The sequence below is a fragment of the Perca flavescens genome, chromosome 10, assembly GCF_004354835.1.
Source record: "Perca flavescens isolate YP-PL-M2 chromosome 10, PFLA_1.0, whole genome shotgun sequence".
Classification (NCBI taxonomy): domain Eukaryota; kingdom Metazoa; phylum Chordata; class Actinopteri; order Perciformes; family Percidae; genus Perca; species Perca flavescens.
The window spans coordinates 31,576,815-31,648,903 of NC_041340.1; the positions used below are offsets into that span (position 1 = coordinate 31,576,815).

At 41.2% G+C, this 72,089-nt stretch overlaps 2 long non-coding RNA genes across 2 annotated transcripts; one reads left to right on the forward strand and one right to left on the reverse strand.

Moving 5' to 3' along the window:
- The first annotated feature begins 7,268 nt into the window (after positions 1-7,268).
- On the forward strand, positions 7,269-8,967 carry LOC114563433 (uncharacterized). The gene is made up of 3 exons (XR_003693617.1): positions 7,269-7,788; positions 8,604-8,757; positions 8,929-8,967. It is a non-coding gene; the product is annotated as an uncharacterized LOC114563433 (long non-coding RNA).
- A 28,350-nt stretch (positions 8,968-37,317) lies between these two features.
- LOC114562919 (uncharacterized) lies at positions 37,318-52,630 on the reverse strand. The gene is made up of 4 exons (XR_003693555.1): positions 52,558-52,630; positions 51,576-52,047; positions 51,418-51,486; positions 37,318-37,400 (listed from the first exon to the last, which is right to left on the reverse strand). It is a non-coding gene; the product is annotated as an uncharacterized LOC114562919 (long non-coding RNA).
- Positions 52,631-72,089: the final 19,459 nt, after the last annotated feature.

Sequence of the window (72,089 nt, forward strand, 5' to 3'; positions counted from 1 at the left end):
CCGCTTGTACCCTGGATCTCGTTCTTTCGGTCATGACCCAGCCTTCATGACCATAGGTGAGGGTAGGAACGAAAACTGACCCGGTAGATCGAGAGCTTTGCCTTCTGGCTAAGCTCTCTTTTCGTCACAACGGTGCGATAGATTGAATGCAATACCGCACCCGCTCGCCCGATTCTCCGACCAATCTCCGCTCCATTGTCCCTCACTCGCGAACAAAACCCCAAGGTACTTGAACTCCTTCACTTGGGGTAAGGACTCATTCCCTACCTGGAGAAGGCATTCCATCGGTTTCCTGCTGAGAACCATGGCCTCAGATTTAGAGGTGCTGATCCTCATCCCAACCGCTTCACACTCGGTTGCGAACCGATCCAGTGAGTGCTGAAGGTCGCAGGCCGATGATGCCATCAGGACCACATCATCTGCAAAGAGCAGCGATGAGATCCCCAGCCCACCAAACTGCAACCCCTCCCCACCCGACTACGCCTCGATATCCTGTCCATAAATATTACAAACAGGATTGGTGACAAAGCGCAGCCCTGGCGGAGGCCAACCCTCACCTGAAAGCGAGTCCGACTTACTACCGAGAACCCGGACACAGCTCTCACTTTGGTCATACAGAGATTGGATGGCCCTGGTAGAGACCCCCTCACCCCATACTCCCGCAGCACCTCCCACAGTATCTCCCGGGGGACCCGGTCATACGCCTTCTCCAAATCCACAAAACACATGTAGACCCGGTTGGGCATACTCCCAGGCTCCCTCCAGGATCCTTGCGAGAGTGAAGAGCTGGTCCGTTGTTCCCGACCAGGACGGAATCCGCATTGTTCCCCCTCAACCCGAGGTTCGACTATCGGCCGAACCCTCCTTTCCAGCACCTTGGAGTAGACTTTACCAGGGAGGCTGAGAAGTGTGATACCCCTATAATTGGCACACACCCTCTGGTCCCCTTTTTAAAAAGGGGAACCACCACCCCAGTCTGCCACTCCTTTGGCACCGTCCCAGACTTCCACGCAATGTTGAAGAGGCGTGTCAACCAGGACAGCCCCTCCACACCCAGAGCCTTGAGCATTTCTGGACGGATCTCATCAATCCCGGGGCTTTGCCATTGTGTAGTTGTTTGACTACATCAGTGACTTCCGCCTGGGAAATCGACGACAATCCCCATTATCCTCCAGCTCTGCCTCTAACATAGAGGGCGTATTAGTCGGATTCAGGAGTTCCTCAAAGTGCTCCTTCCACCGCCCTATTACCTCCTCAGTTGAGGTCAACAGTGTCCCATCCTTACTGTACACAGCTTGGATGGTTCCCCCTTCCCCCCTCCTGAGGTGGCGAACAGTTTTCCAGAAGCACTTTGGTGCCGACCGAAAAGTCCTTCTCCATGTCTTCTCCAAACTTCTCCCACACCCGCTGCTTTGCCTCTTTCACGGCAGAGGCTGCAGCCCTTCGGGCCCTTCGGTGCCCTGCAACTGCCTCCGAGTCCTCCGGGATAACATATCCCGGAAAGACTCCTTCTTCAGTCGGACGGCTTCCCTGACCACCGGTGTCCACCACGGTGTTCGTGGGTTACCGCCCCTTGAGGCACCTAAGACCCTAAGACCACAGCTCCTCGTCGCAGCTTCAGCAATGGAAACTTTGAACATTGTCCACTCGGGTTCAATGCCCCAGCCTCCACAAGGATGCGAAAAGCTCCGCCCGGAGGTGTGAGTTGAAAGTCTGTCGGACAGGGGCCTCCTCCAGGCGTTCCCAATTTACCCGCACTACACGTTTGGGCTTACCAGGTCTGTCCAGAGTCTTCCCCACCCTCTGACCCAACTCACCACCAGATGGTGATCGGTTGACAGCTCTGCCCCTCTCTTCACCCGAGTGTCCAAAACATACGGCCTCAGATCAGATGAAACGATTATGAAATCGATCATTGACCTTCGGCCTAGGGTGCTCTGGTACCAGGTACACTTATGAGCATCCCTATGTTCGAACATGGTGTTAGATTATAGACAATCCATGACTAGCACAGAAGTCCAACAACAAACAACCGCTCTGGTTTAGATCAGGGAGGCCGTTCCTCCCAATCACGCCTCTCCAGGTGTCTCCATCATTGCCCACGTGTGCGTTGAAGTCCCCCCAGCAGAACAATGGGTCCCCACTGGAGCCCCATGCAGGACTCAGTCAAGGTCTCAAGAAGGCCGAATACTCCGAACTCCTGTTTGGTGCATATGCACAAACAACAGTCAGAGTTTTCCCCCACAACCCGCAGGCGTAGTGAGGCGACCCTCTCGTCCACGGGGTAAACTCCAACACAGCGGCGCTCAGCCGGGGCTTGTGAGTATCCCCACACCCGCCCGGCGCCTCACACCCTGGGCAACTCCGGAGAAGAAAAGAGTCCAACCCCTATCCAGGAGTATGGTTCCAGAACCAAGACTGTGCGTAGAGGTAAGCCCCACCAGATCTAACCGGTAGCGCTCCACCTCCCGCACCAGTTCCGGCTCCTTCCCCCACAGAGAGGTGACGTTCCACGTCCCCAGAGCCAGCGTCTGCCGCCCGGGTCTGGTCCGTCGAGGCCCCTGACCTTCACTGCCACACATGTGGCATCGCACCTGACCCCAACGGTTCCTCCCACAGGTGGTGGGCCCATGGGCTGGAGAGATGGGAGCCACGTAGCTTGTTCGGGCTGTGCCCGGCCGGGTTCCGTGGCAAACCCGGCCACCAGGCGCTCGCCGACGAGCCCGCCGTCTGGGCCTGGCTAAAGACGGGGGCCCCGGGCTTCCTCCGGGCAGGGTCACTCCATCTCTGCCTAGCTTTTTCATTGGGGTTTTTAAACCATTCTTTGTCTGGCCCCTCACCTGAGACCACTTTGCCTTGGGAGACCCTACCAGGAGCACAAAGCTCCAGACAACACAGCCCTCAGGTTCACAGAGACACACAAACCTCTCCACCACGATAAGGTGATGGTTCACGGAGAGGGAATTAACATTACCTCTTGTGATATTTAACAGTAACAGTAAAATATTGTAAAAAAAAAAAAGTGTTGATGGCATCAATGTATTACACTGATTTGGCTAGGATTCCTCCGAAAACTTCACCCGGCTTTCAAAGCTTTTCCTCCACGTAGAGACGGTTGCTAGGTGATAGCAACAAACACAACATGGTCGGACCCTGCATGTAGCTGCCCGTTCTATTCGCCTTGGAAAAATAATCTGGAAAAAGTTACATTTGGGACTACACTCAAAACATTCGGGGCTCAAGCCCCAGCAAAATCGTCTGACGCCGCTCCTCCTAAAACCGGGACATTTTAGCGTCCCGACAGGCTTTTGTCGGGACTCGGGACATTAACTTCAAAATCGGGACTGTCCCGGTCAAACCGGGACGTATGGTCACCCTAATCTTTACCCAACAAAGAAATGTATCAAGCTGAGCTAAAAAGCAATTTACTACATCAAAGCTTATTTTTTTTAATACATCCATGTACACAACATGCACAATTATTTTTAATATTTGTTGTAGGGTTTAACAGCTTACCAGTGCATTGGGCAGGCACAAGGCGGCCAGATGAGGTATGCCTGGAGTCGCTTCAAGACTGAAGAGCTTGGGAGGTGGGGGGTTGCATTTAATGACAGTTTAATTACAGTTTGTAAGACCATAACTTACTACAGTGTTATTTAAGCTTTCATGTAGAGCTGCAAATAATGTAAATTAACTCAATATTGCTATTGTTATTATTGTGAGCATAAAAGAAATTCTGGAATTACTTGGAGAAATAGGGTGAAGATTCATCCCCCCGCCATGTTGAGCTTTCACCTAGTTTTCAAGGGGCGATAGCAAAGGTTGAAAAGTCCAATCATTTTGCTAAGACAACAATTTTTTATTCCAAAGCTTTGAATAACCCTAGTGGTTGTTTTCACAGAGCTTACCACTGGGCATGGGCAGGAGGTTATGGGCAGCCTCATCTGTCCAACTGTTCCATGGAGCCATGGCAGAGGATATGACAGCGGGTAAGTCATCTGTAATGTAGCCAAGATGATATGTCAAGGTAACTCAGTACTCACATAGGGCAGAAGGTTCAACTTGCACTGCTCAGTGTTGAAAATTTGAGCTGGGTTGCAACTGTGGTCACGCAAATCAGCCTGTGCATGCCAACTGATGATGATGACTTTATCGTGGAGTTGTTTGCCTAATACCGTATTTTTCGGACTATAAGTCGCTCCGGAGTATAAGTCGCATCAGTCAAAAAATGCGTCATGAAGAGAAAAAAAACATATATAAGTCGCACCGGACTATAAGTCGCATTTATTTAGATTATAAATACAAGTGTTATTCAACTACACAATAGCACACAGAACAATACGCTGAATACGGTAGGTGTCCGGTATGTTAACGTAACACATTAACAGTTATTGAACTATACAATAGCACCCAGAACAACTAGCTACCAGGGCGTGGAGCATGGAGGTATTAAGAGGCGTGGAGACGTAACTGCACCCTGAGCAGGCCCCTCCCGACTCGTTCCTCCAGCTCTGGCCGTCTCACTTTCAGCCCGCGATTAGCCGATTAGCTTTCTTTGTTTTCTTCATTGCAGTAAGAGTCACCTTTTCGCCAGTCTCCCTCATAAGTTTCTCCCTCATTTCAAACTCTCTTTCTGCTGCTCGATTACCGTTTTCGGCTGCATATTTTACTACCTGCAGTTTGTTATCTCTTTTCTTTGTTGTTGTCTTTAGGAGCAGCGTTCTAGTTGTCACAAGCCTAGAGCGCCCCCTCTCATGACTGTAGACGGCAATGTTTTCAGTATAAATTAACATGTAAAAACATGTTAAATTATATATATTTTGATATATAAGTCGCACCTGACTATAAGTCGCAGGACCAGCCAAAGTAGGAAAAAAAGTGCGACTTATAGTCCGGAAAATACGGTAATTTCTTTGTTCATTGTACAATGTACTTATTTCTGGTGGTAGCAGAGGCTAAACATACGACAAATTCTTCTGCTACTATTAAATAAAGCTTTTCTATTGATACTCTTTCAGACAGCTTACCACAGGGCATTGGTGGAGGGTTGTGGTCCGCCTCATTTGGCCTGTCCTGGCCTGCTCCAAGCTGAGCCATTGCTTAAAAAAAAGACAGCTTTGGTTAGTATACTTTACTGTAACTCATAAACATTAAAAGCTGGATGATACAAGGTTTCTGTATTGTAATGCTCTACACCTTCAAAAAAATATTTACTCATAACAAGGTGGAGGGTGGGGTTGTTGCCTTGACCAACTGCCACTTTGCTTGTTTGAAAGCCATCTCATGGGTGGGTGTCAGTACCCGATCCGTTCCAACTGTACAATCCGTTCTGCGCATGCGCAAGATGTTCGCGCATGCGCTGTGGTACGATGATTTACGACACTACCGATCTGTTCCCACACTAGCCTCCACCGGGAAGCTAACGTTAGTTTAGCTAATAGCTAATTCACGTTAGTTTAGCTAATAGCTAATTCGGGCGGACCGCTAGGTGATTATAGCGGTCTGCCGTTAGCCTCCACTGGGAAGCTAACGTTACTTTAGCTAACAGTTCATTTGGCTAACCGCTAGCTGATTGTAGCAGTCTGCTGTCCGTCAGCCTCCACAGTTAAGCTAACGTTAGTTTAGCTAACAGCTAATTCGGCTAACCGCTTGCTGAGACAGCATGCAAACTTTTAAAAGACCCTCAAAATAAAACTCCAAAACAAATGTTAACATATATAACAGCTGTTATGTCAGTTCTACTTTACTACATTTAAAATACAATCACTCAATACTTGTCTTTATTGTTACTGTAAAGTCTTAATTTTGCTGTAGCCTGCTTTTCCCATTATGTTTGACTTAACGTTATTTTAGACTGAATCTAGCTGTCCGTTCTGCCTGCATGATCCGTTCTGCGCATGCGTTATTTGTCGGCTAGCGGTTAGCCGAATTAGCTGTTAGCTAAACTAACGTTAGCTTGGGTGGAGTCTAGCGTGGAACAGATCGGGTAGGTCGTAAAACGGTATTATCATCTGCGCATGCGTGAACATATTGCGCATGCGCAGAACGGATTGTGCAGGTGGAACGGATCGGGTACTGACAGTGGGCCAAATTCTCTGGGCGGGCAAAGCAGAGAAAGGAGAGGTAACCTTGCTCCTTATGACATCATAAGGAGCCAGATTCCAGATTGGTCCATCTGAGCTTTCATTTTCAGAGCAGGATACCCAGGGCTCAGTTTAGACCTATTGCCATTTCTAGCTACAGGGGGACCATAAGCAGGCTGGGGGAACTCATATTAATGTTAAAAAACCTCATAAAGTGAAATTTTCATGCCATAGGACCTTTAAGTTTTTATAATAATGCCAAACGTACATTGATTGCCTCTTTGAGGGTTCTGTGTCTGAATTTAGGTCAGACGTCTCACAAGACCTCTTCCACTTTTCAATGATATTGTCAAAAAAATCTGAGGTAAAAAAAAATAGCTTATTTCCTATGACGTCATTTAGGGTAAATGTTATTTTTGATATACTAATCTGTCTAATATGTATTACCAGTTTTGAAGAGGACTCTGACCTGGTGCTGGACCCAGCCTTTGGCTGGCTGTGGAAGGCTCCATTTTCCTGACACTTCTCAGAAGCCTTGCCTTGTCAGTGAATGGAGGCCACCAGGCTTGGCCATCCTCCATCCAATTTTTGGCAATGGAAGCCGTCTCCTTATGCTCCTCAAATTCCACAATCAGGTACATTTTCTATAATTTGAAAAAATGACAAAAAATAATCCAGTACCACAAAAAAGAGAAAAGCACAATTTAAAAAAATATATAATTCTCATTCTCTCTCTCTCTCTCTCTCTCTCTCTCTCTCTCTATATATATATATATATATATATATATATATATATATATATATATATGGAGGACTAAAAATGACAGAAGGAAAAATAAATAAATAAAAGTAGAAATAAATAAATAAATGCAGAAATATAGTGAAAATAAATACATTTTGGTAACATAAATGGCTATTTCTGTATTTTTACATGTCTTTATTTATTTATTTATTTATGCATTTCTATATGTATTTATGTATTTCTACATTTATTTCTATATTTATTTATTTCTATATTTATTTATTTCTATATTTATTTATTTCTGTATTTCCACATTTCTACGTTTATTTCTTTCTGTATTTCCACATTTCCACATTTCTTTTTCCCTGCGCTTGTATGCTAATTGAGTGGGAGGTGCCAACATCAGTCTGAAGAAGGATTTTAGCTGGGGGCCGTGTCGCTAACCAGACAGAAGCAAACGATCCATCCGTCGCTTTGTCTCTGTCTCTTGTAGCTAATGTGACTGTGGGGTCACTCTATAGTGGTGAGAGAGAGCAAGATATAGAGGAAGTTTATGTATGTTTATGTAAGTCATAATGGTAAATTATTGTGCTTGTGCTAGTTGCACAAAGTCCAGTCTTTCAGGAAATCGTGTACATCATTTTCCTTGAAGGAAAAGCAAGGTTTTTCGTTTTTGGGTGCGTTTTGTGCAGGTGAAGTGAGCAGACTTCACTGCCACGTCTGTCACCACACACTCGGTCATTTGTGGCATTCATTTCACTCCGGAGAGTTATAGACGGAGATGGAGATTTGTTGGAGTTTCGGATGGGATTTTATGTGAGACTGATTACCGATGCTGTTCCCTCGGTGCACTTGATGGAATCAAGTCCACCACCATCAAGGCTTTCACCTGAATCTGGAGCGGGCAAGACTGGAGGACCAACTTGCAGAAATTCCATGCACCGAAAAAGAGCTCTTAGCAGAGTAAGTCTTACTTTTAATTCTTGTAACTCTTAATTTGGCTGATTTCGAAATGTTTTAGTCTAATAATTTCAGAATAAAGAAGTGATTTGAGCGTGTATGTATTGGGAAATCCACCATCTAACTAGTAACATACATGTTAACTTGGCTATTGCATTAGCAAACATTTGGTAGCTGATGATTTGATGACAGGAGTAGCTAAAATTGCATCTGAAATCATTCCCTCATCTGGATTAAAAATGGGTTGACTGCAAATTCCTAGCATCAGGGCTTCAGTATACAGAGAGAGGGAGAGACTGAGCTTTAGAACAGGTTTTCGTAATTGTCTGCCTTGACATCAATGCCGTTTGCATTAAGCTAGCTGTGAGTTGTTGGCAGCTAGCTAGCCCAAACACCCCCGTTTTCCCCGCATTTTATTAAGCTAGCTAGCTATGAGCTGTTGGCAGGCAGCTAGCTAGCACAAACACCCCCGTTTCCCCCACATTGTATTAAGCTAGCTATGAGCTGTTGGCAGCTAGCTAGCTAGCACAAACACCCCCGTTTCCCCCGCATCTTATTAAGCTAGCTATGAGCTGTTAGCAGGCAGCTAGCTAGCCCAAAACTCCAGTTTCCCCTGCATTTCGTATCGATTTTGTATCCCAGTAGGCTACTCTCTGGTAATTTATAGGTATATTGATATATTGATCAATATGCTGAAATCTCCTAGATTTTGCCTCTAGAGGTTTTATTTCTCTTTTTTTATTATTATTACTGATCCAGTTGGTAACTAAGCTTGTATCCTATTTTTGTGAGTGATTTTGAACCTCTGTGTTTTTCAGATTTTGGCAGAGAGTGCAGCCAGTAATGAAGGGATAGATGCACCTAGCACTGTAGATTTTGAAGAGACAGAGGGCTTCGCTCTACAGGATCCTGGACCATTAGTGCTTCATCGTGGGTCACAGTGCAACATCAGATGTCTGCAATGCTCTTCAGGTAGTGTAACTTGTATCTATCATTAGCTGTATATGACACATAAACATTTACAAATTACTTCTAATAGGAAGAAGACATTTCATACCGGACTGTATTAGGTTGTGCATGTGTTGTGACCACTGACTATGTGATGTTGTGCAACTCTTTTTTATAATTTTTTTCGCCTAGCAGTTTTCCTTGGACTAGGGTGGCCCCTAAATCACGGCTGCAGCTGTTGCCGTGGTCCTGCTACACCCTGCTACGCCGTGCAGTTCCCTGCTACGTCCTGTAACGCCCTGCTACGCCATGAACTACTGCAACTACTATTTATAGTCGTAGTTCAATTATCTTTATTGTGACTATTATTGCCACTGTTCATCACACCCCCAACCGGCACCGTCAGAGCCACCTACCAAGAGCCTGGGTCTGTCCCAGGTCTCTTCCTGAGAGGGAGGTTTTCCTCACCACTGTCACACTGAATGCTTGCTCTTGGGGGAATTACTAGAATTGTTGGGTCCCTGTAAATTATAGTGTGGTCTAGACCTACTCTATTTGTAAAGTGTCTTGAGAGAACTCTTGTTATGATGTATTAAAGTTGATAAAAATGAGACTTTATTGATCTGGTGGTGAAATTTACAAGCTACCTGCCAAGTCAAACTTCTAAAAGTAATGCAAAAGTAGTGTAAAGCATTACAATTCAGAGACAGTAATATTGTAATATAACTAATTACTCTGAAATGACAGTAACTAGTAATCTATAATGAACTACATTTTGGAAGTAACTTGCCCTCCTAGTTACTATCAATGAAATTATGAATACATTTTATACAACAAGACACTTTGTGATTGTGTTCATTTTGTGAAAACAAAATATATTTATTGATTGCCTCCCTTCCTCTGGAAACTGCCTCCTGATTGCGAACACAACGAAAGCTGGTATCGCCTTCCTGATCTTCCTGCCCAGAAACCCATATGCCCATCGGACCACCTCCCTGTAAGCTGTGTATCGGAATTGCCTAGATGTTGATATTGATAATCCTGTTAACATAGTCAATATGATCAAGAGTGATAGACTTATTTGATGTAACATTTTCAGTTATTCTATTCCATAAAGGTATGTATGCACATCAGAGTTTAAACATCTGCTAATCCCTCAGCATCAATAATGCACATTAGATTAGATTATACTTTATTGTCATTGTGCAGAGTACAAGTACAAAGACAACAAAATGCAGTTTGCGTCCAACCAGAAGTGAAAAAAAATCAAATATGTATAACCAAGTGTAAGTAATGAACATGTACAGATATGTGCAATGTAGTAGGAGTAACATAGTAAGAATATAGATATATGCAGAGTATTAACAGAATATATTATAAGAAAAACTGAATAAATATGGATATTCAGTATGAACCACATAGATGCACATGTGCATTGTGGTAACAGTATCATTGTAGTGCAGAAACGGTAACGTAAGAATAAGTGTACTGTATGTGCAAGAGGAATAGTATGAAGAGCAGTAGAATATGGCTATATATAAGTAGTTACAGTATGTACATTAATTATTTTGATACAGTTTGTTATTTGTGTAGAAAACTGACGACTATAATAGAAGTGTATAATAATGTAATACCGTTATAAATTACTCTCATCTAAACATACTCTGGTCTGTTGACTTGGAGAGGGCCATACTCCTGCCTGAAGTTGAGGTATGCTACCTGCAGCGAGAACGGGTTGAGGCAGCAGGCATCAAAGCCGGGATGGAGCGTCAGGCAGGTAATGTCCGTGGCCGGGACTAAACCTCAACTAGTGTCCAGTAGGCATCCACCTCTCGACAACACATGCTGTCCACCGCTGACGCCATAGCCTCACAATGTCCACACAAGCACCTAGCCAACAAAACGATTATGTGCTAGTGCTAACCTGCTTTTCTTAATACATCCATGGCTTGGATGGACTGCACAGTCCCTGTCTTAGCGTTAAAATCTTAGGTTGTAGAATATCACAAGACAATGACCGATGCCCCGTCAAAACAGAACCCGACACACAGAGAGAAGGGTCCAATCCGACTGGTTCTAGGATTTCAAGGATCCTCTGTGATATTCCTTGAGCAGATAGGTTAGCTGTTTTTACAAAGCCCAGCGCTCGTTCTTTGATTGTCCCACTATGGATATATCGAACACAGACAGCAACTAGCTGTGAAACATCTTTAAATTCATCTGCAAGTATGGCAAAATGTGTGGGATTTGGCTGTTCTTGTATCTCACTTTTTATCTTCCTGAGTAGAAGTGAAGCGGCAGCCTCAAGCAACTCGTCCAGAATGTGGTGGGACATGAGTGTGGCATTTCGTGGCAGTTCAACAAGTCTGTTTTTTATTTCTGGATCATACTTCGATATGAACTCGAATAGCTCCAAAAAATTCCCCTTATTTAACGCTTCCGGTGTTTCCCGGTGCCCTCTCAGGGGTATCTCCATTTTGGCACACTGCATGACAACATCGAGCACAACTTTGACATGCTGTCGATTACGTTCAATGAACGAAATGGAATCTCCGTGCATCTGATTTAATACAGTACCGCTGCCTTGGTTCGCATGGCTTTGTTTGTAGGAGAGTAATTTTACAAGTGCAGAAGCATGCACCTTGCTGGCCTGATGCTTCTCACAGACCTGCCCAATACGTTTCCAATTTTTGAAACCCTCTTTAGTAAAAGTTGCCTCAGTATGCTGTTCAGGAAAATGCCTACAGGCTTTACAAAAAAATCCTGTTTTTGTTGGCTGTATTCAATCCACTTGAACCTTTCATACCACTTTGCGTTGAAGCTTCTATATTTCCCATCAATTAATGTACTCGGGAATGCCTGTAGACGAGGTTGGGTAGCAGGTTCCCCCAGAGCTGACAGATCCGACGGTGCAATCAAGGGTGGCAGTGATTGTCGATTAGCCTGGGGAGTGGCCATGGGAGTGGCTTGCCGCCCAGGGGCGGAGAAATGCCGCCAGGTAGCATCAGTGGAGGTCTCCGCTCCATTCTCAGAGCCAGCAGTTGTTAGATTACGATCCACAGACTGGTCCTCCAAATCATTATTGTTCTCAATACGAGGTTTTTTAAAGAAATTAGTGAGTGCAAGTTGTTTAGCCATACTAAAGCAAAATCAAGCCATGACACTTCTAGCTAGTGAACATACTTGTTGTTGTTCGCGCCCGATTGCAATGGTGATGTTGCATTGACCAATGAAAACCGTTGCATACATGCTGTAGACGTGCCAGGCAAGAAAGCTTGTCAGGCGTAGCAACAGTAACTAGGGGGGCGGGGCTTAGCGAGGGGTCGGGCGGGACAGCTGAAAGTATGAATGAAAACACACAAACACGCTCAACTTTGAATTTCTGATTGGGCGGGCCAGCTGTCAATGTGGGCGGGCCCAGGCCCTCCAGGCCCGCCCATAGCTCCGCGCCTGGATTCAGGACCACATATGGAAGTGGCCTGAATCTGATTTGAAAAAAATCTGATCTGGGCTAGATTTGAGTGTTCACACTACTTCTGAAGAAGTCTGACCTGTTAACTTGAATCGGATTTGGGTCACTTTTGCCTGCAGTCTGAACGTAGCCTTTATGTCTCTGGTGCTTCCACACAAATACAAACTTTGAAAATAAATCATCCATGCTGTTCTGAGTGAGATACGGCTGTCCTGCCTTCAGTCTCCAGGTGAGCTGGTCTAAATCTGCATGGCTTTCTACGTCACTAGCCGAGACAAAGGGCCTAGGGGGCTAACCGTTAGCATACTAGCGCTAGCATGCTAGCTCGTTCTCAATGGCAAAACACTGCTACCTAACACGAATTCACCCTAATCTACAAAATAAATTTTATAGAACTACTTACATGTTATATTCCACGCAAAGTTGGAAGTGCGCCCTTGTTTAGAAGAAGTCTCCCGGCTAATCCTGCCTTGTACAGGCCGAAGTTGGAGAAACAGCTAGCTAGCTCGTGTAGTCCTTACCTAGCTACAGCGCATGTGCGACTGACAACAGAGATGTTACAGAAGTTAAGAGGTCTCACTTTGTAGCTAAAACAGAGACCTGACAGTGTGAAAGGAGGAGCTGCAGCAATGTGCAATACAACAAAAATTTGTTTTTTGAAAATGAAACCATGTAAACCTATTCTGATACAATCTCAAATTACAATTAGCAATCTGAAAATGAGTATAATATGGCCACTTTAAAACTCCTCCTTAAAAGTTATCTATTTAAAGCTATAGTGCGTAAATTCTGTCTCCCCCATGAGAAATGACAACAAAACTGTTGGCTCATCCACATGATACAAGGCTTCGGTCATCAAGCACCACCCCCACCTCTCCTCTCCTCTTCTTGTAACCAGGGAAGACACAGAGGATTAAAAAAATACGATGGACTCTTAAGAAGACGGAAATATCTTCGCTCGATTTTCTGGGCGCGAAAGTCACCAGACGACACAATTTTATAAACATAACCATACTTAGAAATACAGGGAGTTTTGTGAAGTCTTAATTATCTTTGTAGCAACTCATTTGGCAATGGCTTGAATGTAATGGATGTTGACCCTTTTTTTAATTGATTGATTCGTGTAGCAGACACGATTATGTCTGTTTTTTTTCGTGAAATGGTCACGCTTTTACGCTTTTTTAAATTTATTGATACATTTTAATTTATTTGGTTTTTTTAGAATGGGGAAAGGACACGTCACACGCCGGGACACGACCCGCGGTCTCTGGGTGCTCAGCACGGAATGGGAAACATGTATACGGAGGTTGGGTTTAAGAAAAGAAGAACGGGGAAAGGACACGCCACACTACGAAACGATCCTGGGGGACACGCAACAACAGCAACAACAACCACAACAACAACAACAACGGGACAGTTGTGTTTAGGGAAAGAAGAACGGGGAAAGGAACCATCAACTGTCAACAACGGGGAAATAAAAAGCCACACGCGGGACGCGATCCCCGGGGTGAAAGTCCTGTATTGTTTGACCCATCCACCACCCTGACTCCGACCAACCTCTCTACGCGGATTTTCGGCTTTTCATTGTACTCCCTACCGTAGTCGTGCTGTGATCACGAAATATGCTTCCCATTTAAATACATTACATTAAAATTCGTGCTCACCACACGAAAAAAAAACAACTTAATCGTGTCCTCTTCACGAATCAATAGATTAAATAACGTGACCATTTCAGGAACTGCCGTGAGACTGGGTTGTGTCCTGAAACATCACAGTATAGATTGTGAGAAAGAGCTATTATCACTGTTCCATTATCTTTAATGTGACTATTATTTGCCACTGTTCATCACGCCCCCAACCGGCCCCGTCAGACACCGCCTATCAAGAGTCTGGGTCTGCCGAGGTTTCTTCCTAAAAGGGAGTTTTTCCTCGCTGCTGTCGCAACAGCCACTGCTAATGCTTGCTCTTGAGGAAAGTACTGTAATTGTTGGGGTTTTGGAATTTATAGAGTGTGGTCTAGACCTACTCTATCTGTAAAGTGTCTCGAGATAACTCTGTTATGATTTGATACTATAAATAAAATTGAATTGAATTATAATAGGGCTGGGAATAATGCAGGTAAATGCTAGGGGTGCTTGGCAGTCCAAATGATTAATGTAAAGTTACAGTTTTTCACAATCGCTATGACACTTTTTTCAATACTTTTAACAACTTTCCTAAGCTCTTAACACAGTTAGGACAACATCCGTCTGTGTAGGCTATACAATTAACACATTTCTTGTTGCTTTGACACAAAATGCATTCAGTTAACAATAATTTAAAATGCTTGAACTTCTTTTACACAAAAGCTCCACCAAGACCAAAATAATGGATCTTCACTGATAAATTTACAAATGCTTTCACACTGTATGTCAGAACAGATAACATCATGTTCTAAACCTAACTTATAGGCTAAAGTCAAAGTGAACAGCTGATCATATTGTAAATTGAAACACAAATTCTTTTATATATGCATTTATTGAGAAACAGCTGATTGAAGTCATGCAAATAGATCGATCACAGCTGATTCCCTTCTAGGAAACACAGGTGTTGAGGTTCTTTCAATCGCATGATCATATGGTAGTACAGTAAAAAAGGACCTATTTGAACAATATACTGTAGATGAACACAGAAAATAAGAAAAATGCCTTCACGAGGGAGAGGAAGAGGAGTACCAGGACAATTCTGTCTCTGTCTCCTTTTTTCACAAACCGTACTTTCTATAAAGCTACTCTGAGATGGGTCAATAATTTTTTGTATTGAATGTCTGCAGCAAAAGAAAGAAAATGGTTTTCATGACATTGTGCTATGATTGACTAAATGTTCCTGTTGGGAGAGAACATGTGTTAGTGTTTTGGAAGAATTATTTGATTTTGAGACATGATTACATTGTTTTGGTAAACACAGTATATTGTGTTAGTGAATTATTGTATTTTGAAAATCGGTGTTGGAGTTTAGTTTACAATGTGTGATTTTGAGCATGAAATTAACTGTTTTGCCAATCGTGTGTTGTAGGTGTGTTGGTGCGTTAAGAGTTTAGGAAAGTTGTTAAAAGTATTGAAAAAAGTGTCATAGCGATTGTGAAAAACTGTAAAGAAAATAAGAAAAAGAATGTTGAACAATGCAACAAAAATGGCTTTTGTGTGTGAAAAATAACTATAAACAACAAAATCGTTGAAGAAGAAAATACGACAAAAAAGTTGGAAAAAGCGACAAAACGAATCAATATTGAATCAGAATCAAATCAAGAAATCAGTGATGATACCCCACCCATACGTTATGTTATGAATACAAAAATTTAGGAAGTTTAATGTTAAAAACATAATTCATTAGTGCTCATATTATGCTTATTTTCAGGTTCATAATTGTATGTAGAGGTTATAATCAGAATGTACTGTCAGAATAGGTTTACATGGTTTAATTTTCCAAAAACACTATTTTTGTTGTACTGCACATTGCTGCAGCTCTATGTATGCAGTGACATACATACACAGTCACCATCGTACCCACTTTAAATCATTCATTTATTTGTAAAACAAAACTTCACACCTTGTGACTATTGTGCAAAAATTCACAGTATCCTCATGAGATTCACCGAGTAAATTTCCTGTTCTATCTCTATTTTCCTTTTCTCCTCTATCCAGCATTGGTCTTGTTACATTAGTATGTGTTACGTTTACCATATTCAAATATAAGTAATCTCATGAGCTGCTTGCAGACTTTTATAATAAAAGCAGAGAAATGTTATATTACAACGTCTTTTCTAAGTTCACTAGACCTACCATCTATAGGAGAACAACAAAATAAAGAAATTATGGCTGAAATAACAGCAGAAGAACTGAATAAAGCCATCTCAAGGTTGAAAGCTGATAAGGCTCCGGGTTCAGATGGATATCCGTCCGAGTGGTATATAACATTTAAACTTCAAATAAACACCTGTTCTGCTTAACGGTTTTAACGATACACCGAGAACAGGGGAAACCCCCCGATCATGGAAGGAGGCAGTTATCTCTATCATCCCAAAAGAAGGAAAAGATGAAAAGGAATGCAGCTCGTACAGACCAATATCAGTCTTGAATGTCGACTATAAATTGTTTGCGTCAATCCTATCTAAGAGACTGGAACTCATTGTCCCGGTGCTGGTAGACTTAGATCAAACAGGCTTTGTATTAAATAGACTGACACAGGATAATTTAAGGACAACACTACAAGTGATGAGTCATATTACATCAGAAAACATCAGTGCAATGTTGCTCAGCCTAGATGCCGAAAAGGCATTTGACTCGGTGGGTTGGGAATACCTATACAGGGTACTTGCAAGATTCGGCTTCAAATACGGCTTTATTAAATGTATTAGAGCGTTATATTTCTCTCCAACTGCCAGGATCCGGATCAATGGACACCTGTCGCAAACTATTTATTTGGAAAGAGGGACACACCAGGGCTGTCCCCTGAGTCCGACCCTATTCGCGCTATTTATTGAACCTTTGGCTCAAGCAATTAGAGATGACTCTGAGATAAAGGGGATTATGATTAGAGGAGAAGAACATAAGACCTGTATGTTTGCAGATGATGTTTTGCTTTTTATTACAAGCCCAGACTCAAGCATCCCTAAATTGATGTCCCTACTAAATAAATATAATTCATACTCTGGATATAAGCTAAATATTAAAAAAAAAACGCAAACCCTCACATTTAACTATACTTCCCACCCAGATATAGCAGGGAAATATAAATTCAAATGGGACTCGCCCAAAATAAAATATTTAGGAATAAACCTTACTAAAGATATGTCAAAACCTTTTGAAAACAACTACGGCCTCATTAATAAAGAGATCGAATCTGACATCTCTAGATGGACCCTAATCCCACTAGATATGAGTAATAGAATAGAAATAATTAAAATGAACGCGTTACCATGGCTTCTTTATCTCTTCCAGTCATTGCCTCTAGAGGTACCCCAAAAACAATTTGATGAGTGGAATGCCTGGATCTCAAGGTTCATTTGGAACAGTAGAAGACCTAGGGTTCAGTTCAAGACACTGCAGCTGAAAAAAGAAGGGAGGAAGAGCTTTACCATGCTTACATGACTACTATTATGCTGCGCAACTGAAACCGTTAGTATACTGTTGCGCTCCAAATTATAAATCCAAATGGAAAAGCTTGGAAATCACTCAGATAAAAATTCCAATACAATATATAATAGGAAATAGAAGCCAAGCTGAAAGACACTATAACAGCTTGAATCAATGGACTTTACTCACTCTTAAGCTATGGTTTCAGGTTTTGAGGAAGTTACGAATAGAAAAACAGCATACGATCCAGAATTTGAACCGGCTAGATTGGACGGGGGCTTTAAACTATGGGTTAAGAGAGGTATCAAGTCTTTTTTTTTTCTCACCTCAAACAGACAATTTCAGAGTTATGAGTTAATTTCAGACACATTTGGACTGGAAAAGCAGGACTTCCATAGATACCTGCAAGCCAGAGACTATTATAATAAAAAAATACAGGTGAAGGAATACAATTTGATTTCTATATTTCATGATGCATAACAAGAAAAAGACAATAAAAAGTTGGTCTCAAGAATATACGGAAGTATACAAACCTCTAAAACTCATTCTACATTTTCCATTAAACAAAAATGGGAGAGGGAATCAGAAACACAAATATCAGAAGAGATCTGGATGGAAATATATGAGACACAAGCGACCACTGCAAACTCAAGATCACCAAGAGAGTTCGGCTGGAAGAATGTATTGAGATTTTTTATAACTCCTAAAATATCAGCACTGCAAACAGGCAACAGGCACACAGAGCCGTGGCCTCTGTTGGAGACAATGTGGAACTTCTATGGCCAATCACTTTCATGTTTTTTGGGCCTGTCTGAAAATCCAGGCACTCTGGAGAGAGGTGGCTACTGAGATAAATAAAATAATTGGGGTGGACTTAGATTTGTCTTTTGTTACTTTATATCTAGGTAAAATACCGGAAACAGTCCTAAAGAAGGATAAATACTTATTGAATACTCTTGGCAAGTTGTAGGAAAGCTATAACTAGGAAATGGTTGCAACTAGACCCCCCCAACATTGGACCAGTGGCATGGGATCATCCAAGAAATGTACTGTATGGAGAGACTTACTTTTGTATTAAGGCTTCAGTTGGAGAAATGTACTGAACGCTGGGAGAAATGGATTGTGTATGCACCCTGAATAATATGACACTATACCATGATGTATGTGTAAAAGAATACTTTGATTATAGCTTGTAACACCCATGATGATCGCATGTTCTTTGTACATGTATGTAAATAAATAAAAAGTAAAAGACAAAAAAAAAGCAGAGAAATGTTAACAGTGCTCGGTAACTATATTCAGAATTTTCTATGTTTGCTGAAGATGTATTAAAACGGCATGCCAGAGCTAAAACAGAAAAGCATCTGCATATGTCCTGTCAACTCAGGCTGCTATACAGAAGGGATATACTGTCATGTTCATCAGACACATACATTCAAAGTTTGACATAGTCTGTTTAAGTTTATCAGTTGGAATATCAGTGGGAGACATGAAGCCTTTCTTTGCTTTTCAAAAGTCCCTCAATATCAGGTTCCAGCTGACTTACTGACTGAGTGAGAATGTCATGGAGGTGAGTCAGACAGTGAGTTTCTCAGTTTGCTCTTGTTCAGATTCATTAGACCGAAAGTCTGCTCACAAAGGTAGGTACTTCCAAAGAGGGACAGCATCACCTGTGCATGTTTGCAGATCTTGCCGTACCTGGTTGCTGGATCACTTCTGTAAAAGTCCTGTAAGGGAAGATCTCTGAACTTGTTTTGGAGTTCTGAATCAGACTGAAGTTCAAGCAGTTCCATCTGAAGCTCCTCACTGACTGTTTCCACATCAATAGAAAAGGGTTGAGCAAACAGCTGAAAGGCTGTTGCATTTTCTCAGAAATCTACAAAGTGACTGTCAAACTCGAGCACAAGATTGCTGAGGATTTCCGTGTACTTGGGGATGTATTCTTCTATCTTTAAGGCTAGGAAAATGTGCCAAAATCCCTAAATTTACACACAAAGACAAAAAAGAACAGTATAAGAAATTGTGGTGTTCCATTTTATTAAGTAGGCTAAATGCACATTAGACCTTACTTTACTTAGTTACTTGGAAAAGTATAAATTACAGTAATCTGTATTTTGTATCTGTTTATCCCAAACACTGCACACAATAACATTATGCTTATATAATTTGAATTGCAATTAGGCCTCACCCGTTGAGAGATGTCTGTTGAGCAACAAGAGTTTTTGCTTGAAGGCTCTGACGTGATCATACATCTGGCTGATTACCTGGTCCTTCCCTTGGAGCTGAAGATTCAAGGAGTTTCTCAAAGTCAAGGAAGGACTGTTCCAATGTCGAGGATCCTCCGAATTCCACCAAGGACTGAGTCCTTCCTTCAGAGAATTTCCCATAGACAGCAAAGGATGAAAGGATGTATGTGTTTATCCTTCGCGGTCCCAAATCACCCACAATTCCATGCGCCGGCTCGTAAAAAAAAACAATGGCGGATGTAAGCGGTGGAGTGACGGCGCAATATGCTTTCAAATGTAAGTAGCTTTATCTTTAATGTTTAACGTTACCATACATATGTTAAAACGATAGTACATATAAGTAAAGTTTAACGTTTAAATGCCAGTACAAATTGCTATTGATAATTAGCTAGATACCTCACAAGCTAACGGTAGGCTAACCCGTCATTTAGCCAACTGTTGTTTGATTGGTTGCCATCACCGGCATTTCTTTTATAAATATTTAAAATAACTAGATAAGTTGTACAAACTATGTAACGTTAACATTATACAATCCACAGCGTTATACTGATAGCTTTCTCATCTTTTTTAACAGGGACTAAGGAACAAACGGAGTCTCCGTATAGATAAAAAGCAGCTGTTTACCTGGGGAAGAGACACCGCGGCGAACGGATAAATCGGTGAGAAGCAAATGTACTATTGTTTAGCTAATGTTCAGAAGTAATAGCTGTGTAATCGGCTTTTTATTCCCCCCCCTCATTCACATAGGCTTATTTTGGAGAAGATGGGGGATCGGAGGGAGGGTCACTCACGGCCGGGCCAAAAAAAAAAAAGTGGGATAATTTAAAAACCAAGTACAAGGTGGGAGATATCGTACTTTGGGGTTACTATACTACTGTATGGAAATAGTTGTTTATGCACATTTTAACGTAACTTGTGATTTTTGAAGGAAGCCTTGGATGTAAACCTGACAGACTTGGGCCTGCTGACAGTAGGTTTAGATGAAGTGTTGTGTACAATAGTAGTAATACATCATCACAACAACCTTTTGATCTTCACTGTTTAGGAATGCAAGTGTCCTGCCACAGGTCAGGGGATGGAAAGGATGTGGAAAGGTGATGGCAGCAACTTGGCCCTGGTTTGCCCTTATGGACGGGGCAGTTTAGACACAAATAAACTACAATTAATTAAACCAAAACTATGGGAGTATGGAGATCTGGCCAAAATGAACAAAAGAAGAGAAGAAGCCTAGGCCAACCCATCAAGGGCCGTCGGACCCAAAACTTCCCCCCCTAACCAAAGAGTAAACTAACTAATAACAAAACAAAGCCGCGAAAACTAGACTACCAGACCTCCATCCTCAAAGCAATGAAACACAAAAGAAAGTAACCAAAAAAACAACGGTGATCAGTGCTTCTGTCTCTGTCCGGGATCTCTGTCTCCCAGCCTCTTATATCCAGGCCACCCTCAATCAGCAATCAGGCACAGCTGAGATAAACAAAGGAAAGAGAGAGCAGAGCAGGGAGCACGTAACAGAAGTCAGTGGCCTAAATCACGCCCTTCTACTTTCGGTGCATTGTATTGTGCACCCATGTAGAACAATGATGGCGCTGTCTTCTTCTCCACAGCACGTACACAGCCATAAAAACTTTCAATTCATTTTGCAATTGATGAAAAGGGAGGGAGATCAGCGGTCTTTTTTATATGGAATATTCACGCTTTAAACTTGCCATTATAGCGGGAAGGTATTTGATTTGTTGACAGGACGTTTAGTTATAATATTTGATACTGGTATATGGGTCTATCCACAAAGTAAACAGAGGGGACATGCTTGAAGGTAGCACCAGAGAATAGGCTAGGACTGGTCCTTCCAAGTCAGGTCCTTCAGAGGCTAGGCCAGGGTCCTCCTTAGCATTCACAGAATACGTAAATGGAACAGGCTAGCGAGGGTGCGTCATTGCGTAATTATATCAGTGAAAAGGTCCACCTTTGGTGCTGCAATTCAAAGGTGGGCAAAAATGGATGTGCTACTGGTTTGTTTCCTGTTCAGCATCTTTACTGAGATAGACCTAGAGTTGGTGAAGGAGCATCGGCTACAGGAGGAGGAGGTTGATGTGTCGCCACCTCTGCCTACAAAGACGTGGGATGGTAAGTAACATTAAAACATGAATAAAGGGTGAATAAGTAACGTTACACTAATAGGCTAACGTTAGCTCCTACTGCATGATTCGGCAATTTCTTTTTTTTTTTACAACCGCAATTATGTTATGTCAATAAATTTTAAACAGGCAGGTAAAAAAAGGGGACACCGATCACTACATACCTGGATAACAGTCCAGGAGGCTAAAATAACAGATGTCAAGTTTAAAGTGACACGTTGCATAGGGATGCATAGCGCAAATCTACAACTTTGCAAAAAATAGATAAAATACCGCTAGTATGGGTGGCATAAAAAGTTATATTAGAAAACCGGTGTGAAAAGATGTATAATTTATACAGGCACCTTAGGGGAAGAAAAGGGAGTTTGCAGGGTGAGTCTCATCTTGTAGGATCTTTAGGCCTTTCCGGTGGATACGGGCCTCGTAGATCTCACAGATCTATCCAGCTGCAACCTCTGCTGGACAGTAGAGTTTCCATACCAGACAGTAACAGAAAAAGTAAGGACACTCTCGATGGCGGCTCGGTAGAACTGTAACATCCCCTCACAGGCTACCCCACATTTCCTCAACTGGCAAAGAAAAAAAAGCCTCTGATGGGCTTTTTTGGTAATGTTGGTAATGTTATCATCCCATTTTAAAGATGATGATATTGTTGTGCCTAGAAACCTAAAACTGTCCACCCGCTCCACCACTTCTCCATTGATGTACAAGGGCTGGGACGGCTTCCCACTTCTGCGGTAGTTGACCACTAGCTCCTTAGTTTTGGAGACATTTAACTCTAAGTAAGTTGTGGTTGGAACACCATTCAGTCAGTGAGAGGATCTCATTTCTATAGCAACATCATCATCCCCATAAATCAACTCCACTACCGTTGTATCATCTGCAAATTTAAACATTTTAACAGAATCAGTATGTGATGTACAGTCATTAGTATACAACGAATATAGAAGAGGTAATAAAACACACCCCTGGGGGGCACCAGTGTTAATGTGCTTGACATTAGAGATGTTATTACTGATTTTGACCACTTGTGTTCTCTGCAATAGGAAATCCAAGATCCAGTGACATAAGGAAATATGGACCCCCATTTGTTGAAGTTTCTGAAAAAGTTTACTGGGTAAAATTGTATTAAAAGCAGAGCTATAATCTATAAAGAGGACCTTTGCATAGTTGCCTGGGGCCTCCAGGTGCTGTAGAATGGAGTGGAGACATAGGGATACAGCATCCTCAACGGACCTGTTTGTCCTGTATGCAAACTGGAAGGAGTCTAACCTGACCACATTGGACAGATCCAGTGGCGCAAAAAGTGGGTATGCGCTATATGCGGCGCATAGGGGCACAGCACCATGGGGGCGCCAAAGCGATGGTAAAAAAAAAAAAAAAAAAGTTAAAAATATTTGTTTTGGTGTTTCTATATGTAGCTGCTTTTGTGCGTTTCTAAATCATTTCTGCATTTCCTCAATGTTATTATATAACATAGTAGAGGACTAACAGGCTTGAGTAGTCTCATAAGATCCCATCATAGATGAGAAGAGCTCCCTACTATGCTGCCCTACAAAGGCAAAATGCTGTAACATCATATTTGGGCAAAAATTAGTTAATGTCACTTTTGGGGTATTTGAGACCTCCTTTTTCATGTGAATAAATATCGTGAGTCAATTTGATTGTTTTAACAAGAAAATGAAGGGCTATGACAACCGTAACATCCAAAACCATACGAGAAACCACAGCAGAATGCCGTAACAGCTGTTAACGACTCTTTGCCTTTGTTCTGGCACGCTGAAGTTGAGTTAAGGTGTTCTGACTTTGTTTAGCCAGGCATCAAGAGAGCTGTTACTGTGCCACCGTGAGGTTACTGTACTCTGGCCTTGTCATACTGTCAAAGTTTGCCGCTTTTAATTGTCACCAAACCACGTAACATACACACGACATATCTTTGAAATAAAGTGGCGATGATTCAGATCGGACAGTGTCAGTGACAGCCCAGAGCTAGCTAACTTTAATTTGTGTCACGTAGCGCTAACATTGATGCCGACACACCTCGTCACTTGGCGGAGCCTCACATCAGACGCCGGAAACCAATTATTAAATACACAGGCATCCTACCTTTCCATGCAATCCGATATAATCCATGGAAGATATAATCCATAGCAATGCACGTCATCTGCTGTATCCACAACAATCCATACGGGTTTGAGCCATATTTCCTTCTTGCAGGTGTTCATGTCAAATCTTACACAAATCCATAATAGCACTAAGCTAGTTATCGCTAATGTCCGTACAAAAAATTAGGCTAACCTAAATGTTATCTCAGAATTAAAAAGTAGTAATCCAAGTCGAGTTTGTTGACTGTGCATCTTGCGCAGTTTGGTGGCCCTTAACCCTTAACCAGGGGCTGTTCTAGGATCAGACCTTTAGGGGGGCTCAGCCCCTAATGAGAATATGACACGGATACAGTGCCTTGCAAAAGTGTTAAACATATATATATACCTTTGTATTAAATTATAATTAAATTATCTTTATTGAGAAAATATTTCTTGTATTTATTCATATTGTATAGCCTACTGTACTTCAAAGTAACTTACTGTATCTGTCATACTGTTCAACTGTGTTAGTGTTGCCACACTATCCTGATCATTATAGCACTAAATAGGAACAACCAAAGGTCTTCTATATAATTTAAAACAAATACCATGATGACTAGACCTTGGTTAGGTGTTCTTATAATGGATGTAAGTATGGTGAACAGCAAGCAAATATTGATTATGTCAGTTACTGCCTTTTGACTTTGCATGACTCCTTGTTTTTGGCACATGATACAAAGGCAGAGTACAGTAACTGCCAAACAAGGGTCGAAGGTCAATTTTGAGCTCAAGATTTTTTGCATACAAACCTTTCTTTATTATAGCAACTAGTTGTCAAATTTTGGGAGTCCTACCTATAATTCTTTTGTCTGGACAAAACAGAAACTTTAAAATCATTTTTCTCAGTTTCACACTCTAGCGAGTTGAGGTCTTTTGCCTTTGCATGCCAAGACCCGGGCTATTGAAGGGCGGGTCCGGTCTTGGCGTGGCCATAGTAGGATTCGTAATATCGCGAGTGGGGGCGCCATGAGCGCTGAGCGAACAGGTACAGTAGTGAGTTGTTGTCTGTGGAAAAAGATGGATAAAGCAAAAGAGCTGTCGGTGGCTAAAAATACAAAAAAGAAAGAGGGAAAAGGAGATAGCATGTCAAAGGATGCAACAGCAGTTAAATACGTGGATGGTGAAAGGCAACAGGTAGGATTTAAAGTGTGACGTCTGTGCTTGGAGGCTTGCAAATATTCATGTTAACAGACTAGCTAGCGTTAGCTAACACTGGGAATGTAAACAGACTAGCTAGCGTTAGCTAACACTGGGAATGTAGCAGCCAAATGGGGGTTTACGGCTAGCTTAGAATATGCAGAACTGAGGTTACTGAGCTGAAAACTGGAAAATATAAGGTAGCATGTACAATAAATGACAAGAATCTGGAAAACATAACTAATGCTATAACTCTGGTTTACCATGGAATCATTAATATATTTTGTGTTACCATTAGCTGTCAGACATACAGGCTAGACCTATACATCTGTACATCTGTTGGGTGACATGGAAGCTGTAATTACAGGGTCACATCTCTCTCTCTCTCTCTCTCTCTCTCTCTCTCTCTCTCTCTCTCTCTCTCTCTCTATTTAAAGGTCTCTGTGCTAAGTGGCTCTCCATATTTGTACTTTTTAAAATCCCAAAAAAACAACAGCACAACCTTACTGCAAAATATTTGTCTTATCTGATACCATCACTAGGCTGATTTAAGAATTGAATTGAGGCTGCTATATTTAACATTGAGTTCATTTCATTCAGGTGTGAGGATGGTGGATCAGGAAAGACAGGGGAAGGCAACAGGTAGGTATAACATTAGGTGGAAGTGTAGGGGGAGCCACTTGATACCAACAGATTAATTTCTTAATATTATGGAAAAACTAATACATAATGTTTGTTTGACAATATGTCTTAGTGGAGAAGAGCACAGGCAAGGAGTGAATGAGACAGACATGAGGTCGGCGATGGCTAGAGATGAGCCCAGTGATGACATCAGGTAGGAGTTCTATTAGATAGACCACACAAAACTAAAGGTCCACTATGGTTTGAAGTTCTGTTGACCAACCTATTCACTGTGTCCTTTTTGGGGAAAAAATAGTGCAGACAGAGATGGAAAATATAACAATTAGCCTATGTCTGACAGCGGGGACATAGTAAACATATCAGAACGGGGGGGGCACACTTATTTATTTATTTATATGTTTTTTGTGGGGGGGGGCGCCAAAATTGTTGTTGCATACACCTCTGACACTGGGTAGTTGCGCCCCTGTACAGATCTTTACATACTATTCTTTCAAACATTTTCATTATAACAGATGTTAGTGCTACAGGTCTGTAATCATTCAGGCAACTAATGCTGTTTTTTTTGGGCACAGAAATTATGACAGCGGACTTAAAACATTGAGGGACAATGCATTCACTCAGAGACCAGTTAAATATGTCTGTGAGGACTGAGGCAAGTTCATCCTCACAGTGCTTGATAGTAGTGGAGGATACAAGGTCAGAACCTGCGGCTTTCCTGCAGTTCTGCTTTTGCAGTAGGAGCCTGACCTCATCCTCCTATTACAAAAGGAGGGGTTGTGTGATCGACATGACATCTGCGACAATAAAACTCATTGAGCCTGTCAGGCAGCTTCAGATCGTCACTGACCACTGGCGCTGTACTTGTATAGTTCGTAATCTGCTTCAGGCCCTCCCATATCCCTCTACTGTCATTAGCCTCAAGTTTCCTTTCCAGCCTGTGTCTGTAGCCAGCCTTGGCCTTATTGACAGCTCTCTCAAAGTCATATTTAGCCGCCTTGTACAGATCTCTATCCTCACTCTTGGATTCCACTTCCAGTTATGTTTGTTTTTCCATAGATGTTTTATCTCTCTGCTAAACCATGGCTTATTATTACTGTATACAGTCACAAACTTAGTGGGCACACATACATTTTCAGAGAAGTTTATGTAGGCATTAACCACCTCAGCAAATTCATTAAGATCATGACATGACTCTTTAAAAACAGACCTGTTATCAAAACAGTCCTTGAGTGCACAAATTGCTTGAGAAGACCATTGTTTTAATACCTTAGTTGTTAGTTTAACAGATTTTAGTTTCTGACGGTAGACGGGGATCAGAAGGACAGTGTTATGGTCTGACTGCCCTAGGGGAGCCCACGCTACTGCATGAAAGGCATTAGCAATGGTACAATAACACTGGTCCAATACCATACCTGGTGGGCACCCGAATTTGCTGTTTAAACCTGGGCAGAGACCGCTTCAAGTTGACGTGATTAAAGTCTCCTAGAACCAGCACCGTAGCATCCAGATAAGAGTTTTCAATGTTCGTAATATGAGCAGAGAGTTGCTGGGCTGCTTCAGACTCAGTAGCTTGTGGAGGTATATAAACAGTGACCAGTATGATGAAGTGAAATCCCTTGGTAGAACGGTCTGCATTTTATGGTAAGAGTCTCGAGAACTGGAGAGCAAGCCTGTGCAATCATTGTTGTGTCTGTACACCATCTCTCGTTCACATAGAGACATACACCGCTGCCTTTGGACTCATGAGAGGCCTTGGTGCGGTCGCCACGGTGGAGGGTGAAGCCGTCCTGGTTTACCGCTGAGTCTGGGATGCCGGCATTAAGCCAGGTTCCGGTGAGACACAAGATGGAGCAATCTGCAATGACCCGTCTGCTATTGATGAGGATGGCAAGCTCATCGCGTTTGTTGAACAGTGAGCTGACATTGGAGAGTAGAATGCGCGGTAGTGGGGATCGATGCCTCTGTCGTTTAAGGCGGACCAAAGCGCCAGCTCTTTTGCCCCGTTTCCTGGGCTTCAGCTGGGTCTTGTGGTTGGCGTGCGCCCACCCAACCCTGGTGACTGCAGATCCGATAAAGACGCCCTCAAAAGTTCAACTTTGAAGGTTTACCATATTATCTCGTATGTGAAGGAGAGCCAGCCTTTCATATTTTATCAGCCCAAAGACATAATCTACTCGAAAACATAGCACTAACAAACTTAACAGAGAACAACACTATGTCGCCATTGGACGGCACCAGCTTGAATCAGTCTCTGTGGATTGAGGACATATTAACTAGTATTACTTATACTTAACATTATTATACTATTAGCTTTGCCGTTTTACAGTAGTGTGTACAGTAGTACATTTATTGACGGCAACGTTCTAGCTTTTAAAACAAATGCGGTGGTAAAATATGTGATCAACACAAAATAGGTTACAGTATGTGTGATGTGGGAGCAGGGAATGTGGACCCAAACGCAGAGAGAGGCAGGCAGGACAAGACAAGACAATTGGACAAAACCCAAGGCAACACACCGAAACCATAACAGAACCCCCTCCTCAAGGGGCGGATTCCAGACGACACAAAAACAGAAAACAACCCGGGGAGGGCGGCGAGGGAAGACCGGAGGATGAACAAAAAAAAGACACAAGGTCAACAAACAAAAAGCGTCCAAAGAAATAAAAACAACCCACGTAGGGCGAGAGAGTCCGTGAGATAAAAAGTCACTGGGGACAGGGAATCAGAGAGCTCTGGGGCACAGGGGAGAAGAGAGCTCCAGGGCACAGGGAATCAGAGCACTGGGGGCACAGGAAACCATAGAGGGCCCAGAGAGGCCTGGGGGAAACAGAGGGCCGGAAAGGCCACTAGGGACAGGGAACAGAGAGAGGCCACTAGGGACAGTGAACAGAGAGAGGCCACTAGGGACAGGGAACAGAGAGAGGCCACTAGGGACAGGGGACAGAGAGAGGCCACTAGGGACAGGGGACAGAGAGAGGCCACTAGGGACAGGGGACAGAGAGAAGGCACACGCCTCCAGGCAGCCGAACTGGACGTTGAGGGCAGTGCCCCTCCAGGGGCCGAGAAGGCGACAGGTCAGCTGGGCTGGGGCCAGGCAACGGGTCAGCTGGGCTGGAGCCAGCCAACCTGGCAACCATAACAAAGGTCGCCAGGGGTGCCGACAGGGCACGAGGGGCAGGAGCGGGTCTGACCGCCAGCTGGACACAAGTCTCTGGGTGGTCTCAGGGGGAATGGTCACAGCCAGTTCAGGGGGGCTGGACACCAGCCTGGATTCAGGGGGGTGGCTAGCCTGCCGGGGATCTGGGTAGTTGCTAGACAGCCAGGGATCAGGAGAGCTGCTGGCCAGCCAGGGAACATTAGGAGACTTGGGGACCCTAGGACACTTGGTTCTAGGAAACTGGGGAACTCTAGGAAACTGGGGAACTCTAGAAGGCTCAGGGACAGTAGAAGACACAGGGACACTAGAAGACTCCGGGACACTGGGCAGTGCTGGGACACTAAAGAGCTCGGGGACACTACGGATTATTGGCACTTCAGTGAAGCTTAATGTTACAGACCTCTGCGCATCACTGTTAAATCACACCCTCTTGTGTAATACTGCTTATAGGTTTTACATCTATGGATAGAGTATCTCCCGAATATGATAAAAAAAAAAAGATAAGTCTCATAACAGGAATATTTCTGTCCAAAACACACAAACAACATGCTAGCTCCGTGGGTTCAGTGATAGCAGCCTCCATAGCAACCACCAGCAGGTTATCAGTGTCGGCATGAGACATGAAAATGAACATTCTGATTAATAGTGGATGTGTTGTGGGTAAAATAATGTATAATCAATGAGGAAAATATTACTGTGAACATAGCAGAGAGCAGAACTGCTGTCACCTGCTGTGCCTGTGCAATGTCTCACCGTAATAGGCAAAAGTAGTTGAGCTCACTCCAGTAACCAATCATGCTTTAGACTGAGGTTAGGACCTCCTAATACAGAAATGTAGGTGGATAAAAATGTAGAAATACATGTAAAGCATTTATTTATTCTTTTATTTATACATTTATTTCAATTTATTTATTGAGATTTCAGTCATGTTTCGTCCTCCATAAGGTGAGGGTTGGAATATAGACACACACACACACACACACACACACACACACACACACACACACACAACTTTGTTTATGCAAGTCCAAGTGTTATATCACTGTATTTTTTTGTGTGAAGATGAATCGGGGCACACTTCCCCCTCTTAGGCTAAGCCTATCCACTTCTCAAGTGGTTAATGAAGGGCTACACTCAGTTGCCTGCCTCACTCCTCAACAAGAGCCCTTCAGCATTTACTTGAGCGCAACAGTGGTGGGAATAGTTTCAAAAGGCGGATGATGATTCAAGGTGGATGATCCTGCTCTAGAGGAATGACTTTCACTTTACTCAAGATGGTGGTGGCATGCTGTGCTTTTTTCACAACTTTGAGAACAAAAGTTTGTATTCCATCTGGATATAGAAAACAGCTGGCTTGGAGAAACTCTGCCCCAAACAGGCACAAGCTCACACTGCTGGCCAAAAACAGCAGCAGGAGACACAATGTGATGCTGTCAACTGGTTTACTGAGCTGGAATCATTCCTGGCCAGCTGAACTGCTGTTTATCTGCATCTTACACCCTTTTGGTGGATATAATTTAGCATAAAAAAACAGAGCAGTTTTACATAAGGGGGTAAGCGAGCATCCAGAAAGCGTACCTCCTATGGGGAGACTTAGGCTAACAAGCCATCACCTTCCACTAGCATTCCATTGACTGCCATTCATTTTGGCGTCACTTTGACAGCAAATAACTTTACATCTGAAGCATTTAAAGACTCTGTTTGTCCATTGTTTATTTCTAAAGAAACACAATGACGTATAAAAGGATCCATTACCTTGTATATCACGTTATGGCCCTGTCGCAGCAGTTTTTGTAAAAATAGGCTAACAATTGTGTCATAATCATGCAACTTGCTGTCGCACAGTAGATAAATTACTGTATAGTCAGGAGAAGCTCGCAGGCAATCGGTGGGACGTGGAGGCGTACAGTCAAGGGAGAAGCCCATAGAGATTCCATGAAAATCATCGGATCAAAATATTTCAGCAACGTTTTGATGGATTGGAAATACTTCGGTATGTGGCAAGTGAATTCATATGAAGTAACATTTATCCACGAACAACTAAAATAATTCAGATTTCTCTTTGCAAAGCTACCAGAAGACAAATTTCAGACAAGTTGCTCATGTCACATCTACGTCGTCAAGCTCAGTTTGAGGCTGCGCAGTACGCTCAGCCATCACCGGAAAAGTGCTTCTAATTGACTTCACTGGTCTCCGTTGAAGTCTAGACTTTAGGTATTAATTTTATCACCATATGTTATATGTATAAGTCTGGTTGATTTTTCAAAACAAATCCAGAAACACAGTATTTAAATGGAATGAATACCAACAGTGACACATGAGTGAACCTTTAGAGTTTCAGTGTTTCCTCTAGGATTTATTTTAGCAGTGGGGGCAGATCTGTTGGAATCCCCCCTCCCCCCCGTCCCACGCCCCGTTTTACGTATTAAACGGAACTGACACTTCGCTGCAACACAAACAAATATATTTATTCACCTCTATTCACACACAATGAGGCATATTTTCATTTGTTTTGATTGAACTGTATTTTTGCGGAACTGTAGGTCTACAAAATGAATTTTACAAGACATTCTTCATAGGGAAACCAAAACCCAAAGAAAGCTATACTATGAAACCATTCATAATAAAAGTAATTGCATATTTGCCTCATTGGCAAAGTTGGCAGCCTTGCTGTGTACATTTGATTTTTCTTGGCTTTTGGAAAAATAACTCCAAGGCTCGGTTATAGGGGAATTCAGGAAGAGGTGGCCCATTAATTCTGAGTAGCATACATGCTGCTAGATGCCGTTTTGAAATTTATATGTGTAATAACTTTGCTAAATAAAAAAAATACAATCCTGCTGGTACCTGACTTTTCCTAAAAGAGTCTGTATTTTAATTTAAAATTGTTTTTAGGCTATATACATTACACAAAAGGCAAAGAAAATACAATCACTTTTACCTATTTTGGCCATTTTCGTGTGGTTGAAGATGCATCTTGGTTGCTTAGTAATAATCATAGTCTGACAGAGAAACGTAACTAGCGGTCTCGAGTAACAAGTGTCGGCATTAAGGTCATTAAAGTGGGCAGAAGAGAGATAGAGAAAGAGGAAGCAGACGTGTTGTAGATGAAACCGGAGCAGAGTTAGTGGTTATTCATTTTATAACGTTGGCCCTGGAGGTAACCAGTCTCCCCTGGTTTTCTGATTCCGGTGATCAGGAGAGGTTAACGCATTGAACATTTTAACAGCTTATTAACATGCGCTTGTTGCCCCATGTGCTGATGCGCTCATCTGACATTTCCGAATGCCTTCCTACAGTTGCTTAAATGAACACGCCGACTTATTGGGAAATTAGCTTATTCACCGTAACCCCCAGAGTAAGACAAGTCCATATATACCCTTCTCATCTCCGTGCGTGCTGTAACGCTGCCTGACGGTTCCAGCATTAGCTTAGCCTAGCACAGATCCTGCAAGTGAATGGTTCCAGTAATCCTACTGCTCCAAATTGTGACAAAAGTGACAAAATAACGCCAACATGTTCCTATTTACATGTTGTGATTTGTAGAGTCACAGCGTGTACATAAAACAACGTAACATGAGTATTATATTCTTCCACCTGAGAATATAGTTCCCGGTTTGTTTACAGTTAACAGACGTCTGTGTCTCATGTTACGTTGTTTTTTGTACACGCTGTGACTCTATAAATCACAACATGTAAATAGGAACATGTTGGCGTTATTTTGTCACTTATTCGGAGCAGTAGGATTGCTGGAACCAGTCACCTGCATGTTCTGTGCTGGCCTGGAGCCGTCAGACAGCATTACAGCACGCACGGAGATGAGAAGGGTATGTATGGACTTGTTTAACTCTGGGGGTTACGGTGAATAAGCTAAATTCCCAATAATTCGGCGTGTTCCTTTAATAAAAAACGGCTTTCCACACAAACAAACGTTGCCTACATTTGTCATTAGTATGTGGAAAAAAATGAGATTTTAACTGTGATGGGACACAAATTTCTTAATGCCTGTCAGGCTCGGGCCGGGTTCGGTCACGGCTCTGTCGCACGCGGGCCGGCTCGGACAGAAAAATTCGGCCCGATCCAGACTCTAGTGGGCATCACTGATGGGCCGAAGGCAAAGCCAGAGTCTGAGAGCGGAGTTTATGGAGGAAAGAAATGGCAGCGGTGCATGGTCCGAGCTGCGCTGCGCACCGCAACAGACACCAAAACATTCAAATTCATAGCCTACTTTTAATTGTTATTTGGCTGGAATTATGTTGAATGAAATGAAAATATGTTTCGGGACATGAATGTATGAAATAATCACGGTTTAGCCTACTATGCCATGATATGATATCAAGGGTGTTGTATTGAATCAACAGCCACGTGCAATTTAGCTAGCAGGTGAAGGTGAAACAAAAAATGTGCACTATAGACTAATACAGGCTTAAATGAACTGACAATGTAAGTTAGGCTATACGACTTACAGTTCTCAAGGATGCACACATGCCATCTCAATCCGGTCCTCCGGACAGCCTGTCTCTTTTTTCTTTCTCCCTTTTCTCTGAGTGGCACGCGTGCCCACTCGCATTGTGAAGCGCGTGTCCGCGCTATTCTGCGACTCTCTAACAATCACTGCTGATAGACGGCTTTTTTCTGATACCGTGGCGGAAGAAATCTAACCTTGGCGGACCGCCACTTGCCAATCAACATAGAGGAAACTCTGAGTTTGGTACCTGAGAAATGTCAAATGTGCTCAAAATGGCACATTTGGAGAGTCCGCCTAAACATGCCTCAACTAAAACCTCTCTAACTTTGCTGTGCTTTACTTTATAAGCATCACTCCTTTCACATGTAATGTTAAGATGTTGTGCTTTGGGTTTCTAGAGGTTTTGGGCTGCAACTGCATCATTGCATTGACATAAATCTCAGAAGCGTTACCTTTATTATGATCCCAAGATCATTTAAATAGACTTTGTCAGTTCCTTATGGGCGTGTCATTTTCGAGCCGGGGCCTGAGCCACAGGCATAGGGCTTAAGAGGTTAATTTACTGCTTTGTGCAAAGAACATTTGTGGTCATGGTTAAGAGAAACCGATTCTCATCAGGTCTTCTCTTCAACCATTTTCTTAATCCTGTATTTTAGTCTCTCTAACTCTTGGTCTAGAATTAAAATTATACAGCTGCTTTCTGCGTTTGTGTGTGTGTGTGTGTGTGTGTGTGTGTGTGTGTGTGTGTGTGCGTGTGTGTGTAGGGCAGAATAAGAAGCAGAGATGATAAGAGGTCAGCCACTATTAAGCTAGCTTAGCTTGTGTATATGCAAATACAATTCTATGCAGTTTGGCTGTGGGCCGTGATCATGTTAATCCTCTTCTTTCAAACTGCCAGCAGCTTTTTTTTACACTAAAGTTAACGTGAAAAAATCTCCAAAGTGAAAAAGAAAGTGTCTGATTTGGAAGAGGTTTTGCCCCTGGCATGCTTTAGATGGAGCAAAGTGCTTTGTAAAGTGAGAAAGTTTACCCGTTTCCTGTAGAGCACGGCTGCTATTCATTTTTGGAGACAGGTCGGAACTCATAGAGCACAATGTGTTAAAAATGTATATATTCGCTTTATGAAAAGAAGTCCAGGAAATACAGTATGTTCTATTTTCCCAAGTACTTTTAAGATACCAATAAACATATATTTGTGGTGCGGGAAATTATCTTTGTCCACATTTCCTTCTATCATTTCACATAAAAAACATAAAAGACTTCCAGAAAAGGGAAGGGAATCTACATTTCTAAACATGAAGTAAACAGGAAACACGCAGGATAATGTATTTGGTCATAAACCAAAGTATTGGACAAAATTAAAAGTTTGATAGTTTAAAAGTTTTTGGCAGGGAAAACTTTGACCTGCAGGGGCGCTACAGGAAAAATCGCGATTGCCAAAGTCATACGGATTCAACCTGAACCAGAAAATATTTAATAATAATTTAGTGTGCATTGTCGGGTTCAAGTATCCTTCATTTTTTCATGTGTCACTTTTCTGGTGTGGACACACTACATACTTCAAGCCTGCTCACAATTAGTGTGTATGGATTACATTCTCACTCCAGCCCGTCAAAAACCGACTCTTGGTCAGGTGCCTTTGCCGTTTGTTACTGATGCGAAAAGTCTCCTTTAGCTTCTAGCCCTTTGGTGTAATTTTTAGACGTTTGGTCGGGACTCATGGCATCACTTTTTGACACTGTGGGTCAGGACCATAGACAGTATACAATGGACCAACAGACCCCGTTGCTCTGGACGGAGACCAGTGAAGGCTATTAGAAGCACTTTTCCAGTGATGGCCAGCTTTACTGCGCAGCCTCCAACTGAGAGAGACAGCGTAAATGTGACATAAGCCAACCCGTGAAAGTTGTAAGTCTTCTGGTAGCTGTGCCAAGAGAAATCTCAATCATTCCCAATCTTACAGAGGAGAGTGTAGGTATATGTAAGGAGATAACATGGGCACAAGCTAATTATTGCTAACTAAAATGCTAGTTAACATTAGTAATTAATCCTAAACAGCTCATGTAAGTCAAAACTGCCTGCAAGCTTATCCTGTACTATACGGTAAATCCTCTACTATGTGACACAATCGTTAGCCTATTTTTACAAAAACGTCTGCTACGGAGCCATAACGTGAGCTACAAGGTAATGGAGCCTTTTATACATTCCTATTCAACATTGTTGTGTTTCTTTAGAACTAAACAATGGACAAATAGAGTCTTTAAACGCTTCAGATGTAAAGTTATTCGCTGTCAAGTGGCGCCAAAATTAATGCTAGTCAGTGGAATGCTAACGGGAGGTGATGGCCAGGTAGCAACAAAATGGTGCCATAGGAGGTTTGAGTTCTGAAGCGAAGCTTACCCCCTTGGTCAGGACGTTTAACTGACATGCAGCACAAGAACGAGACAGGTTTAGGAAAAGATCGCGGTTGGGATTACAAAATGTTCATTTCATTGACATGCGGGACATGCACGGGACAGGAACCCACGTCTGTTGGGAGGAAGTCCTCTATTGTTTGACCCATCCACCACCGAAAAATACTTCCTTACGCAGATTTTTGGTCTTTCATCTCTAATTTCTAATCACTACCGTTGTCACTCCTAATACTACATCATCTTACAGAGTTGCTGCAATGCGGAGTGACCTATACAGACGCTAAAGGGTGATTTTTGTATCGGTATCTGACGGTGAGAGCAACTGACTAAGCGTCAGTATTTTACGAGTTGGGAGTGAGAAGAGGTTGGGATTTAGGATACACCTCCTGTACTACTTTTAACGTTAAACCTAAAATGGAGGACGGGTGATAAAGGGAGTGTCAAGTCTGAATCAGCAACAGCATTGCATTTCCTTCAACTTCTGTCAAAAATTATAAAAAAAAAGAGGCTTAGGACCTGTCTGATTGACCAAACTTAACTGTCTGTATTGATCTGAACTATTCATATCTGATTTTGTTTGGCCTTCCTGTCTCTCATAACTACTCACACATACACACAAAAGTCCACATTTTATCTATATTCTTGTAATTTAATTTATGCCTTTTTATGTTTATGTAGCCGACCTGCTTGTTTTTTTAAATTCAGTGCTTACTTGTGTTCAATTTGTTGTTTGTTTAGGACTCATTTTATATATTTTTTTCTTCTCTTAGGTGAGATTCCTTCTATAAGCCCCTAAGGGTTTCCTTAATCTAACCTGCACAATCTTTTTTTATGTTATTTTTATTTTCTTGTGTTACTGTTGTCTTGATTTTATTGTGCACAATAAACAAATTCAAATGTACACAGCAAATGTGAGATCAGTAAACAGTTGCTTTTACGTATATAGTATGTAAATATACATATACAATATAAACAGCAGAAATAAATGTATTGTCTCTAATCATTACTTTCTTCAGGCCTGTCTTGTCTTTTTAGGTCTTGAATACTGTCTAAAAATTTGAAAAAGGACAGCAGAGAAATTCTAATAATTCCTACTTTTCCTTGTCTTCTTTTTCTCTGCAAAAACATGTCTGTCTTTCACTTCTTCTGTGTTCCCTCTTTTTTACAACCCCTGCTCTCTTGCTTGGATTCAGAACCAGTACGTTGTCGCAGAACATTTGAGTCAATATTTTATTTTTCCTCTCCTATTCTCTTTGTGTCTTATGAGCAGCATCATTCTATTATTAAATACAAGATGCAAAACAGACTCTCATGAATCAAATATGTGGTTATGTCTGTTTAGCAGCTGAAAATGGCTGCCATACAGTTGCTTGTTTCATACACCACATAGTTTGATGCATGCAGGCAGACATTGTGTGCAGACACTATATGCAGGACTACCAAAAAATTGCCAGTTGTGACATGAAAGAAATAGAGCTTTTAAAAGGATTGGTGTAAAAGAAACCAAATAGAACGTTTTTAAACAGAGTGAAGGATCACAATTACAAAAAAGTAACATTCATTTGTCATGTACAGTTTTTTATGTGTCTTTTTTTTCTCTTTTTTTCTCTCATAGTCTTTTGAGAAAACTGCACTGTCTTACAAGAACAAGTTTTTTTTTTCTTTGGCTTTTACTCCATAGTTCCCAAGAAGAAGACCCTCCGGCAAGCTGCTTTATCTTAGAGTGTGCAGAACCCTGTGATGTCAGAGGAAAAAAACAGGAAGTTAATGATCACGATTCGGCTGTGTCTTATTATCTTTGGGGGACAAAATCTTCAAGGATCCACTTTGTAATTTTCTAAAGTTGATGTTCTGAGCATTAATCTTTCACCAGGAGTAGGGAAGTTAAAAGGTACTTTACTATTTAATGCTCATAATGTCCTGCAAAATCCTTGTCTCGAAGCATTTTGTGGGTCAAATGACAAAGAAGATCTCAGTGGAATATTAACTTCTTGTGGAAATACTGTGAATGCATATGTGTGCAACCTATTTTGTGACAAAGGACGCTTTATCATGACACCATATGGGGTTAGAAGAAGAGTTGTGCACACTGTGGCGCCTTGCTGTTTGCTAACATTCGCAGTTGCAGAGGATGGTTTGATAAATGGACTCTGCTTAATGGGCCTAGCATAATTCCGTTCATCCAAGGTGGAAGAAGCACCTATTATACCTCTAGTATAGTACAAGCACAAAGCTGGGAATTGTGGAAACACATTTACAATGCAATTACCATCAGGAGGTAGTTCATTACTCTACACCTGCACCTGTTTGGTCATATTCTGGCTCCAAATGTAGATGCTTGAGCCATAGTGGATGGAATAGCAAAGAGGTGGTGCAGTGCATGCAAAGGCGTTAGTTGACGGAGGCATATAGATAAAATAAATAAAAACCTCTAGTTTTTTTTTCTCATTTTGATACCCATTTTTAAATCTAGTCCAGATTTAAATTGTAGTACAGCTTTCAAGCAATCGATACAGTGTCTGTACCCGGTTAACTAAAGTAGTTAAATCCACTGACAAAGCAGCGAGAGCTAACACATTCCAAACTTCTACAGTGAAATCTTTATTTTGAGAAATCATGTTTTTTTCAGTTTGGAATGGCAGCTGGCTCCAAATATTACACTACCCATGAGCCTCAGCCACCATTGCTATAGAGAAGAAGCCAGTTAGAGGCACGATTCAAAGTGGTAGCAAATTCAAAATGCTTTATCAGCAAATTAGTTACGTTTCAACCCTTTGTTGAACAGAGAGCGCCATCTAGTGGGCTCAAAAAAATAAAAGAAATGGTTCACAAAGCTCCATGAAGCTTCATTTGGCCATTACTAATGGAAATGTATTTTGCTAAAATAATGTATTTTTTTGATGTATCACAAATATGTTTCTGATCAAAGTCTGCCTTCAAAATCAGTGTAGGTAGGAGGTTGGGGTGGTTGGATGGGTTAAACAAACACAGGACCTTCGTTTAGGAGACAGATGTTCGTGTCCTGTGTTAAACCAAAAGTCAAAGTTTACTTATTTTAACTTATGTATGTAAATTAAGCTACGTAACATACTTAACTCAAACCATGATCTCTTCCTGAGCCTAACCAAGCTGATTTATTGCCTAAACCTAACCAAACTGAGACTGTTTTACAATGTTAATGACGTTTCAAACTGCAACCGTTACATTTAGGTAAGAGTCGATCTGCTGCCATCGGTAGGGGCGCTAATTTGGGAAACGCTCCTGTGTTTCGTATTAGAGGGTAGGAACAAAAAAGTTATGTGGTCGTATAGGTTGGAGGACTTGTTGGTGATTCAAATTAGAAACTGAATGAGACACTAGACATTTATTACATGTCCAATAACCTCTGTGTTGGCAAGCATCTAATGGTGACCTTACACCAAACGACTTTTCAAGCAATTTCACTGTTGCAGACTGATTTCAAATATCAGAATGAAATCATGAGAGTCTTGCTAAAGTTGGGGTGTGCTCCCGTCGTCTCAATTGTTTGGTGTAAGGTGGTCATAAAACTCTGTCCAAGTCAGTCTTTTTCCCGTCTTCACGTTTTACCAAAATTAAACGTGTTTGAAATTATCGTAAGTTTTAAGGTCTGGTAGTTCAGTTAAATCACGTGAAAATTGTTAACAGCCAATGGGTGTGCTCCCTCCAGCAACAAACTGGCTACAGCCGGTGTTGTTTATGGATGCTATGGTGCTGCGCTAAGCTAAACACTAAAGAGGGAAAGTTGCCGATTTTCAACCCTTCTGAAGTGAGTCATCCAGCGGAGATTTACCCGGCGGATAAACCCGGACTTCCGGGTACTGCCGCCATTCATCTGCATGTACGGCAGAACAGAACATCTGCAGAGTTTCCCTCAAGTTACCAGGTCACGCTAATGGTAGCCAGCTAGCTTGGTTAAATTTTTCATAACCAATCTAGTTGTAGTCTTGCAATTTGTAACCCTGCAAGATCTCGTCTTTACATACTGTATTATTAGAGTCTTTAACGTTAGATTGTCTTTAGATGTTAAATGGTGTCAGACTTTAGTCTTTTCAAAGTCTATTCAGAGTCTTCTAGTGTATGGTAGGCTTAAGCTGTTAATGTGCCCTTTAGCAAAACACTGACCCCTCCACCCCCCACCAGCAGTGGTGAGGCAAAGAATGATTCACATCCTTGATCACAATGAATAAAATGTTATAAAGTAAAATAGAGATGTATCGAAGACAGAGTGAGAGAGAGAAACCAATGAGTAACGTGAGAGAGAGCAACAAAGAGAGACAGACAGAAAGTCGGAGTGGGATCATGAGAATGTAATATCCAGCTGATAAATCATAGTGACTGTCAGGTGCTCAGTCATCTGATAATATGACAGACAGAAGCGAGACGGCTTCCTCTCCAACCCACTGCTAATTATAGACAGACAAAATTAACTCACATTCAGTGTGTGTATGTGTGTGTGATCATGTGTGAAAATAAGCTCTCATCTTTGTTTTTAGTAAGTGATTTTTTTTTTTTTTTTTGGTGCATGTTTTAGTCTTTTAATACGTGTGCTTAGGCAAAATTATGTTTCATGTGATGATACGATTAAACAAATATTCTACAAGGTGCCTCATCGTCATTTGATGGTTGACATACTACAACACTGTCTGTTTTTATAAATGTTTGTAAAAAAAGAAAACAAAGTTTGACAGCTGATCATTTTGAAGCTGCAGACATCATGATTGCTGAGCTGACAGGGTAATGGAATCAGTGGAAGAGAGAAAACATGTTTTGCATGCGGATTTGCATGGGCGCTCATTTGTGTATTATTTGTAGGTAGACATTTGGAAGCTGTGAAGTCAGGTTTAAATTATTCCCTTTCTGTATGCTTGCGTTATATCCCTTTGATTTACCCGTTGATCAAACTTTTGTTTTCAGTAATATGCATGTTTGTTTGAGGCGGGAGATCATAATTTATGGCGTCTGCACATTTGGGAATGAACTTTATGTCTGCATACAGGAATCTTTTTATGAGAAAGAGTGGCACTTCTCTGCAAATCATTTTTAGATAAATTGTGTTTTGTTAATCATGTTGCTTTTTACATAGAATACCTTACTTAACATTGGCAGTCTAGTTGTTCACCTTCCGTCTGGCTTATCTCTGCTTTTAACTTAAAAAGCCACCACAGCATTGTGATATAAAAAGTACCTCATGACTAATGCTTTTCAAAAGAGAAAAAAATATTGTAACCACAACCTCATGTTTGGTTAACTTTTGTATGCCAACCTCTTGATGGAAATCATTGTAACATAGGAAACAACTTGAATATATATGTTTATATATCTATATACATATATAGAACTATAAAAAAAGTCAATTTTTAAGTCTTTAAGTAAAAGTTGTTGTATCCTAAACTGCATGATTCTGTTAAAAAATGTCTAAGGTAGAAGGAAGAGATTTGGGGAAGCAGGATGAGATGGAAAAGGAAATGACTCCGGGAGGAAAACAGGATGAGATGTTTGACTGTTGATCTTCTTAACAGTAGTGGTTCCAGTCTGGACTCTTAGGCATTCAGAGTTCTGCTGTAGAGTGTTTGAGTAACAGTTTGACTTGCCCTCGGCACTTGCTAAAACGTAGCACTTTATCCCTTGTAGGGTGCTCGGGTTTGAGGGGAGAGGAGGGTTAAAAATGAGAAAAACTTGTCCTTAAACCAGGTCCAATAACTGCAGATAATAACTTATGACTAAGACTACTCAAGAAAGTGGGGAATAAAATATTGCAGATTGCTGTGCTGACAGAAAGTAAGCATGGGTTTGTTGAATTAATATTGGAACATGCAGGTGAAGTTTATCCGATCATCCAATCACGAGCTAAGATAGACAACCAGCCTAGACTTTCAAGTATTGATTAGTGACATTGATGAAAAATCAATGAAACATGTTCAAATAAAAACAAGTTTGTTTAGTTCATGTGTGCTGTTTTTTTTACAATGACATGAGTCATGAGTTTTCAAGTAAAAAAAGGGAAATGTACACCATTCACATGTCTTTTGGCTCTGCCCTGTCAATAATCAGTTTTGGGAGAATATTCACTAAACAAGAATCATGTTTGGCTGTTGATTTGAGTTAAATATTTTTCACCGATTTTTTTAAATCACAGCTAACACTAATCTATTTGTAGCATTACAATTTGTGACCCTGCAAGATCCCCAGTCTTTACATATTATCTTTAACGTTAGATGTGAGATGGTTGTCTTTAGATGTAAGAAGGTGTCAGACTTTAGTCTATTCAAAGTCTGTTTAAAGTCTTCTACTGTATGTTTGGGTTAGACAGCCCAGTTGTTACATACGTTTCACCACTGACCAGAGGTAAGATTCCCTGGCAATCAGTAGTCAGTAATGAGTGTTCAGAAACTCTCAGGGAACAACTACAACATAAGTTTAATCTCCCAAACAACAATTTTTTCAGATACAAATCAAAGACTATGTACGCAAATATCTTCCAGGATTTGAGACGCAGGAGCTTTCATCCCTAAACAAGTGCCTATCTACGTTGCCATTTAACGATAATTTTATTTCCTGTATATAGAACTCTTTACTATCGTTAGCCCTTCCGTCTTCTGAAAGTTTCAAACTTAAATGGGAAAACGAAATGGGTATTCAAATTCCAGACAATATTTGGGAAGAGAGTCTTAAACATATACATAAATGTTCAAATAATGCCAGAAACTGCCTTATACAGTTTAAGATATTACACAGACTTCACTTTTCTAAGGTTAAACTACACACCATTTATCAAAACGTCTCGCCTATGTGTGATAAAGGTCTGACCTCAGAAGCAACCCTTTCTCACAGTTTTGTATCATGTCCTAAAATAATTCCCTTCTGGACTCATATCTTTAAAACCTTCTCAGAAATCACCAGTACTCCACTGGAACCAGACCCTTTACTGATTGTCCTTGGAACATCTGAAATCTTGACAAAATTTACCAAGTTCCAACAACAATTCCTCTCCTACTGTCTCATTACAGCGAAAAAATTGATTCTGATGTCATGGAAAGAGACAACAGTCCCTACACATAAGATGTGGCTCCAAGACCTGACTAATACACTACATCTAGAAAGGATAAGATACGTAATGAAGGACGAGCACTGATTTGACTAATTCATTGTCTGTACAATACTCTGTAGCTCAATTAAAAAAAAAAAAAAATAAAGAAAGAAACTCTCAGGGACAGGACAGTGTGGTTTGCTACTTTAGCTCAAGATTTAACAATATACAAAGACACACAAGACAAAAAGGGGACCTACAGTTTACACAGAAACAAATAAAAGTGGGAAAAGCAACAAAAAAAAGCATGATCTAAGCAAAAAGAAATAATGAAAGTTTGATTAAGAGTGCAATTGATTACTCCATTTGGCAGATGAAGGGAAATACTTTGTAAGTTTTCTGCTTTTGTAATGTTTTCTTCGTTTAATGCAAGCAACTATATTGTCTTGCATAAGGGCTTTTCAAACAAAGTAACCTCAGACATCCAATAGGATTGAAGGCACTGAGGGAAGCAGAGAAACCAAGTGAAAAGGAGAGAGCTCTACATCTTCACAGGTTCATGTAATATTAACCAGTAATTAAAAGCTGAGCTGACTCAAGGCGAATAAGACAGAAAGAGAGAAGCCTACGTGGACTGAGCAGTGTGTATATCACTTCTAACAGCTCAGCCCATTAAAGCAGTGTCCAGAAGTGAAACAAAGATTAGTTGGCCTTCCCTTAACTCGTGTACGCTCACACAGGCTCAACTGTTAATCACCATGAGCAAGCTTAGCCAGGCAGTACGGAGCCTGGTGGCAGGTGTAACTTTGGTTTTTAAACATGCATGTAGAAATTAGCTTAAATTATATTGACATTGAGGCTAGAGGCATATATTATTTGTATATGTAATAGCATGATATGACAGTGTTATCTTATTATTACGGCAAATTAATTGCCTTTTTGAGGGGCTTAACATACTCAAAAACTCATCAAAATTGGCGGTCGCATCAAGCCTGGTGAAAATTTTAAGGGTTTCGGGAATAGGCGCACAAAAATGGCTTGCTAGTGCCCCCTACAATATATAAAAAATTGAGCCCCTGCAGTATGTTTAACGTAGACTAACGAAACTTGGTACACATATGTAGTATGTCAAGTCGTACAAAAAAAGCTCAGTGGAGCCATACCCTAAACCCAACAGGAAGTCATTTTCCTGTTGGGTTTAGAATTGAAAGTTCGGAATTAGTGTGATTTTGGCCATTTCCACGTGTCGTACTTTAACAAACTCCTCCTAGAGCTTTCATCCGATCAACTTCAAATTTGGTCTGTGCCATCTTAAGACATTAAAGATGAAAATGTACTTTTTGTCTTGGGCGTGGCCGTGGCGAGGCAGCCATTTTGTGAGTTTCACCATCAAAACAGGAAGTGGGTGTAACTTGAGTGTACATTGTCCAATTGGCTTGAAACTTTTCAGGATTCATAAGAGTCCAACCCTGACGACATCTACAGGCCGATATTGGCTCAAAGTCATAGCACCCCCTAGTGGCAACAGGAAGTGGACCTAAAAGTCAAGTTGCTATAACGATCTCCTCCTAGAGATTTCATCCGATGGACTTCAAATTTGGTCTGTACCATCTCAACACCTTAAAGAAGTTGTTTAAAGAAAAACCTTTTGTCAAACGGTGTGGGTCTGGCGTGGCGGCGATTTTGAGCATTTATCGATGAACGAAGAAGTTGTTGTAACTTTAGTGTACATTGTCATATCTGCCCGAAATTTCTCACGTTTGACAAAGGCCCAAGGCACCCCACCTGCTGGCAACAGGAAATCCGCCTCATATGACAAACATCATCCGATTTACATGAAACTTATAATGTGTAGTCTACATGTGATACTGAGCCACCCCTTATACTTTAACCACGCCCATGTACTTAGACCACGCCCCCCGTATGGCTTTTGAACTGCTGAAGGTAGAGTCTTGTGTGAGGTATCATTAAACTCAGCAGAGAGTTCCTTCTTCATTGGTGATGGTGTGGCCTGCCCTCTATGCTTAAGCCACGCCCCTTTCATAACTGGCGACCCATTTAAAGTGATGGTTCGGAGTAATTTCACCCTAGGGTCCTTTGCACCATGACCTTGATCCAAACACCCCCCCAGAAGCTTTTTTCACCTGGGTCGAACATTGGGAGAGTTAGCGCAGAGTAGCGTTATCAGCTGAATAGCTTATTAGCGCAGGGGCTAATGGACCCACGTTTGTATCTCGTAAATGACCCCACTAATAATGCCCGAAATGATACCAAACTTCTACACTAGTACAAATAGGTTATGTACTCATAAAACGATGGATTGGAAAGTTTGTAAGTACACCAGAAGTTTATGAACACTTGCCTGCTCTCTTCTGCTCTCTGCTGCTGCTGCTACCTGCAGTTAGACGAGTGCTTAGGGCCGTCTACAAATTACTACACCGAAAAGAGATACAACAAAAATATTTATTCATTTAATGATTAAATAATGTAATGTCTCCAAACTTACCTCAGTTATTACTTGTCTCCTGCTAGTTAAACTACAGTACTTAGTTAAAAAAAAGTTAAATTAAAAAATATTTTTGTTGCATCTCTTTTCGGTGTTGTAATTTGTAGACGGCCCTAAGCACTCGTCTTACTGCCGGCAGCAGCAACAACAGCAGAGAGCAGAAGCCAGCAGGCAAGTGTTATTTTCAAATAAACTTCTGGTGTACTTACAACTTACTTTCCAATCCATCGTTTTATGAGTACATAACCTATTTGTAGTACAGTACACGTTTGGTATCATTTCGGGCATTATTAGTGGGGAAATTTACGAGATACAAACGTGGGTCCATTAGCCCCTGCGCTAAGCTATTCAGCTGATAACGCTGCTCTACGCTAACTCTCCCAATGTTCGACCCAGCTGAAAAAAGCTTCTGGGGGGGTGTTTGGCTCGAGGTCATGGTTCAAAGGACCCTAGGGTGAAATTACTCCGAACCATCACTTTAAGGTAGAGTCTTGTGTGAGGTATCACTGAACTCAGGAGAGAGTTTCTTTTTGATTGGTGATGGTTTGACCCGCCTCCTATGATGTAACCACGCCCCTTTTATAACTTATGACCCATTTGATGTAGACCCTTGTGTGAGGTATCATTGAACTCAGCAGAGAGTTCCTTATTTATTGGTGATGGTTTGGCCCGCCCCCCTATGCTTAAGCCACGCCCCTTTCATAACTGGTGACCTGTTTAAGGTAGAGTCTTATGTGAGGTATCAATGAACTCAGCAGAGACTTCCTTTTTTATTGGTAAAGGTTTGCCCTGACCCCTATGCTTTGGACACGCCCCCTTTCAAAGCTAATGAACTGTATGAGGTAGAGTCTTGTGTGAGGTATCATTGAACTCAGCAGGGAGTTCCCTTTTCATTGGTGATGATTTGTTGTGTCTGAGTCCGCCAGTAACCCCAACACGTGCAGAGGAGCGAGGGCCCGTCCAACGCTGCTTGCAGCTTTAATTATTATTATAACTCTTATCTTATTATTATAATAATTTTTGTATATTTAAGGTGTATTTGTCTTATTCTGATGTGTGTGAATTTTTCTTTTGAGCTGCTGTACAGTGTAATTTCCCCAGTGTGGGATTAATAAAGTCCATCTTATCTTATATTCTTATCGTTATATTTTGTGAAACCAAGAGTCAACCCTACAATATCCTTACCGCAGCGACCCAGGGTTTGAAACCGACCTGTGGCCCTTTGCTGCATGTCTTCCCTCTATCTCTCCCCATTTTCCTGTCTGCAACTGTCCTATCCATTGAAGGCCAAAATGCCCAAAAAATTATCTTTAAAAATAAAAGAAATGAAATTACATTATATTATTATTGTGTAGTATTAATTACATTATATTTGATTTTGTACCCTCACACTCTTTTTTTAAAATGATTATTTGTGTGCACAAGGCTACATATACAAGCATTCAGTTTGCGAGTCAAATGTTTCCTTGAAGTTGCTAGTTCTGAGTGCAACATTCTTCTCAGTTTACAATTACTAAATAATTATTTAAATACATAGTAAGTTGTGTGTCTGCCTAGGTCTTCTAACCAAAAAACGTTCCAAGATTTCAACCAATTGTGAAAGTCTTTGTCCTCAAACTGATTAATGAATGAGTAATCTTTGTTTCATATTTCTAATGTACACCAGGTCAAACTATATGATCATATTCCAAATTATCCAAAGTCATGTTATGATCTTACTGTAATAGACTCAGTTGGCCTGTTAATCAAAAATAACTGTCATTTTGTTTTCACTTTATCATTCAGCCATTGTATTCATTTTCTAACCAGCTCAAACAAGCTGTGGTAGCAGTTGCTCGAGGCAGTTAGCATTATTCTTGTATATTCAATTCTGTTCAATTGTATTTATAGTGTTGAATCACAACAGGAGTTATCTCAGGACACTTTACAGATAGAGTAGGTCTGGACCACACTATATTGAGAATAAATACATCAATTTAATGGTTAAAAGCCACTGACACAATGTTCACCTCTATAACTGTTTTCATGGGATGCAAGCGAATCCCTCTTAAAGCTTTGTAGCATAGCTAGCTATGCAGGCCTGAATAGTGATATTACAGAAAGAGACATTGTTATCATCATTATTCAGCTCAATTGTACTTTTACAGACTGTATCTGTAAGCTAGCTAGCAAAAGACGCACAGACCGTGTGCCTCTGACTGATGTCCGTAAATCACCGGAAACTCCATTTCTTGTACACACTGTAAACGAGCACAGATGCATCTTCACATTAATTTGTGCCACCCCGGAGAATACGCTTCCAAAACTCAAAAACTCGCCTTGCATTCCGTCTGAACACACAGAGTTAAGTGCTGTTATTTCTGTTGGTTGACTTCCAACATAAATCTCGTCCAAACTTGTCACCATATTTGTTTGGAGTAGATTCTGGCTCCGGCTGAGGAAGATTACATCCACATTTTTTAATCCTGCCTACAAAGCTCTGATTAGCTCGGTTGTTTCTCCAAGTGGGGAAAATAGATGTAAATAGGCACAACATGAGACCTATTTGAATCACTGAAAATAACCAGATGTGGGAAGTGATTCAAAGGTCTGGAACCAGGCTAATTTCAGTCTGGTGTACATAACGTTTAAACCCTAGTCGTATATTAAAAAGTTTAGGCGGACAGCACAAACTTTATTTTTTATTTTTAGGGCATTTATTTATTTATTTATTCATTGATATGACAGATAAGTCATGAAAGTAGGAGAGAGAGTGGGTTGACATGCAGCATAGGGCGGCAGGTCAGAAATGAACCTGCGGCCACTGCGACAAGGACTGAGCCTCTGTACATGGAGCGCACGCTCAAACAGGTGAGCTAACCAGGCGCCCCCACACCACAAAATATGTCATTGTGGCTAATTATGGTTTTCAACAGGGCACATTGCAAAAATTGCATTAAAGAATAATCACTCCCTTCCTAGTTTCTAACATTCAATTTACCTACCAGCCTTCCACACATACACATTCATACACAGCACACACTCACTTCATCCAGCTCTTATTAGCTCTCTGCCCTGGCTACAAGAACAATAACCTCACAACTTTTAAAGGAATGATCAGCATCAGTAGAAACTTCATTCTAAGCAGAATTTCTCCCCATACCCTCCCTCTCCCTCACCCCTACTCTCCCTTAGGCAAAACATTTTGCTGACCAAGACTTAGCCAGCTATCAAGAGTTAACATTTTTCCCTTTATCCGCAGTTCACTTTATGTCAAATCTGCTCGTAACGGGCTGCAATAAACTCGTAAAAGGCATTATTATTTTGGCCTGACAGGGAGTGCTCTTTAAGTCTGGAGACATTTTTTTTTTTAGCACTAGTAATACAAACTTTCAACTTTTGAAACAGATGCCTCCAATGGTTTTTACTAGCACTGTAATGCTGTTGGATGTTCTGTGTCCCTTGCTGTTCTCTGTGTTGTGTCTCTGCATGGAGCTAAATGAGGAGGGAAAAAAACATGTTTCCCTCAAAACTTTCTTATCTTTTTGTGATTATTCCATACACCTTGTAATGAAACTGAAGGTGACCAGTGAGATAACACGAGTACAGTTAAGTAGCCCAAGACTCATTTACAAGAGGCATGGGGTAAATGAAGCAGATGGCATCATCTTCAGCTGTGTTCTTTCCCTCCGTCCTGCATTTAAGCTAAAATAAAATCCACTGGCCAGCAGTTAAAGTTGAGACGAAACAACAAAAAGGCCTTTTAACCATTTAAAATCACATTCCCGGTCATATTTTGCACCTATTAAACTACATGCCAAAGAAATTACAAAAAAATCCATTTATTTGTATTTTTATATCAAGATTGATCTAAATCAAATGTTTTCTTCCTGTAAAACAAAACAAAATCACATGTGCTTACATACGCTAGTACCAGGGCTCAGTGTTGTAGTTGAGTCACCAACTGTCGAGTCTGAGTTGAGTCTTGAGTCCCCAGTGTTCGAGTCCGAGTCCATGTCCGAGTCACAGTATAACATTTTTATCGGATTTCACCGGAAATGGTTGGTCGCTATTTTGAAAATTCTACAGGGAACCATCGTCCATCAACTTTGGCTATGTTTGAGCATCGTTGATGTATTGTGTGTGTCTGTGTGACACCAGTGAGTGTGTTGTCGAGAAAGGAGAGCGAGCGGTAGCGGTGTCCAATTGAGTATGTGTGGCTGTGAGGAAAAAGAGAGAGAAAAAAGAGATTGCAAAGACAATGTAAAGCAAGTTAACAGTTAACAATAAAATGACAAGCTTCTTCTGTTTATCATAATATGCATTAGTCAATTATACGTTTTCCTTATGATGCAGGTTCTATCACAAAATATTGAGGTGTTTTAGAGTTTTTTAAAGTATCTCACTAAATCCAGAATTCAGTCCAGTCAGCTATTGAGTGATTTACTATTACTAGTAGTTAATTTTAACAATAATAATAATCACCATAGTGTGAAATAGAGTTTTATTGCCACCATTAAGCTGTTAAATTGAAATAACTTGATCTTTAAAACAGCACTCGGCAGCAAGCAAGAGTGGTGCGCGCTGCCAAGGGTAACGTTTCCTCCGAGTTATCTCCACCGCTCTCTCCATAGGAAAACACAGCCAGCGCAGAGTGGTTTTACCGCGGATTATGTGAACGGGGCGCAGTTTACGAGGATAGAAAGGCCGATATCGCATTCGCAACTGTGGTTAAACATGTCAAAACCCCACACAGACAACGCTTGGTTGCGTGCTTATAAAACAGCAAAGTGGCATCTGCGATGGTTGAGTCACTTCAACTGCTACGTTAACTTCTAGCTAAAGCTAACATTAGCCAACGGAAAGCATTTTACTGGGTGCAGCCGTGACAGATGTCTGTTAAAGTTTGATGTTGTCAAAATCAAATTTGTATAACCTATTTAGTCAGAAATGTCTGAGTCATTCATTTCATGAATACTCAGGTCTGATTTTATATATCCTCGAGTCCAAGTCCAAGTACAAGTCATCATTTCGCGAGTCCAAGTCAAGTCACGAGTCCAATGATATTAGACATCCTCCTGTCAATCAATCTGCAACTGTTAGCAGCTATGAGCTACATCCATACTACAGATTCATTAGCTAGCTAGCTAGCTGTCTGTCTAGCGTTTACACCATAGACAGTTAAATAAGTGGACAAAGTGACGCCAGTGACCAGTGAAGTATATTAGAAACACTTTTCCGGTGATGGTTGAGCGTTACTGAGCAGCTTCCAACTGAGCTTGCCCACATAGATGTGACGTGAGCAACATGTCTGAAAGTTGGAAGTCTTCTGGTAGCTGTGCCAAGAGAAATCTCAATCATTCCCAATCTTGCAGATACGGAGAGCGTAGGTATATGTAAGGAGATAACATAGGCACAGGCTATTTATTGCTAACTAAAATGCTAGTTAACATTAGTAGTTTAACTTAAACAGCTAATGTGAGTTGAAACTGCCTGCGAGCTTCTCCTGTACTGTACGGTAATTCCTTACTATGCGACAGTCAGGGGCCCCTAGGCTGCTCTTTGTGTGAGGCCCCCCCTTAACCATTGTGCGTTCCTATAACTCTTTCAGGGCAGGGTCTTTTCGCTGTTCCCTTTTCAGCATAGGGACCTAGGTCAACAAGGGTCAGGTTCCCGGTACAGACAGACCAACAACGGGACAATTTTAACAGTTTTAGCCATCTTTTTCATCACTAAATTCACTTCTGACAACGTTATAGGCGAAAAAATGAACTGTTTAGATTTCGAATATAGGCATTCTTGTGAAAATTGATGCCAAATTGACAATTTGCTTCAAAGATTTCGGAGCGGAGAAGCTCCATGAAGTGAGGCGACACCCTCAGGCGCCTGCCCCGGCCGCTAGCTCGTCGCTCAGGCCTGTCATGCTCAGAGACCCCGCTGTTAAGCTGGAGGTCTCTCCGACCGGTCTTGGAAATTTTAATTTGGTTGTTTAAATATCACAACACATGTCCATCATAAGAGTAACGGGAACCTGTGGTTAACCGTCTTTTCGGAGTTAAACTCCACAAGCGTGCCCTGTGGGCTTGACAACCTCGCTGGCCAGCTGACACACACACACACACACACACACACACACACACACACACACACACACACACACACACACAGAGTTCTCCTGAAGCTGTCCACGGTTCTGAAATACTCGAGGCTATAGCTTACCTGCTCTAAAGTTAGGGTCCGGAGGGGCACTTCATCTTTCCCCACCGTTATCCGTTTAAGTGGCAAAAGCTAAAAAACAAAAACAAAAGGTGTTAATACATAGGCCTACTCACAACAACGCAAAATGAGTAATATCTTATGGGAAATAATTAACTCACTTCCACCACCTGCCCTTCCACAGTGAGTAGTAGCCCAGAGCTCTTGGCTGACAAGGGGGTGGGGGTGGAGATAAGTCGAAGGAGCGTATCTGCCTGCTGCCTCAGCTCATCTGATACATCCAGTGGGCCCGATTTAAAGAACTGTGTTTCTTTGGTGACATTAATTCCGTATGGTGGGGACCGGCCTCTCAGGGAGTATCCCCGCACAACGGGTGCATTATGAAGCCCTGGTTTAGGGTCAGTTTGTTTCCAAATGCCTCGTATAACGTTACTTTGGCTAGGGATTCTCCATCGCTGATTATTGCAATTTTATTTTTATTTTTTAACGGCAGGCCTCGCCTCTCCGCTCTCCTCAAACACCCAGGACAACACCTTGGCTTGGTCCATCATGGCCAGGACTGTAATGTGCAGCGGTGGGGGTCGTGCAAATGGCCTATCTGGCCGAGTATGCAGCCCTTTTTGTAAAGCCATTCTAAAAAAAAATATAAACACAGAAAAAGTTATGTAATTACACTTTGGTTACTTTTTCTAGTGCAAGTAGGCCTAATTTGACGAAAACGGTAAGTAGCCAAAGCTGTGATTGTTGACTTAAAAAAAAAGCTTCAAGTTATTTTTTTCTTCCCGCCTCTACAGTATAGGCTACTCTTGTCTTTTCATCCTGAAATGGCAGAGAATCCAGTGACCCACAGGTTTAAAGTCATCCACTCTCAGCCAACAGAGCTAGCTACTATTTATTTTGTTGCCAAATGAGTTTACTTAGACACAGTTTGCCAAAATATCCTTAGGCCTACACTTCTAACAACGTGAATCACTGTTGAGTAATTTTCACTTCAGTGTGATAACCAAAATATTTCTGGAGCATAGGTAAATATAAGCTAGCTAGTTATTTTCACAAATTACAAGCTTATTTGTATCTAAAATTAATGTTTTAGAGCACATGCTATTAACTTAGCCTATTTAGACAAGAAAAAAAGACACTCACGTCTCTTAGCGTCCTCTTCTCTGCTGTTGTGGCCGGAATTTCCCGCTGCTGCTCTCTGAGCGCGAGACGTATTTCTGAAAACAAAGAAACATTAAGCTAGCTAGGGAATTTAACGAGCTGTTTTGTTTAGCCTTTCTAAAATAAATGTTTAATAGCACATTAACAATACTATGTAACATAGGTATGCTTTATATTAAATTATAAACTAGGCTACGCTATCTCTTTCATATGTTATGAATTCGTAAGTAACTTACAATAAAAAATAAACACCTCTCTTAAGCTTCGTCTTCTCTGAACTCTGCTCTCAAAATGGCAAAACTCAAATTTCCTGCTATGATGCTCCTGCTGGTGCTAGACATTGACGTCGGTCTGCTCTGCTGCTGCAATTTGAAATGATCTATCTATCTATCTATCTATCTATCTATCTATCTATCTATCTATCTATATCGTCCTACAGCTCAAGTTAGATTTTTTAAGTTTATATAGGGTATGTCCTGATGGTTACTGAAACGTACTTTCAATGAAAGTGAAAGGTCTTTTAAAGTATTTTTTTATTGTGTCAAATGTAGCCTACTTATGTAGCCTACATAAAAACAATGGCATGATCTGGAAAATATGCTACAGAATGAGGTAGCCCATAAGGCAGACAGGAGACGTCATTACAAATGTGTTTTAAATACAATACAATTATATTACTGTAATTAACACAGCAATATATTACTGCAAGTTTAAGAAATTATTATATTTGGATCATTTGTGTTAAATGTTGTTAATCGCGTATAGGCTACCCGCTGCTGTAGCCTGCTGTCGGAACAAACAACGTTTCTTTCCGTCATCACATAGCCTATGGCCAAAATAACCACTAGGCTATGTACCTGGTGTGGAAATCACACATAGGCTAAATCGGGAAATTAAACAACGTCATGTCTGGATTAATAACAACACCTGCCGGAGCAAACAGCACGGAAATGTTTTACTGCCTTCGCCAGGAAGGAAACGTGTGTGAATATCTGCCACTTCCAGCGCGACTTGAAGTAGCTTACAGATTATACCGTGTTTCAATTGCAATAAACAGATACAAAGTATGCGGAAATAACAACACCATGATGCTACTTTGTAAAAAGTCTGAATTCATACTTTATCAGGTCTGTCCACAAGATGACAAGCAAACAACTTTTAAACTGCTTGTTTTGCTGGATGGAGTTTGGTTCTTTCAGGGCTCTGCTAACACTGGAGCTGCTCCATAAACACAACAACAGAAATATCTTACCAGGTAGGCCTAGTCATCTAACATAACGATATTATTGTAATTAACATAGCAATATATTACTGCAAGTGCAACAAGTGTGATACAATGTTCATACAGAAATAGAATTTAGATTTTGAAATCTAATTGGTAGACTGCATATTAGGACAACATATGAATACATAGAAATATGAATGGTTATTCATATTCTCAGTATGCATATTGACAGTGTCATGTCATTAACTTCCCCATGAGTAAAAATTAAATTGTGTACCAAACGCAATACAAGGTGTATTTATGGGTTGTATAACGAAATTAAGGTGTAGTTCCCTTTATTATGCTATCCTTTATCCAGTGCAAGCCACACTAAATGCAACTATTTTATGTCAAACGTGTAAAAGTCTCAATACGATGAAGTAATATTAATCAAAACAATGACATTTATTACAACAGTACAAACAATAAGATAGTTTACAGCAATTAAACACAAACACAATCATGCAAAACTTGATTAACAAAACCTTAAATATTCTTAAACAAGTTACCCATCTCCGCAATCAAATCAAAATCAAAAACAAATTACAATATTTACAAAAAAATATTACAATTTAACATTTAACTTAACATTATTAGTAGCCTATAGGTTACTCAGCCACCTCGCCCTCAAAGCCCCCCACCTCTATTACCTGATTTCCGGATAATTCCACATTTACCTTTAGGGGCACCTCTTTGCATTCTAAAAGTTTTTTTTCAATTCTGTGCCAGAGCTCTTCGGAAATATCAAACGTCTTGTCCCCCTCTACAAGAAGGTTTACATTCCCCTTGCTTACAGTATCTCCTCCAAAAGCTCAAATTTCTACTTTAGTTGTTGTCTCCTGTAGGGTGAAATTAACATTTCAATCAGGAGAGACTCCTGGAGAGAAACCAAGTACATACACATAAGTCTTTGGAACATAAGTAGTTTTGGAGATTAGTCTCCATTGGAAGGGTATCTATACAATTCTTTGGTTTAGGAAAACCAAACACATCCCCCAATGGAAACCAGACACTGGTGGTGGCAAGGGAAGCCGAAGACGAACAAGAGCCGACAGCCAGGAGAAGACCGAGAACACCGTCCATAGGCCGGGAGGAGGCGGGTTGCACTGATGTCTGAAAACAACTGACAGAAGCAGGAGAGAAGACAGATTTAAAACACGGTAGTCAGCTGTGATTGGTTAGAACATAAGTGCCAGACTTTAATTGGTTTACACCGAAACACCCACCGCCCAGCTGACAGTAAAAGGGGGAGAGACCACGAATAGAAGTCTCCCTGACTGAATTTACGCTGAGCTCCATTAGTTAATACCGGAAAATTCTTTGAAAGCAAAGATATTAGTAATATTTATTCATCCTCCTGAAACCTCATGCAAAGTGAAAGCTGTGGACTGAAGTCGATAGCCATAAAGTGCCCATGCTCCCCTTCACATGGATTAGTCTCAATGGCATCCCAACCTCGAGGGGAATCTGAGCTGCCTCCCTCCACAAATTAACGGAAACCCGCGTTTTGTCCTTTTCGTAATATAAAAAAATATATATTATTTTTATGCTGAGTTCAACCTGACACCGACACCAATAACACTTTAAGCCTTGTGTTGTCGTTGGGTCAAATTTGAATGTCTATATCAGAAATATGTGTTTCTTTTAAACAACGTAATTTTGATGATTCCACACATTGCGCTTCGCCATTTCAACAAAAGATAGGATATCTACTTTCAGTGCCGTTTGGGTGTTTTATAAATTTTTTTTGGGATTTAACAAAAAAAAATAATTCAAAACCAGACTAAAAGTTGATATATAGCCTACTCTTCTGTAATTATCCTTCCTTTAATATGAGTCTAAATAATTAATAATTTCTGCTTTTTTAACTCAAGAATTAGGTATAATTTCCTATAAAAGAGGTTTTTTATTGACCATGAATTCCAAAAATGTAGTAAATGTAAAACTGGTAATAAGTTGGTGTTAGTGGTGTTTATACATGGTAGTGAAAAGAAGCGTTAAACGTCAAAAAATAGCTAAAAACATTGAAAAAAAGAGACAAAAGTGTTGATAAAAGAGATGAAAACGTCAGAAAAGTGTAGATTTTCAGGACGACAAGTACATGGTCGAATGGAAGACAAAAAAAGGGTTAAGATGTCTCTGATGCACGATCTTTGCGCTCTCTGACACACACGCAAACACACACAAACAAACACACACACACACACACACACACACACACACACACACGTCCACAGTGTAGCAGGCAGAGGCGGGGGAGAGAAAGATACCTGTTTTTCTTTGGGAGACTTGTTTAAATTACATAACACAATGCATTTTGAGGGGAAATACAATAGCCATTCTCTTGGCTGCATTTCACCATTTGCCAGTTTCATTTTAAACTTTTTGACTACTTTTGGAAAAGTAGCCTACCTCTTTTGGTGTATATGTGGTCTTTCTGAGGAAGCAACATCTGCGTCTTTGTTCTGTCAGCTTTTAAGTGCCCAATATGCCCTCATGTGTTCATCAACTTTATCTCAACATGCAGGATCCGACCTATAGGTAGCAACATGTGGAGGGCGGAGATTCCCACCATCCCTCTCGGGGGCGCGCCCTACACAAGCAGGTGAACAGTCTGCAGCATGGCACTTCGGGTGGCTGGAGTCTCTGACCTGGCCCCTCTGTCTCAGACTCCCTCCTATGATTGGATAGATGTGACCCAAGTCACATCTAGATCCAATCAGGTGCTTTTTTTTACATTTTTTTATGTTTCTTATGGACTAATTAGGGTCCTTTTTTGTTCGCGCTGAAGTAAATTTAAAATAATAATAAATTGTCTGGCCAATCTGGGGTCCCTGCACACGTGGGGCCCCTAGGCTGCAGCCTACACAAGCCTGTGCATTAATCCACGCATGGCGACAGTAAGTCGCGTGGTTATGACACAATCGTTAGCCTATTTTTACAAAAACGTCTGCTATGGAGCCATAACATGCGATACAAGGTAATGGAGCATTTTATACATCGTATTATTACATGTCGTGTTTCTTCAGAAATAAACAATGGATGTAAAGAATCAGACGTAAAATTATTCACTGTCAAAGTGGCGCCAAAATGAATGGCAGTCAATGGGATGCTAACGGCGGGTGATAGCTTGATAGCAACAAAATAGGCTCCATAGGAGCTACGTTTTGTGGACACTCGCTTACCCCATTGGTTGACATCTCTGCCGGAGTCGCAGCTGCTAACAATGTGGCTGATGGTCTTATTCAGTCATGGGAAACTGACAATTTTTACCGGCTCTCTGCCAATGCAGCACGGGCATGCTACACGCTTCATGCAGATGCTGGTGGCATGGGGAGAGGCGTTTGATAATCAACAAAGTTTCCCATTCACCTTTCGTCCTCCTCCTGATCTAGCAGCAACAAGAGGTGAGGGAGGTTTGTGTGAAAGCATTGCCGACAGTCCTCAGTACTGCACTAAACTCTAAGCCTGCCCACTTTTTAACGGTCCAATCAAATATAAAGGATATGATTTACCGCTGAAATATTCCGTTTCACTAGGAAATACATCACAGTACAAAAGCTAAAGACGCTTCAACTTCTTGCTATGGAAACTGTTTAACTGCCCATTGAGACAAATTAAGCTACGTATGTTACATACGTAGCTTAAGAACATTAAATTAAAAAGTAGACGTTGACTTTTGGTTTCACATGGTACAAAAACAGCGGCCTACCGAGGGAAAGTCACGTTTGTCTGACTCATCCGTTTACCTCCTCCATACGTCAAAAACAAATGTGTAATCCGGGAGACTATATGTTTCCCTCGAAACATAATTTAGAATGCAATTTTGTTATATGGGAATGCAATTTTTAGAAGAGAAAGACTGTTATGTCAAATCGTTAAGTGTCCCCTTTTTTATTCAACCCGGCCTGTACAGAACTTCTTTTTGCCAGCAAGTATATCATAAAAGACATACAGTAATTGAACCAGTGTAAGGCCTTGAACAACTTTCACAGTTTTTTTCTGGCAAATTTGTCATATAAAAACGAATTGACTAAATATGTCACAAAACACATCTACACAACACACAAGAGGAAGGAAAGTCTAACAGAATCATCCTGTTTACCCCAGCTCCCCGAAGTGATGTACTGGCATATGTTGGTCGGTTAGGGTATGATGGAAAACAAGCTCTCTGGAAATGATGTGTGTGTGTGTGTGTGTGTGTTGGGTGAGTTAGAGCCAGCTTTCAAGCATGTTCCTATAAACTCAGCATAGATCATAGCTGCTAGCTCCCTGTAGATGAATGTGTTTAGTTTGCATTGATATGCCTCATCCTTCCTTCCTCTCGCCTTAGCTTTTCCATCCCTCTCTCCCTCCTGTCCAATCCCCCTCTCTTCCAAGCTCCATCCTTCCTGCCATCTTGGGTGATGGAGTGTAGGACAGGGGGATATTTAGGGAGGGAAGAGAGAGTAATGGTGCACCCTTTCCTGACAAGCTGAGAGTCAGAGTAAAGAGGAAGACAAAGTCAGTGAAGAGGAATATGAATTTACAGAGAAATTAAACAAGAGATCTGATACAAAGGACATATAGAGGAAAATATTGAGATATAAGAAAAGAAAGACAAAGAAACAGAATGAGAGAAATGTGTGGAATAGTGCACACTAAAGCCCAGCGGAGCATTCTAAGTAAGTGTTCTGTAAGGAGCGGGGAAACTGTCTTTCTTTTCTGCACACACACACACACACACACACACACACACACACACACACACACACACACACACACACACACACACACACACACACACACACACACAATAATGAACGCTAAAGCTGTGCTGCAGTTCAGGCTAACACCCCCTAGCCTGACTCGGCCACCACCAATGAAAACATAGGAATAAATCGTGATCATAAAATGGGGTTTGTTTTTAATAAAAATCTTGTGACAGTGTGATCGTGACCCAGTTGTTATTCGGTGTTTATTGTAGGTGTTTGTTGAAAATCTCCAAAAATGTAGAAGTACGATTTATTGCCATGGCAGATATCTGTGTTTGTCAAACTCAAACCCACCCACCAATCCCCAAATTATTAAAAATCCATTGAATCCATGACTTACACAAGTTAATTTTGGATTCAAAATGAGTTTAGAGGCACAATAAGCGGTTTACAACTGTTGCTCAAGGTCCGAAGATACCCAATGGTTCATCGCTGCCAGCGGCTGCGTCACATCTCCTGAAAGCTCAGGTTTAGCTAAGGTAAAGAAAAGAAAAGAATAGAAATGTTGTAACACAAACAGTAAGACAGAGTCTTAAAGGTCCAGCGTGTAACGTTTGTAGTTGTTCATTATCAAAATCTGTATTGCCCTTCACAAACGTGTCCTTTTTTATGAATATTGACCACCACTATCAATTCCAAGTATCCTATTGGCTTGAAGTTTTACATTTGCGCTTGCATGAACTAGGGTAGACGCTCCATATTCATGCGCCATCTTGAAATACATTAGTCGGTAAGGGACATACAAGCTGTACTGCTCCTCCTTTCGCGTTTTCGACTCACAGCTGCTGCTAATGGGTATCGTCACTTCCTGGCCCCGGCAAGTTTGAAGAAGGAAACATGGAGGACCACACATATTCAAAATCCAAATTTCAGGAACAGGAGTCTTCTTCGCCCAGAATAAGAACATGGATATTGAAAAGAGCAAGAGACTGCCGTCATCAGAAAAAATCCCAACTAGTTAATTATCCTCCGGACCGCTGCAGTCTTCTTTTCTTTCTCTCTCCTTTCCGTCGGGTGGCGCGCGTGCACGCTCGTGGTGTGAAGCGCACGTCCGCGTCACTCTCTGACATGCACTCCAACAACCACGGCTGATAGACGGCCTTTTGTACACCTTCGCTTTTTGAAGCGTGAAGGCTACCGTAGCTGCAGTATGTACTTTGAACTGCGTGGCGAGAGAGAGTTGCTTGCGGGATAGGATCTCAACGCTAGATGGGAGAAATTCCTACACATTGGACCTTTAAGAGTGCATCTTTTCTTAAATACTGGCTTCAACGGTCTTTTTCTGCCTCCTTCTCCATCTTCATGCCTCTCTCGCTCTCTTTCTCTCCCTCTGGTGTTATTTGGCCAGGGAAGTTTGCGTCAAAGTGTTTTGCGGTCTGCTTTTGCCAAACTTACCCATTAAGTTGCCTATCTATCATTTCTCTGGGAGTTCAGCTGAGGCGGTGCCTTCACTCACAGACTATTGTGGAAAGATATGAAGGGCGGAGGGCTAGAGAGAACATTGAGACACAGAAAAAAAAATCCATCACGTTCAAGTATGTCCATCATAACCAGATATACTTTATGTCTTGAAACATATTGGGTTTTGGAAACAAGACTATCTGGATGAGACTTTTACACTCAAGACATGAATAAAAGACAGGCAGGGTTAGTGAGGCAGAGATGGGAAAGAGGAGGGTGACAGGAGATCAAAACAGAGGCAGAAAGGGGGAAGGGAGAAAGAGGGAAAGGAAAACCAAGAACTGCGGAAAGGGTAAATAAATAGGCGATGTATGGATCAGAAGGAGAAAACGGGGAGGGGAAGAAGGTGGAAAAAGATTAAATGAGAGGGAGAGAATAAAGGAGAGGATGAGAATGTGAGAAAGCAACAGAGGGAAAACATTTTTTTTTAAATATACATAGCAAGGATCTCTAATTACCTCCCTGAAAATTCTCTTCAAGCAAACGTCTAGACTCGAATGGTGGAATACAAAGAGAGAGAGAGACAGAAAGAGCGAGTGGGAGATTAGAGAGATGGAGTGATGGAAAAGACAGATAGGCAGATCTGACTGTCCTTTCCACCAGAATGAACAGCACTTTTCTCTGTCAACAAAACATGGCCATTAACTGGCTTTAATGATGCTTACAGGCACACACATACACACACATTACGGAACGCACAAACACACATACACACACACACGCATACACAGCAGAAACATTCATATCAGACTAATTGGATATTGATTATGTCTTCAATTTATTTTTATTACATCATAAACATTAAATAGAGGCTTTTTATGAAATCTCTTAGCACATTATGTGCAGCTATTTGATTTTTAGTTGCTTCACACAATGTGGAGGCTCTCATCAGATGTAAACTGTTTGTCCGTGGTTTCAATGTGATAAGAGTTGTGTATTGGAAAATGCAGCGGTTTGACCACTCACATAAGATTTTTAGTGCTTAAAGTGGCCATGTTATGCTCATTTTCAGGATCATAATTGTAATTTGAGATTGTATCAGAATAGGTTTACATGTTTAATTTTCAAAAAACACCATATTTTGGTTGTAGGCCTACTGCACATTGCTGCAGCTCCTCTTTTCACCCTGTGTCAGGTCTCTGTTTTAGCTACAGTGAGACCTCTCAACTTCTGTAAACGAGGGCACACTTTCAACTTTGGGTGTAATACCTGCAGAACAGGGCGTGTAAGTAGTTCTATAAAATTTATTTTGTACATTAGGGTGAATTTGTGTGTGTTGTAGCAGTGTTTTGCTATTGAGAACAAACTAGCATGCTAGCGCTAGCATGCTAACGCTTAACCCCCTAGGCCCCTCGTTTCGGCTAGTGACGTAGAAAGCCGTGCAGATTTTGAACAGCTCACCCGGAGACTGAAGGCAGGACACATTCAGAAACCTGTATCTCACTTGGGAACAGCATGGATGTTGTTTTTTCAAAGTGTGTATGTGTGTAAGCACCAGAGACACAAAATAACACCCCAAATCCCAGAAAAAATGTTTTTTTCATAATATGGGCTTCGTGAAGCATTTTCTTTATTTTATGAGCCCACTAGATGTTGCTTTTGGATTAAAGAAAAAGGATAAAGAAATGTCAATTCAGTGTGCTTTTAACCCTTTGTTGAACATAAAGTGCCATCTAGTGGGCTCAGAAAATAAATGTAAATGGTTCACGATCTTCATGAAGCTTTATCAGGCCTACTACTACTACTTCCACCTGTTGTTAGCATAACAGAAGTTTAAAGGCCGTTTTATGGTCCCGCAGAGGCTCCACGCAGAGCTTTCGCCGTAGCCTACGTAAGTGGCCTGATGTTTATATTTGTGGCTGGTGTGTGCGTCGAGCCGGCATGTGTGTGTGTGTGTGTGTGTGCGGGGAGAGTGTGTGGTAAAGTGAGAGAGTGACGTTGATTAGCTTCGGTGCGAGTACCGACTCTAGAGTCATAGTGAGAAAAACAAAGTGTCTCCCCTGTGCTTTCTGACCAAGGTGAGACCCTCTCCTTGATTTCATCTTGTTCATGGGGAAGGAGAACCAGGAAATGAGTCGGGGGGGAAATGCAACGCTATCTAGCCACGGTGCTCGTCGCTGCGACGTGTAGTTACATTTTTCGAGAGCTGCACGTCAGGCTATGGCGTAGGGTCCGGCGTAGACGCAGAGGGGTCTGCGAGGGTACGCCGTCGATTCTATGGACAACCATAAAAAGGCCTTAAGCTTGGTGGTTCTGTGTTTGTTTGTTTTTTACCGAAATGCATCTTGGCAGTTGTAGTTACCTTTTTACCTCCAATTTTTACGTACGCAGGATTGTACCCTCAATGTTTTATCAAAGGACAAGATATTTTCTAATTCAGTTGTTCATCTTTTCTCTGAACCAGAGTTCAGCCCATCCAGGCCGTAGAGGAGCTCAAACTACAAGTCTCCAAAAATATTCTATGGAAAAAGGAACGCGAGTTTTACTTCTGGAACCAGGGGAATGTCTCTCTCTCTCTCTCTCTCTCTCTCTCTCTCTGTACATTGATTAATAAATCAAAAAGATAAATCTGCATTCTGTTAATCAAAATATTCATCAGTTATAGTGATATGCAAAATGTAGAAACATACTGTACTGTCCAACGAACAATAAAGTTATTTTAGTGTTGGGTGGGTGTATCTAAGACGTTCTTACCTGTCAAATAAACCAATGCCTTGGTAAATAAATTTGGAGTTAAGCTCAAAGACTTACACAAATCGACAATGTTGGTGGAGCTGCATCCGAAAAAGTAGCAATGTCCCAATATATGAGGAGAAATCAGTATGTTCAAGTAAACAATGCTTCAAAAGTTTCAAAAGCCTATAAAAGAAAGTTTTTAAATGAATGAGGGAAATGCATTCAATATGTCTGTAAGCCCTGTTTTGGTGAGAAATGCCGAATGCAATCAAACCATCTGTCATAAACAGATAACAGGAGAATGTGGATATGGATTAATAAGTTGTGGAATAAATATCTTGCTACTTTTAGCAGAGGATGATTCTGATCAATCAACCCACTGGCTTCAGGCTGAAGGAAAAAAGATTGTGTTTACCCCAATTTCTATTATTTAAATTGTATGATAGGTGCTGTGTGCTCTCGCGTGTAGGTGTGACAACACACACTCTCTTCATCTGCAATGTTTTCTCATTCCAGTTCCCTTTTAATTTATGATATTTAGTAGCCTGCAAAAGGTCACAAGTCACACTCATTCTGTCCATTCATCAAATCAAATCTCACAAACACATGGAGACTGACCTTCACTTCCTGCATCGTTTCTATAAAAAACCTGATTCACCACATACTTTCATGGCTCTCTGCCAGTGGTAACTGGCAAAATTCCATATGAAAGAAAAATATGCTACAATATTTTACTGATCAGTCATTGGGAACATGGCAGCTGAAGGAAGATTAATTAATGCCTATCTGATTAGAATAATACGGCTGAGATTTCGCTTCTAAGCACACACATTTGTCTGGATTATTTTTCTGTTTATTTTAACTTAAGTTTTATTTCATGAAATTCCAGCTGGGATGTGACTGTAAAGGCTCTGGAAATAATTGAAGCCATTGCAAAAAAAAAAACGTTTTAAAGACCACACACTATACACATACTGTAGTTCTAATATGAATGAATGAATGTATAAAGGTAATCATATCTATTCAAACCTTAACACACCAGGACTGATAAAGATGCACGTGTGTGTGTGTGTGTGTGTGTGTGTGTGTGTGTGTGTGTGTGTGTGTGTGTGTGTGTGTGTGTGTGTGCACGTGTGTGTGTCAGGTTAATATCAACTGAGAAGTATTAAGGGCATTGCCGTGTTTATGGCCTTTATTTATTCATGACCATTAATGAGGCGTGGGGGGGGGAGGGTACTAAGGGAGAGAGTAGCAGATGAAGAGAAGACAGAATCACCAGAGAAAGGGTAAGAGATACTTTCTATGTCTCATTTACCAAAAATATTTTTACTTAAAGGAACATGCCGACTTATTGGGACTTTAGCTTATTCACCGAAACTGCCAGAGTTGGATAAGTCCATACATACCCTTCTCATCTCCGTGCGTGTTGTAACTCTGTCTGACACCCCCAGCGCTAGCTAAGCCTAGCACAGATCCTGGAGGTAAACGGTTCCAACTAGCTAACTACCGCTCCGAATAAGTGACAAAATAACGCCAACATGTTCCTATTTACATGTTGTGATTTGTATAGTCACAGTGTGTAGAAATAATAAGGGCATATGAGACACAGCCGTCTTCTAACCATATACAAACTGGGAACTATATTCTCAGAAAGGCGAAGCACTGCTACTTCTGCTACTTGGGCGGAGTGATTTGCTTGCAGCACCTGAAGCCCCGTGATGAGGAGCAGAGAGTTTGCCTGGAGTTCGCTCAGAGTTGGAGTAAAGTCAACAATTACTAGATAGTAAAAGCATAGTGACCTTGTTATTTGTACACCCTGTGACTATACAAACCACAACTTGTAAACAGGAACATGTTGGTGTTATTTTGTCACTTATTTGGAGCAGTAGGCTAGTTGGAACCGTTTACCTCCAGGATCTGTGCTAGGCTTAGCTAGCGCTGGGGGCGTCAGACAGAGTTACAACACGCACGGAGATGAGAAGGGTATGTATGGACTTGTCTAGCTCTGGGGGTTACGATGAATAAGCTAAAGTCCCAATAAGTCGGCGTGTTCCTTTTAATACAGTTTCCTTTTATACAGATTTTGGCGGATTCTGTCCTGGTCGTAGAACAACAGACCAGCTCTTCACTCTCACAAGGATCTTGAAGGGAGCCTGGGAGTAAGGCTGCATCTATTGATTATTTTAGTAGTCGAGTATTCTACTAATTTTTCCATCGATTATTTGGGTAATTGGATAAGACATACTTTTGCTTTATATAAGTGTAACAGTAAATAGTGCTTTGTTTGACTAAACATATGCCGTTTCCTACCCTACCTAAAGGTTATTTACACCAGGCGCTGCAAGAAACAGGCTAGGACAAGATCCAGCCTTTTCTCCCTGTTGAGGTTGGGAAGCAGGTACCGGGATACACCATGCCAGAGCTCCCTCGTACGCCAAGTCCGCTGGGTGACGCTAAACTGGGGGACCCACACGGGACTTGGTGGATGAGCTCTCATCTCAGCTAGCAATCATATTTATTTTAGTTTAAACAATAACGTTACCTTGTGTCGGGACTGCTCCTTGGACTGGGTGGTAACGTTAGATTGGATGCTTTTTGTGCTATTGTGGTAAGCAGAGTTTTCGTTTTGTTTCAGCTTGAAAGGATCCCAAACTTTGGACACTTTCAGTGATTTTCTCTGGCCTATCACGCCCCTCTTCATTCTCTCTCCTTTTCCATTTAGTCACCTGTACGCACAACACCGTAAGCCCGTTGCGTGGCAGTAATAATAATCCGTGCGGAAACACGGTGGGTTGTATATACAGTATACATTTAAATGGATTATACGAAATCTTGATGCAAAAAAAAAATTGCATTGATGAGTTTTAGTAATCAAATTTCTCAAGTTACTCAAGGAATTGTTTCAGCCCTTCTTGGGAGTATGCCCATCTACATGTTTTTTGTAGATCTGGAAAAAGTGTATGACCAGGTCCCCCAGGAGATACTGTGGGGACCAAAGCAGAGCTGTGTTCGGGTTCTTGGCAGTATTAGGACTCGTTCCAGGTGGGAGTTGGCCTCCGCCGGGGCCGTGCTCTGTCACCAATCCTGTGTAATTCATGGACAGGACATTGAGGCGTAGTCGTGGTGGGGAAGGGTTGCAGTTCTCATGGGAATTCACAGCACAAATGAGGTGAATTTGGCATTCGCTTCATTTGCGCCGCCCGCTCCAAATTTGTGTCTATTCGCATCTTTGTATTGATTTTGTATGTAATCGTGGCGCCGCATTTGTGTGAAACGTATTTGGTGGGAACATGCCATAAGGCATTTTTTTCAAACAGACAAAATCAGACCAAAGGCCAGTCAAAGAGAAGAATGGAAGATGTTTTCAGTGCACTTTTTTAAACTCTCTCACACAAACCTAATCTCTCTGTCTTTAAGTTACACTGAAACACAAACTCTGTTTGTGTGCATTTGCCCCTATTTCACTTTGCAGAAACACAAAGAACAAACAAACAAAGCAGAAAGGCAGCTAAAGAGGAGGGACAGAAGATGAGAAGGGGAGGAAAATGGGAAAAAGTGGACAGGACAGGAGAAAGGACAGGGGGGAAAGAGAAAAAAGGGGCAGCAAAGACGGAAGAAATCATCTGAGTAGGAATGATGACTGGGGGCAAACAGTCACAGAGGATGGAGGAGAGGAAAAAGAGTGGGGGAAAGATAGTGGCTTAGAGAAAGAGAGGTGAAAGGGGAGACACGGATTGGAGGACACTGATGCAAGCTGGATGGAAAATGCATTGAGCACAGCAGTAACTCTCTCCAGTCGTTCCAGTTCACTGACTTGCTGGGAAATAGGATAAGTGACTGGTCTGGACACAGGAGGGAAGAGATACAGAGGGGATGAAAAATAACCCAAACACTTTAGAAAAAAATTGACTTAAAATTGGAATAAACTTTACAAGGAGAGCTACAAAGGTTGGTCACACTGTAAAATATAGTTTCCTACTAAAGGACATGCAACCTAATATGACCCACATTGGTAGCAGTGGTTGTTGAGGGGTTAGTTAGGGTGACAGATTAAAGGAAAACCTAAATTAATGAGTTAAGCAACATAAATGCTTCCCCCCAAGAGACAAGCGTTCAAGCGATTTAATTATTCTTCTGAATTTAAGACCTATGAAGAATATATGGGAGATTTGGCATGAACGTGTTGAACAGCGCTGTCCACCACCATCATCAAAACAACAAATGAGGGGATATCTTTTGGAAGAATGCTGATTAAAATAAGTATGTTTTTACTTGACTTACATACTTAACATAATTTACAAGTTAACATTCGTGCAAGTTAAAAAAAAAGTCGACATTGACTTCCTGTACATTCCTCTATGTAAGGCAAGGCAGCTTTATTTGTATAGCACATTTCAGCAACAGTGCAATTCAAAGTGCTTTACATAAAGCAGTTAAAAACAATGAAAAAATTGAAAACAGATAAAATACGAGAATAAAAGTTACAGTGCAATATGAGAAATTAACAATTACTTTAAAAAAATGAAAAATGAAAGGTCTTTAGCCTTGATTTTAAAAGAACTGAGAGTTGTGGTGGACCTGCAGTTTTCTGGGAGTTTGTTCCAGATATGTGGAGCGTAAAAACTGATTGCTGCTTCATCCTGTTTAGTTCTGACTCTGTGGACAGAAAGCAGACCCGTCCCAGACGACCTGAGAAGTCTGGGTCGTTCATAGTGTAGCAGCAGATCAGAAATGTATTTTGGCCCTAAACAGTTGAGTGATTTATAAACCAGCAAAAGTATTTTGAAATCAATTCTTTATGAGCTCTGCATTTTAACTTTGCTTGCTGTTCATTAAAGTCATGATTTATCTCTACTGAAGGTATATTGTTTACATATTTTGAAAGTTATACATGTCATGTATCCTCTATCAAGTTACCCCCATCGTCATAATAAAATTTGTTTTTTAATTAAATGAAAGAAAAGCTTTACAGTAAGTTGTTACATTCAAGCAGGTAATGTTAGAGAATCTTATGAATTAAATCAAAGCGCTGTGTGTGTGTGTGTGTGTGGTTGTGTGTGTGTGTGTGTGTGTGTGTGCGTGCGTGTGTGCATCCATATCTGTCTCTCAATGAAAGGGTGTGAGTGTCACTTTAATGCTGGAGTCAGATTAATGAAGTGGGAACCTTAGAAGAGGCTAAATGAACACGTACTATTTACAATTATCTATGGCAAGCCACATGGCACAGCGCTGCTGCAGAGTGCTTTGTTTGGCTTCAATAACCGACAATGGTCTTGAAAGGACACATAGGCAGAGTAACATTCGCATGGCAGCATTTGTTTTGCTTACACTTCTGCTGTTTTTTGCTACATATTTTTAATTTAGCTTTTTGAAATCTGAGTGAAATGTATTTTTCAGTATACGTGAAGCTTTTAAGGCATTTCCTGGGTGAAAGTCTTGTGTTTTCCCCTTAATTTCTTTTGGGACACGAACTCCACTCCCCCTCTTGAAAGTGTTTCAGTAACCACCTTTCCACCCCCCCGACCTCATCCCTATGCAGATTTTTGCTGTCTTATACAGCAGAGTTTAGTGGCACACTGAATTGTCATTCCTTGAGCCTTTTCTTAAAACCAAGAGCCATCTACTTGAGTCAACAAATACAACTATTGGTTCATGAAGCTTCATTTGGACATCACTAGCTGCTAGGTCATCATCACATTGATGCTCAAAAATCAGAAAAATAAAGCAGTTTGCTGCACCTCATAATACTCTTGTGTTTTGCGTGAATGTCTGTACAAAATGTTGTCTCAATCCGTCCGGTAGTTGTCAAGTTATCATAATCTGGACCAAAGTAGCCTTGCATTGCTCGACCTATCTCCACAGCGCTGCAGCGTAAGGTCTGGCTACACAACACATATATTCCAGGATAGGAGAAAATAAAGCTTTGGGTTGTTTGCATTTCTTTAAACCAATCACAATCGTCTTGGACGGCGCTAAGTTCCGGTCGCAAAGACGTTGGCTCTGCAAAATCGTCTCGGGAAGGAACTATAAGAAGTGCTATAGGAACTCGGTGGAACATTTGCACCCCACAAAAGAAAACGGCATGTAAATGAAGTTAACTGTAACTGTTCAAGCAAGACAGTAACGTGAGCCATTTGCAGCTTTTCTCAATCACTTTGGCACAATTGTTGAATGACTATTAAACTTTGTCAAATGATATGACTATTTATATGAACATTAGGTCAGTTGTTCACATGACTAAAGTCATTTGTCATTGCTTTGGCACAAAATGCACAGAGTAAGCCTTATAGATCAAATAGTTTGCATTCATTTGCTATTGAATCATATTACACTCAACTGCTACTATACACATGTTCATTGTGCAAATCCCTACATGCAAAATGAAGCAACCAACCTGTCACACACATATATTAGATACATAATAGTTATGTGGTATTGTTGATACGTTTTCAGATGAATAGACTTAGGCTAGATGGAGAACAATACAATTTCCTCCCAATGAAGAGCAAACAAACGGAAACAGGTGGCAGGTGAGGATATCACAGCAGGGTGTTGTAGGGGTTGGCTGCATCACGCCAAAGTGTTTTTCCTTGTTGCATTGCAAGGAAGGATATCAGGTGTGATGTTGATAAAATGTTGTGGCCAGACAAAGAGAAGAGATTGGATGACCCATTAGGTTGATACATTTGCAGCATATTTTCTTTTTTCTTTCACATACTGTACAGCAGTTCTTGATCATTTTGCTGCTATATATCTTTTTTTTTCTGTACAAGCTTTCTTTATGTATTTACAGTTGGATGGTGTGTGCATACAATGAGAAAGTATAATGTGTGCCATGGCTGACATCATTACTATTCAGCTGCCTAAATAGACAATGTTAGCAACTGGACAATATTACAGAGTGTTAACAGAGTACGTTGTCATTTGACAAGATGTTTCAATAATGTTCAGATGTTAATTCTTTTGATTGAGTAATCACCTTTTGCAGGTCACATAGAGTGATGTGCTGAATGTACCACATGGTGTAAGGATTGTACTTAGAGTTTTAACAGTTTGTTTCAGTAAATGTGCCAAAGTGATTCAGAAAAACTGTAAATTAGCTAGCTGGATACATGGTTAAATGTAATTTTGCTCTTACCAGTGTATCGCTGTGTGTATTTTGTCCAGCGCAAATCCCAGCCAATCGGTCCCAAAACGTTCCAGTTAGATAGTAAATGCTATAAACATATTCTTTGTAAATCTTTACAATCATTTCCCCAAAAGAACCAAGCAGGCCTGCCTTGTTGCACGATGCAAATTTTCTTCAAAACCATTTTCAGCTTGTAGCTTGCTAGCTCAAAGAAACGGGTCATTTTAAGGCCCACGTGATTCAGGTTCCAATCTACTGCATACACCCACAGTGAGAATTCTAAAGGGTAGTTTAAGGGAATAATTAGAACAGACAGTCATGAAACAGAAAATGCCTGAACAGCAGGTTTTTGTAACTGAGCAATTCTTTGGTATGCATGCACATTATACAATAATGAGAAATGGATATAGAGAAAAGGCTCCATTTGAGCCCATTAGGCTACTTCTGTTGAACCTTATTTCATTTAACTGCAGGCAAGATGAGTCAGGCTTGTTAAATTGGGAGTATTTGTTAGGAAGTGTCTCCCTTTCCCAGAGATTCAGAGGCTCATCTCTCTCTAGCTCACTCTTTGGCCCATAATAATCTTTCCAACCCTTAGGGCAGAGCCAACCTTTAGGCTTCGCGATGCATGGTGCATGCTGATGTGTTTGTATGCACAAAACTGTGTTTGAGAATGTGTGTGTAAAGTTTGAGCATGCTTGTGTGGGAATGTATGTGCTCAGACTAGTATGGACAATGTTGGGTTGTGCTGTTAGTGCACATACATTTATGTTTGTGTGTGAATATGTGTGGATTCTTCTACTTTAATACTTTGGAGAGTTTACTTGACAGAGAAATGGGAGAAAAGCCTCCAGAGTGAGGATATTTAGCTTTTCCACCCTAGGATTTGGACTTTAATTTAGCTTTTAGGTTAGGATATGGATTAGATTGATGGTGCGCTATGAATTAAGTATAGGCCCATATTACTGAGAATTAAAGGAAAACCCAGCCTAAAGCAGTTTACACAACTCTGCCCTTCAAAGGCTAAACACAGTTATTACGTATTTGGTCTAATTTAAGTTTAGACCTTTCTGACATTTATATAAAAAATAGGGCTGTCAATCGATTAAAAAAAATTAACTAATTAATTGCACAATTTGCTGTAATTAATCGCGATTAATCACTTTTTTAAATTGAGACTGAAGCTTATAATAATGGATATTTAAATGCTAAATCACTTAACTTTGCAAATATGAAGAAAAAAACAAACAAGGAAAGGTTCTGCTAAGTTCAGAATGTTTAATATCTTTCAGAACAACAGCAGCAACAATTTGGCTTAGTCCTGCTGAAGGCTGCTGAAACGGCTAGAAACTGTCTGACTTGAGAGCAGATTTTTGTCACCGTCCCCGGCTGCTGTCGCCTGCTCTCGTCTACTTTACAGGCGAGGCGCAGTTCATCTCCAACGAGCCGAGAGTTCAGTCGGCGGCAGGGCAGTCGGGACTCACCCGGAAATGGCGAGCAGGATGAGGTGACTAGTCTCTCAAAATCTGACGAAAATCTTCTAAACTGACCTTTGTTGAGCTGAAATGAAGACAGATTCAGCAACTGCACGGCCTATTTCTCGCTTAAAATGTTTTCACAAACATGTTTCAGTGAACTATTTTAGTACAATATGAGATCGGATTCTGAACGGCCGCCATGACAGTCTGGCTTTGGATTTCCGGAGAAAACAATCTCATGGAGAAGTACTACACTACCCACAATCCTAAACATAACAGCAATGTATCTGATTGGTGGAGCCAATGTAAATGGTTACCATGTACGTGTTACTGTACTCGCAGCAGATAGTGAGCTGCTACCACTGAACTTGATGATGGTTTATGTATGAAGCTGTTGCAAGAATCCTGCAGCCGGCAGCCACAAAACAGGCTGCAATCAGTGCTGCCAACTCTTTTCCAATGAAAGTAGCTAGCACTAGCTCCAAAAGTCACTAAAAGTCGCCAAATGACATCTTTCACCTTAAGTTTATTTATAGTGTCAAATTATAACAGAATTTATCTTAGGACACTTTACAGATTGAGTAGGTCTAGACCACTCTATAATTTACAGATATCCAGCAATATCCCCAAGAGAAATTGCATTTAGTTCGGCAGCGGCAATGAAAAACTCCCTTTTAACAGGCAGGAACCTCGAACAGAAGCTGGCTATAGGTGGGTGGCCATCTGCCTCGACCCATTGGGGGGTGGTTCCA